At 38.5% G+C, this 72,089-nt stretch overlaps 2 protein-coding genes across 4 annotated transcripts in view; both read left to right on the top strand.

Moving 5' to 3' along the window:
- The first annotated feature begins 51,221 nt into the window (after positions 1-51,221).
- Positions 51,222-57,242, top strand: LOC127095591 (protein argonaute 10). Its single transcript, XM_051034262.1, has 21 exons — positions 51,222-51,434; positions 51,667-52,067; positions 52,306-52,514; positions 53,101-53,250; positions 53,356-53,489; positions 53,624-53,733; positions 53,826-53,932; positions 54,010-54,148; positions 54,226-54,450; positions 54,556-54,627; positions 54,843-54,965; positions 55,047-55,206; positions 55,316-55,437; positions 55,518-55,655; positions 55,750-55,892; positions 55,972-56,034; positions 56,124-56,187; positions 56,282-56,417; positions 56,535-56,608; positions 56,690-56,816; positions 56,906-57,242. The coding sequence occupies exons 2-21, from the start codon at positions 51,699-51,701 to the stop codon at positions 57,109-57,111; spliced, it is 2,871 nt and encodes a 956-aa protein (XP_050890219.1). The 5' UTR covers positions 51,222-51,434; positions 51,667-51,698; the 3' UTR covers positions 57,112-57,242.
- Positions 57,243-66,903: 9,661 nt separating this feature from the next.
- The window catches only part of LOC127092456 (transcription initiation factor TFIID subunit 8), a 5,616-nt gene continuing 430 nt past the window's right edge, over positions 66,904-72,089 (top strand). The window contains exons 1-2 of one of the 3 annotated variants that reach the window (XM_051031331.1): positions 66,904-68,134; positions 70,445-72,040. In XM_051031331.1, coding sequence (XP_050887288.1) covers positions 67,024-68,097 — 1,074 coding nt within the window. In that variant the 5' untranslated portion in view covers positions 66,904-67,023 and the 3' untranslated portion in view covers positions 68,098-68,134; positions 70,445-72,040. Of the gene's footprint in view, positions 68,135-70,396; positions 72,041-72,089 lie in introns of those variants that run through there. The other 2 variants (XM_051031329.1, XM_051031330.1) reach the window with 2 other exon arrangements.

Raw genomic sequence — 72,089 nt, 5'->3', positions numbered from 1 at the left:
ACAACAACGGAGAGGTGACCAGACATCAATAGATGAATAGGAAAGGGACACAACTATACGTCAACGGACGAATAGGAAAAACTCAACGTTTATCGACACCAACGGAGAGGTGACCAGACATCAACGAATGACTGGGAAAGACTCGACCCGACGTCAACGAACGCAAGGGAGGAACTCGACGTTTATCGACACCAACGGAGAGGTGACCAGACATCAACGGATGACCTGGGGAAAGAATAAATGTTGCGCACATCAAAAGATGATGTTTACCGACATCAATAAAGGGACGACCAGACACTTACCGATGACCGGAGTGGGACTCGATGTTTACCGACACCGAAACAATGGTGTTTACCGACACCAAAAAAGATGACCAGACATTTACCGATGACTGGGATGAGACTCGATGTTTACCGACATCGAAAGATGATGTTTACCGTCACCAACAAAAGACAACCAGACATTTACCGATGACTGGGATGAGACTCGATGTTTACCGACACCAAAATAATGGTGTTTACCAACACCAAAGAAAGAACGCACACGGGTGCAAACATGACACTTACCGGTATCACAGGAACGACATCTTCAATACGTCAAGGCAAGGCTAAAAACTTGTTGGGGATCTCACTGGGGAGAATCAAGCTTTCCTTTCACGGAAGAGTGAGGAAATAAACCTCTCTGGGGAGTTATCAATCCTGAATGCTGTCAGGAGCGACTGTAGCAAATGTGCTATACAGATGTTGAACAACGATCCACCTCTGCCGGGGATATTTTCTGATTAAGTTTCAACACATGAATGCATATGTTTGAATTTTTCTATGGCGTAATGCTCCATATTGAATAGAAATGCTACGCGATTTGAGGATGCAATGATCACTACATGCAAGATGCAGAAATGATGAAAACTCCTACCGGGGAGCAACCGGATTACTCTGCTGAGCACACAAACACGATGGATTCTCCAACCCTGTGGGGAGACTCTGTCTGAGGAATATGCTCTGCGGGGGGAAAAGCACCAACTTCTCACTCAGGCTGGGGAATAGCATTGCTGCTGGAGAAAGAATAGATCCCACCGGGGATAGCCTTCACCAAATCCAATCCACTCGGGGACTCCGCTAGGGAAACAACCAATGGCGACTTTACTGGGGAGAGCTGCCAATCCACAGGTAGGATAAACTCTGCTGGAGATAATTTTCGCCGAACCTGATCCACTCGGGGAACTTGCTGGGGAAAACCATCAACACAACCCTCTGCTAGGGAGATCCGCTAGGGGAAAACATCCACAACCCTAGTGGGACACACATCCACCACCCTGCTGGGGATAGGCATACACAACCCTGTTGGGGAGATAACCGACCAGACCATGCTGGGGATAGACATCCACGAACCTGCCGGGGAAAAGCGTTCACGACCACGCTGGGGATAACAGTACTTCAAGCCAGACTGTTGGGGAAATAAAACTCCTTACTGACACCTCCGCTAGGGATACAACATCCTTCCAACTCGGTGGGGATTAAAAAAAACTTCAGACTCAGTGGGGAACTTGGCAGCTTTCAGACTAACTGGGGATAAACCACTTCCAGGCCTCCTAGGGAGTTAACAATCCTTAGACCTGCTGGGGACAAAATAGCCTTTGGACCTGCTACTGAGGGACACCATTCACGGACGTCTCTGCAGGGGAGAATGGTTCTGATAACCTTCGGACTTGCTTGGGGAAACATCCTCAATCAAGCTTGCTGGGGAATCCCTAATCTTGAATATGCTGGGGAGACACGTCCTGAACTTGCTTCAACTGCTGGGGAAGGTCTCCATCCCACACTACCGGACAGTGCTGACAACAACTCTGAACAAAACCACGGCTTATCTGCTTCAGCCAGGAACCAAAGTAATAACCTGCAACCAACAAGGCACACATGCCCCCAGGGGATTGCATGGACAAGATACGCTCAAGTGTCCTCAACATTCAAAATGATTTTCAAATGTTTTATCTTTCTGCACGTTATTGTCTAGCCTTCACGTTTTTATATGCAATGCTTATCAAAAATTCGGACGTTTTTGCAAACAAAACAGTAAAAATAAAAACAAGAGAGCAATTTATCTGAATAACGACTTTCATTGATTGAAAATGGGCCTGAAAAGGCGAATACATCGGGAAGCAATTCCTAGAAAGAGGTAATTGCGCACAAAAGGAAAAATCTATCCTAATGGCAATGTGAACACGGCATCCACTGTTTCCCAATTCTGTTATGACTCACAGACCATCAATGTCTTCCCAAATTCCTTGCTTTCTGAGAAGAATGACTGGACCGCTCATACCCTTCGAGATGGTAGACACTGAAGCGCGATGAAGTACAGATAACTCAGACTGTAGCCTTCGCTTTAATCCCTCTTTTGCCTGGATCGCCCTTTCGGGTTTTCAATCCACCGGGATACCCATTTTTGCCTAAGCCGCCCTTGCGGGTTTTCGACTTACCGGGTGTACATATTCTTTTCATTCTTTATCCCTAACTTTTGCCCGAACCTTTTTTTTTTTTTTGGTTCACCGGGATGCCCTTTTTTGCCTGGACTCTTTTATTCTTTTTGTCCAGGGGGTCAATTTACGCGAAGTATTTTTTGACTACATCTGAGTTAACAGGGGACGGAAAATCTTCACCATCCATAGTTGTAAGCATCAAGGCTCCACCAGAAAAACCTTCTTAACAACATATGGACCTTCGTAATTAGGAGTCCACTTGCCCCTGTTATCTGTACCGGGAGGAAGAATCCTCTTCAAAACTAGATCACCAGTTTGATAGCTTCGAGGACGCACTTTCTGATCAAAGGTTCTCTTCATCCTTCTCTGATACAACTGCCCATGGCACACAGCTGCCAACCGTCTCTCTTCGATAAGGCTCAACTCATTAAACCTTGTTCGAATCCACTCGGCTTCGTCAAGCTTAACATCCAGCAAGACTCTCAGAGAAGGAATCTCCACTTCAACAGGTAGGACTGCTTCCATACCATACACAAGGGAGTAAGGGGTTGCCCCGGTCGACGTACGTACTGAGGTACGGTACCCATGCAAAGCAAAAGGCAGCATCTCATGCCAATCCTTATACGTTACAACCATCTTCTGCACAATCTTCTTAATATTCTTGTTTGCCGCCTCTACAGCACCATTCATCTTCGGTCTGTAAGGAGAAGAATTGTGATGTTCAATCTTGAAATCTCTGCAAAGCTCTTTCATCATCTTGTTATTGAGATTCGAACCATTATCAGTGATGATTCTCTCAGGAACTCCATAACGACAGATGATTTCCTTCTTAATGAACCGGGCAACCACTTGTTTGGTAACATTAGCATAGGAAGCTGCTTCCACCCATTTTGTGAAGTAATCAATCGCAACCAGGATGAAACGATGTCCATTAGAAGCAGTGGGCTCAATCTTCCCAATCATATCAATGCCCCACATGGCAAACGACCAAGGTGAATTCATGACATTCAAAGGGCTTGGTGGTACATGCACCTTATCAGCATAAATCTGACACTTATGGCACTTCCGAGCGTATTGGAAACAATCGGATTCCATAGTCATCCAGTAATAACCGGCTCTCAACAATTTCTTAGACATTGCATGACCACCAGCATGGGTACCAAAAGATCCTTCATGCATTTCTTGCATCAACATGTCTGCTTCGTGTCTATCCACGCATCTGAGCAGAACCATGTCAAAGTTCCTCTTGTACAACACATCATCTTGATTCAAATAAAAGCTTCCAACTAGCCTTCTTAGGGTTTTCTTATCATTCTTCGACGCGCCTTCGGGATACTCCTGGCTCTTGAGGAAATTCTTGATATCATAGTACCACGGCTTCTCATCCACAACAGACTCGGCTGCAAACACATATGCAGGCCTCTCGAGTCGATTCACCGCAACATGTGGCACATGATTCCACCAATGAACTTTGATCATAGAAGACAAAGTAGCCAAGGCATCAGCCATCTGATTCTCATCCCGGGGGACATGATACAACTTCACCTTCTTGAAGAACGTCAGGATTCTTCTGGTGTAATCTCTGTAAGGAATCAAATGCGGCTGATTGGTATTCCAATCTCCATTGACCTGGTTAATCACTAGAGCGTAATCTCCATAAATGTCGAGAGTCTTGATCCTCAAATCAATGGCTTCTTCTATCCCCATGATGCAAGCCTCATACTCAGCTTCGTTGTTGGTCACGTCAAAAGTCAGCCTGGCAGAAAAAGGTATATGAGCACCTTTTAGATTAATAAGCACTGCCCCAACACCGTTGCCATTTACATTCACAGCCCCATCAAACATCAATGTCCACTTGTCATCAGGATCCGGTCCTTCCTCGACAAGAGGCTCTTCACAATCTTTCATCTTCAGATACATGATGTCCTCATCAGGGAATTCAAACATCATCGACTGATAATCATCAATTGGTTGCTCGGCAAGGTAGTCTGACAGAATACTACCTTTGATGGCCTTCTGCGACGTGTGCTGGATATCATATTCTGTTAAAATCATCTGCCAACGGGCAACACGTCCGGTGAGAGCCGGCTTCTCAAAGATGTACTTCACTGGATCCATCTTAGAAATCAACAAAGTGGTATGGTTCAACATATACTGCCTCAGTCGGCGAGCAGCCCAGGCCAAAGCACAGCAAGTTTTCTCGAGCAGTGAATATCTTGTTTCACAGTCGGTAAACTTTTTGCTAAGGTAGTATATGGCATGCTCTTTTCGACCAAACTCGTCATGCTGTCCCAATACACACCCCATTGAGCTCTCAGTCACTGATAGGTACATTATCAGAGGCCTCCCAGGAACTGGAGGTATGAGGATTGGAGGTTTCTGTAAATATTCTTTTATCTTGTCAAAAGCTTTCTGACAGTCATCATTCCACCTGATTGCTTGATTCTTTCTTAGCAATTTGAATATCGGTTCACACGTGGCAGTTAGGTGAGATACAAACCTTGCAATGTAGTTCAATCTCCCTAAAAACCCACGAACCTGCTTTTCTGTTTTCGGTTCAGGAATCTCTTGTATAGCTTTCACTTTCGCTGGATCAACCTCAATCCCTTTCTCACTGACAATAAAGCCCAACAGCTTCCCGGATCTCACACCAAACGTACACTTGTTCGGATTCAGCCTCAGTTTGAACTTTCTCAGTCTGTCAAACAACTTCTGCAAGTTTACCAGGTGCTCCTCTTCTGTCTGCGACTTCGCAATCATATCATCCACGTACACTTCAATCTCTTTGTGCATCATGTCATGAAAGAGAGTCGTCATAGCCCTCTGATAGGTAGCACCGGCATTCTTCAGCCCAAATGGCATCACCTTATAGCAAAACGTGCCCCAAGGTGTAATGAATGTCGTCTTTTCCATGTCCTCTGGCGCCATCTTGATCTGATTGTAACCAGAAAATCCGTCCATGAAAGAGAAAACCGAGGATTGAGCCGTATTATCAACCAATACATCAATGTGAGGTAATGGGAAATCATCTTTCGGACTCGCTCTGTTCAAATCCCGGTAATCGACACACATCCTGACTTTGCCATCCTTCTTCGGCACGGGAACGATGTTGGCCACCCACGGGGGATAAGTCGTAACTGACAGAAAACCCGCATCCAACTGCTTCTGAACTTCTTCCTTGATCTTAACAGCCATGTCAGGACTAGTTCTCCGAAGCTTCTGCTTGACTGAAGGACAATCTTCTCTGAGAGGTAGCCTATGCACCACAATATCAGTATCCAACCCAGGCATATCTTGATACGACCAGGCGAATATCTCCACATATTCTCTCAGCATCTCAATCAACCTGCTCTTGACATCTTCTTTCAAAGCAGCCCCGATCTTGATCTCTTTTCTAGCGTCCTCAGTACCCAGATTAATAATCTCCAATTCCTCCTGATGAGGTTGGATGACCCTTTCCTCCTGCTTCAATAATCTGACCAGTTCTTTAGGGAGTTCACAGTCTTCCTCACTCTCCTCTTCAGCTTGGTAGATGGGATTATTGAAATCATACTGAGCCATAACAGAACTGTTCATAGTGGGATCCGTAAGATCGATTCTGCATGTTTAATGCTTTATTTTAGAAAAACGAGTTCAAGAAAGTCACAAAAACAAAAACATTGCCATTTTTATTGTTTTTGAAAATGAAAAAACAGAAACAGAAAGACAGGGATCACAAAATTGTTTGCAAAACGTCCTTTATTAATGATATCATTGAAAAACATGATGAGGCCCTACAATGAACCACTACGCCTTGGGCAGAACGTTGGATTTTGTGCAAAATGAAAAACAAAAGAAAATTACTCTGTTTGAAGAGTAACTTGGACCACTTCTTCAGCCGTCCAGTTGTTGATCGACTCCCCTGGTGCACACGGGCGAACCCAGTTGTCTAGATCACAATCACTGTCACAGTCTCCACCACCGGTTGCAAAGACGTCACCATGATTCATCAGCCCAGCGCTGGTGAAGGTACTTGGCCCTTTCTGCTCAATCTGCTCCGCCTGCAGAGGTTGATAACCAATACCGAACTTATCTTCTTTGACAGGCAAATCCACCATCTTGCCCCAGCCTTCTGACTTACCAGAGTTGACAACCTCCACTGCCTGCTTGTACGATGCAATTGAGGCACTTGGCTTCTTTTGCTCAGCAAAAGCCACCCTCTCAAGAGCAACAGTCTCGAATGCCTGGCATAAAGTTTCATGGATCTCGCCATCCACCTCTACATACTTGAAAGAGGATAGGTGACTCACCAGAATATCTTCTTCACCACACACAGTCACAATCTGACCGTTCCAGACGTACTTCAGCTTCTGATGGAGAGTTGACGAAACTGCCCCAGCTGCGTGAATCCAGGGACGCCCCAACAAGCAACTATATGCTGGCTGAATGTCCATCACATAGAAGACAATACTGAACACCTCCGGGCCAATCTTCACCGGCAACGTGACTTCACCAAAAACAGACCGTTTGGATCCATCAAAAGCACGAACAATCAGATTGCTCGGAGTAAGGACAACCCCTTCAACATCAATCTTGCTCAAGATCTTCTTAGGCAGCACATTCAAAGAGGGGCCAGTATCCACCAACACGTGTGACAATACTGCGCCTTTGCACTCCATGGTAATATGCAGGGCCTTGTTATGGTTGCGACCTTCAGGCGTTAGATCCAAATCTGTGAACCCCAAACCGTGCCTGGTGCTCACATTAGCAATCACGCCCTCCAACTGGTTGACAGAGATCTCTTAAGGCACGTAAGCCAGATTCAGCATTTTCAATAAGGCATTGCGATGTGCCTCAGAACATAGCAGAAATGAGAGTATAGAAATCTTGGACGGAGTTTGATTCAGCTGATCTACAATCTTGTAGTCACTCTTCTTTATGATCTTCATAAACTCCTCCACATCTTTCTCAAACGACCCCTCAGGCGCCTCCTTCTGAACAGGTTCTTCCTCAACCACAGCCTGCTTACCTTTCGCCTTGGCGAGAGCCTCGGCATTGTTATCTCTCAACGGTTTCGGTGCAAACAGACGATCGCTCCTTGTAAAACCTCCGGGTCCCCCAACATTATCCACAACTGGACCAACAACCACAGGAGTTCTACTAGGCAAACCAATAGTTACAGGAGCTTGATTAACTGGCCTGATCTGACTTTCAGCCCTTCTGTTGTTGCGGTAAGCATTGTCATACTTCCACGGTACTGCTTTACTGTTCTTAACAGGTCTTCTACCAGACACAACAACAGTAGTGGGAGCACTGACGGTTACTGGAGCGGAAATGGTAACAAGAGCACCAATAGTTGTAGGAGCACTGACAGTCCTTTGGCCACGTCCCTCGGACGGTTTGAAATAAATGGTGACAGTCGACACCATCTCACACTCTTTCACAGCCCGACTAAACTGTAAACAGCCCTCATCCATCAATCTCTGGATACCAGCCCTCAACTGTACACAACCGTTCTCTGAATCTTCACAATCTGCACAGTCTTGATCACAACCCGGGAATACTCCCCCATTCAACAAACGGTCCTTCACAACCAGCAATGAAGTCTGAACATCTTCAACATCCACTATCAAATCCTCAGCTTCTCCATCCTCCACATTGTTCACCCTATGTGCATCGTGCTGAGGCATAGGGTTATTCACAACATTCGGCACAGGAGCAAAATTGATAGTTTTGGGGTCAATCAAGTCCTGGACCTTATGATGAAAAGCCCTACAGCTCTCAATGTGGTGCCCCGGGGCACCAGAATGGAAATCACAACGCACGTTGGCATCATACCCAGGTGGTATTTTTGTCAACGGAGCCATAGTGCGCAACTCCACAAATCCCAATCTGAGCAGTTCAGGCAACAACTCAGCATAGGTCATCGGCAACGGGTCGAAACGTCGATCCGGCATCCTCTGTCTTGGTTGATAAGGACGTTGTTGTTGTTGTTATGGTGGTGGTGGTGGTTGTTGAACCCTCTGTTGTTGCTGTTGACGAGGTTGAGGTGCTGGAATGGTTACAGCGGCAACCTGGCGATATTTCCCTCTATTCACACTTCTTCTGTGTTGCACAGCATTGGTCTCACCTTCCCTCCTACGGGGTGCCCCAGCAAACAGTTTCTTTGAAGATGAGGAACCAGCATCCTGAATCTTCCCAGCTTTGATCAGACTCTCTGTCCTCTCTCCACAAATTACAACATCTGAAAAACTACCGAACGGGCAGCTTCCCATCCGGTCCATGAACACACCTTGTAACGTCCCAATAAACATATCGGTCAATTCCCTCTCCAGCATAGGGGGTTGTACTCTTGCGGCTAACTCGCGCCACCTCTGGGCGTACTCCTTGAAACTCTCGCCAGATTTCTGACATAGACTCTACAACTGAGTCCGGCTCGGCGCCATGTCCATATTATGTTTATATTGCCTCAGGAAGGCCTCACCCAGATCTCTCCAACTTCGAATGGATTCTCGTTTTAGCTCCATGTACCAATCCAAGGAAGCTCCAGACAAGCTGTCCTGGAAGAAGTACATCCACATCTTTTCGTCATCTGTATAGGCAGATATTTCCCTGTAGTAAGCCTGCACATGGGTGCGAGGACAAGAAGTACCGTTATATTTATCAAAAGAAGGCGCTTTGAACTTGTAAGGGATTCTCAATCCTTCTACCAGCCCCATATTCGTAACATCGAAACCCAAAGAGTTCTGACACTCCATGGCTCTAATCTTCTCAGCAAGGGCATCAACCTTTCGATCCCTCTCTTCAGTTCTTCCCACAACTTCATCATCCTCACTGAGGAGTGTAAACATGTCTTCCTGCCTGTCAACCAGCGGAGCAGGATGTCGCACGAGAGCCCGGGTAGCTCTGGCATTAACAGTCTCTGCAGCAAGAGGTTGTCCATTGATCTGAATACCCCTCAAATCATCTCCCACGGCATAGTCATTGACGGGAGCAACAACAGCATCATTATCGGTCACAGGTGCACCCACTGGCGAAGCGCGACTAGGAGGTGGGAGTACAGCTTCTTGTCTCTGGGCTAAGGCACGCAGCTCCTCTTGCCCTTGAACGACCCCTTGCATCATTGTCATGAATTGGGCCATGTTAGCCCTCATCTCAGCCAATTCTGCTTGCACTTGGTCCATGTTCCTCTGATGATTCAATCTGGTAGCGTAGCGGTGCGGACGTTGATCAGCTATCCTGCCTGACACAGGAACCAGAGTGAGAAGTCTCGATCAAGAACACCTGTAATGCAAGATGATATGTGTATGATGTTTATGATGCGTATGATGCACATGATATGCTCATTTCTCAGGCATTCAAGAGCCTAATTCATCTCTCAAGAAATGGCAACCTGCAACAATGAACAACACAGCAGCAACATACACAAGATAACTAAGCACAAGGTGAAACATCAACAGCCAACTCTATAGATATGAGCAACAAGGATCATACAACAAAGGTTCAAATGATCAGAGTATAACAATGAATCCCATCCAACAAGCCTGGAGGTGATTCTCAACACACAACAAAGCTACAAGCTAGGAAAGATGTCCCCCAGGAATGAGCGTCTTCAGATAATGGCACTGGTCTATCAACAGGTCACATTCTGAACATTCTGGCAGGGGAGTGATCTTCTCCTTCAATTGTCTTCTGAGCTCCACAACTTCTCCTCCAAGCTGACTCTCTGATGCATGTCTCAAGTCAACCTCTTTCTTCAATTGGATGTCTTTGTCTCTGAGTTGCTTCTCTAGGTCTCTGATCTTCTTCTGATAACTGGCTTCAACTCTCTGCAACCTCAAGCACTCACGATGTTCTGCATTCAGCAGTGCCTCCATCTCCTCATAGGATCTCTTCTTGCTCTTCAATCTAGCAACATCTTCACCCTGAATGCCTTTGAGTTGATGAGCCAAGTTCAACTTATCAGCTTTGGCTTTGTAAAGCTCCATCTGGGTATCTTGTTCCTTCTCCTTCAACCGACGATTCTCCATCAAGGCTTGCTTGTACTGCTCAGCAGGCACATTCTCAGCAAGGATCAGAGGTGGTTGCTCTTGCAAAGACTCTCTCCTATCGTAGGGCAACAACAAAGTCTCAACTCTACTCTTGACCCAATCAAGGTAATCAGGCATAGCAACTGCAAACTTCTTCCCCAGAACCGCTCCATCCTTGACACCAATGGACTTTCAAGCTCTTCCTACTTGCTCCAATCTAGCAGGGTCACTCCGCTTCTCAAAATACACACTCTCAGCCACCTCAGCATCAAGTGGTCTTCCATTCATCACAAACCCCAATTGGCGAAGAGAAAGAACCGGGTTGTAATTGATGCAACCCTTAGTCCCTATAAGTGGCACATTACGAAACTCTCCACAACTCATGATGACATTACGCACATCCATCCGGTAACATTTCCATCTGATATCATAAGAGGTAAGAGACATAATCATCTGAGTCCACTTATGAGTGCTCTGAGCATCCACAAAAGGTCCACTGGTTGGCAACAAGGACAAGAACCATCTGAGCAACAATGGGAGACAACATCTGATAGCTCCACCCTTACCATGCCTACTGTGAATAGCATAGTAAGTGTCAGCTAACAAAGTAGGAACTGGGTTTCCTCCAATGAAGATAGTGACTGCAGCAAAGTCCACAAAATTGGGCATACTCGGGAACAACACAATCCCATAGATCATGATAGCTAACTGAGCATGAAAAGCTTCCCAATTTCCCTTCTTAGCTTCTTCTCTAGCCATCCTCAACAGGTACTTCAAAGGTAAACCCACAACATCACCACTCGACTTCCAATTGTCACTCACTTCTCTGACACTCAGATGAAGAGCTCTGGCAACAACCCTGAAATCAACCTCCTTTGGAACATCCAAGAAAGGAACCTGGTATTTGATCGGGACATTCATCAGAATAGAATACTCTTCAAGAGTGGGCGCTAACTGATAATCCTGGAAAGTGAAGCAACGGAGCTCTGGGTCGTAAAACTGTAGAAGAGTCTGCAACGGCACTGGATCTACCACCATCTTCAACAGTGTCAACAAGTCCCCATACTGATCAGCAAACACCTTCTGATTACCTCCGGTCGCAAGGTTGCTCAACTCTATCAGAGATGTCAAAGGCTCACGGTGAAAACTGTAGGAACACGTCTTCCGCTTCAGGTTTCTTGGGACATACAGGTTTTTATCTCAGGTTTATAAGATATTTTTCAAAAATCACCAAGCCACTAACTAATTTGATGGTAAAATCCAAGCCTTTCACTTTGATAAAAAGTGTAAGGTGGCATTTGAAACTTTGAAGAGCAATTTGGTTTCTGCATCAATAGTAGTTGCCCCACATTGGTCTTTACCTTTTGAGATCATGTGTTATGCTAGTGACAATGCAGTGGGGGCTGTGTTGGGACAAAGAAGAGAAAAATTGTTACATGTGATATATTATGTTAGTCATGTTCTTAATATTGCACAAATGAATTATGCAACTATCAAAAAGGAGTTGTTATAAGTTGTTTATGCTTTTGACAAATTCAGGTCTTATTTATTAGGGTCCAAAGTCATTGTCTACACTAACCATGCTACTTTAGAATATTTGTTTGCTAAGAAGGAATCGAAGCCAAGACTCTTACGATGGATACTACTTCTTTAAGAGTTTGATCTTGAAATAAGGGATAAAAAGGAGTGTGAGAACACCATGGCGGATTACTTGTCCCGCATGTCCCCTGTTGAGGAAACAGAAGAGACACACCCTATTAAGGATGCATTTTCTAATGAGTGCATCTTGGTTTAAGACCCCAATTTTTACCCTAAGATCCCTCATGGCATCATAACATTGCTCATTGCATTTGCCTCAAGGATCATAGCATCTTGGCTCTTTAACCTTTGGGCTAGGACTTGTGAGTTGGTTTGAGACCACCAAGCATGCTTGAATTGTATATTATTGCTTTTCTTATTTTGTTTACTAACCAAAAGCACAAAAATATGTCACTAATATCTTTTGTTTTGTAGCTTTAGCAATCATGTGATCCAAGGCTCCTAGGAGGCCCCTATGCTCATTGATGTGGCCAGATGAAGATGAAAGCAAGCATGAAAATGGTTCACAAAGCTATAAATCATCATATATGACTCCCAAGTATCTCAATTTGTCAATTTGATCAAGATAAACCAAAGGGCTTGAGGATGGCTTCCCAAGGAAACCCTAATTCAACTGTGCATTGATTGTGCCTTGCTCATGAAGCAACCTCAACCCATGATCAAATACAATCAAGGGATGTTCTTTCATTCATCATTTCATGCAAATTTGAGCCTATTTGAGTGTCCTCAATCATCAATTCATCAAGATTTGAAGTTTGAACTTGAGAAGTTGATCAGTCAATTCATCTGACTATTTTGAAATCCACTAAGACCTAACTTTTGATGTGTTTGTCAAATGGTGATTACTCCAAGAGAAACAATGTTCTCAATAACCATATGAACAACTTTCATGTTCATCAAAAATTAATTTGAAGCTTGGAAGGTCACCATTCATTTCAAAACATTATAGGTCATTTTGACTAAAACCCTAATTTTTTGTCAACTTCCCAAGGACCTAACTCCTTCATTTTTCAAGATTTTGAGGTGGGATAAAATTCATTGAAAATTTTACGATGTCTACTTCATTTTTTATGTTGGACAAAATTTCATAATCGTAAAATAAACACATGTGATAATACAAAACATTATAGGTCACTTTGGACCAAAGGCATTGAAATGTGAAAAAGTCCAACTTTAAGTGCCCATATCTTTCTCATCAAAAATCCAAATGATGCAAAATTAAGGCCAAATTAATTATATTGAAAATATCTACAACTTTTATGTTGAAGGTTTTGTCATTTGAGGCTTGCATCATTGAAACAGAAGGGCTTGAAGTTGGTCCATTTTCGCAAAATTCACATACACGTGTTTTGCACCTTGAACTTCATGATCAGTTTTCAATAATTTCCCAACTTCAAATGGATTTTTGTTCGACATAACAATTGTTCCTCAAGTCAATACCTTTTCAACCATTACCCACATGGCCATGTTTCAATTTGGCAAAGTGCATTTTCGAAGAGGTGAAAGTTTGTGTGCATTTATGGAAACCATATCAAAACTTTGTGCATAGGCCAATTCCATCAAATTTGCACGTCCAATTCATCCTACTTGCATCTTAACACTCAATTTCCATTGCATTTGGGCCTCCCATGCGCCTGTACAGGCCCATGCATGGAGGCCCTCATTCCACATGCACACGAGTTTGGCAAGGCTTGCATCAACTTTCACTATAAATAGAGATGCTTGGCTTCATTCATTTCCAACCTTAAGGCGCCTAACACTCTGCAGAATTGAAATCCCACCCTTCACTTCAAAGGAATTTTACTTTTCACTCTCAATTTTTCAGTTCAATTTTCAACTTCCTTGGTTGATTATTGAGCTCCAATTCCTAAGCCTAGCTACCTTGCCATCTCAAGATCACACTGCAACAGAGAATTGGAAGAGATCGTGCCTTGTAGAGCTGCACTTCAAAGGCTGTTGTTCAAACTTTTTCCATTCGAATCTCTCCGGATCTTGCTCATTTCTTGTGTTTGTTGGTTCCTCTGAAGTCCTCTCATAAGAGGAAATTGATCTGTGCATTTAATTTCATGAATCCATCAAGTTCAGTTTGAACTCGATAATTTTCTATCTCTGATTTCTCCTTCTATGAGAGTCTAGAGTGGAAACCAATGGCACAGGGGTGATGTACATCACCCCAGCTTTCCAATGATATGAGGATCGTGTATTTTAGTGAACTTTTTAAGACCTGCAACTCTGGCCGGAGATGGCTTGCTCGCCGGAGAAGACGGTGGTGTACACCACCGTCCCCCACGCCAGATTGCATCTGGACCGTTGGTTGTTGTTTCCAGATTGAATCAGGGCCATGCAATGTTATGACTATTTTTAATGCTTTGTGTTTTTTGACTCTGGATCACCATGAGCGCGCGCCTGAGAGCCATCTGGTGTGCCACATCTTTTAATGAATGTGATCCAACGCGCTAGGATTTTTGCAAAATTCTGATTTTCTATTTTATTTTCTTTAATTTCATTTTATTTCAAAAATTCATATCTTCTTCATTTTAAATCCAAAAAATTTGGGACTAATTGCATTATTTCTCTTTTTAATTCTAGTTTTTGAAAATGATTTTTAATATTTTTTATTTTTCCATTTAATATTTTTTGTGAATTTTCTCTTTTCTGGTTATTTTTAATTCATTTTAAATAGTTTCCAATATTCAAAAAATGCAAGAATATTTTTTTAACATCTTTGAATAATGATGAATCTATGGAAAATATTCTGACCAATTTCTTAATTGATTTGAGATTTATTTGAGATTTTAGTTCAATTATGTTATTTTTTATTCATTTTTAATTGTTTAAAAATAGTTTCTGGTTTCCAAAAATGATGAATTTTTTTGTCAAACTTTGTTTGACCTTGTTGAATTTAGGATAATCCATTTGGACTTTTCAAAGTTGATTTGAAATGGATTTGAAGTTTGACCTTTATTTGTTTATTTTAATTCAAGTATTATTTTAATTCTCAAAAATACCAAAAATTTTTTATTGTTTCTTGACTTCTAAGCTTCATCTTGCTTCTGTTTACCATTGATTGACTTTGATTCTATTCATGTTTGATCAACGTGTGTTGGATATTTCATTTGAATCCCATTTATGTACACTTCCATTTCTTCTTCTTCTTCATCTTTTTCCTTTTGATCAATGAGTTAAAGATTGGTGTTTAGCCTTGACATATGAGAGGCTTAACCTTCCTTGGTTCAAATCAAATTCATCTTGATCAAAGATCAAGTGAATTGCTTTGCATTAAGGATAGGTTGCTTCTTGGTCAAGCAAAAAACCTAAATCAATACAAGATCATTCTTCTTTTCTTTTGGCATGGCAAGTTGTAGGAGCTTGGCTTACTAGTCATGGTCTCTAACTTGTGTTTGTTGCCTATAGTTTTATTGACCGGCCTCAGATAGGTGGGACTACTACATTAGTCCACTTACGATTGCTTAACATAGCGCTAAATTTCCTTATGGCATACTAACACTAACTAATAACCATTAACTTTTAATTCAAGCCTTTAATTCTTGCAATTTACTTTAATGCAATTTAATATCTTGTTCATTAATTCATTTGCTTTTGCCCTTTGCTCACTTGAGCTCATGTTTATGTTTATGCAATTTGCTTGTTGCTCACTTGAGCACATTATTGTGTATATACTATTGTGCTTGTTTTGAAGTTTGAAGTTTGAAGTTTGAAGAGAAACTAGGCATCATGCCTTTAGAGTGCTAAAAAAATGTCAAAGAGCAACTAGGTCTCATGCCTTTAGAATGCTTAGTGTTGAAGGTGAATTGAAAGGACCTAATTCTAAACTCACTCTTGTCCATTCTTTCTATTGCATTGTGGAACTTTTTGATTTGCGTGTTCTTGTGCTAGGGATTCCAAACTTGCCAAGTAGAAGAACCATTGTCATGAGCATCCAAAGTGAAAGATACAAAAGCCAATTGGAAGATTCCTAGGAGCTTGCTTGATTGTGTGATTAATTGCTTGAGTTATTTGCTTATTGCTTGCTAATTCCAAAGGAAAGGGAACAACTTGGATCATCACTATCATCTCAAGGAGGGAACTCCAATGTGGTTTTATTTCTCTTCCTTCATCTTTGCATGTTTAGGACCTAGCCATTCTCTTCTTCCCTCCACTCTAACCCAAGCCAAACTTTTGTGCAAACATTAACATTGTTTTCAAAATTAGAAACCTAAGCATTATGCTTGTGATTTTTCAAACTTCTTTTCATAACACTTATTTCGAATTGAATTCTAAGTCAACTTTGACCTTACTTTGTAAATACTTTTCATTGGTAAATATAACTCACTCAATTGTTTTTGTGGTTTCAGTGGCCACTTCTTGCCAAAGCTTTTCATAAACATTAGCTATTAGGTTTGAGTTATCTTAGTGGATGATATAATACTCACCTGTATCCTTAGTGATGGACTATAAGTCTTCGATGCTTTTTATAGGGTTAGCCCCTCACTAGCATGTTAAAGCTCTCCTCACGTGGTGGATTTGAGTTTTCTCCCTTTGATAACAAAAGACCTTAAGGCTTTTGACCAATTAATTCACCAACTTGTTTTTTTGAGATTTTTACCCCGAACTACGAGGTTTTGATCCTACCTTTTTTAAGATGGTACGTAGGCAATGGGTTCATCCATTCAAACACAAAATTGTAAATGAGTTGTATATTCTTCTCTCATCTCCCCAATCATGTTTGCACAAATAATTTTCACAAATACCAACCTACCTTACAACATTGGTGAAAAGGGCTCCCTTAGAGTACTAAGGATGTTTTGGGTGCTTAAAACCTTCCCATTGCATAACCAACCCCTTACCCAGATCTCTGACATTTTTATTAGTTTTTGATTTGATAAAACTTCTTGGTTTTTGTTCGCTTTCTAACCTTTCCTTTGGATAAATAGAAGTGCGGTGGCGACTCGAATTGTATGATTTACTTTTAATTTAATCAATAAATCTAAAGGTAACGAATACCCCGCCCCGCTACACTTGGCCATAACAGGTGTTCCATGGTTGGAAAACTTTGCGAATTATTTGGTAGGTGGAGTTATACCTGATGATTTTGAGTCTAAGAAAAGGAAAAAGTTTGTACATGATTGTAGGTTGTATTTGTGGGACGATCCATTCCTTTATAAAAAGGGGGTATACAAGTTGGTCTAAATATGTGTCCTCAAAGGAGATCAGAGGGAAATCTTCAAGGCTTGTCATAATTCAGAATATGGAGGACACTTTAGTGGAGATAGGACATCAGCAAAAGTCCTTTAATCAGGGTTATATTGGCCTAATTTGTTCAAACATGCTTAATTCATTGTACAAGAATGTGATAGATGCCAACAGACATGTAACACTTCAAAGAGGAATTAGATGCCCCTAAATGCTATGTTGGAGGTGGAACTGTTTAATATATGGGGAATAGATTTTATAGGACCGTTTCCACTCTATTTTGGAAAGAATTATATTCTGGTGGCGGTTGATTATATGTCTAAGTGGGTAGAAGTTGTGGCATTACCCACAAATGATGCTAAAGTTGTAGTGAAATTCCTGAAAACTAATATCTTCACAAGATTTGGGGTTCTAAGAGCTTTGATAAGTGATGAAGGTACATATTTTCTGAATCGCCTCATGGAAAACGTGCTAAAAAAATATAATGTGAAACACAAGATTTCCACCCCTACCATCCTCAAACAAGTGGGAAGGTGGAAGTTTTGAATAGAAAAATAAAGCAAATTCTAGAGAAGACAGTGAATTCTTCTAGAAAAGATTGGACAACAAAGTTGGATGATGCATTATGGGTGTACAAAACAACATTCAAAACCCCCATATGTATGTCCCCTTATCAACTAGTTTATAGAAAAGCTTGTCATTTACCTCTAGAGTTGGAACACAAGGTGTCGTAGGCCACCAAATTCCTCAATTATGATATATCCAAAGCGGGGGGATTCCCGAATTCTCCAGCTCCATGAGTTGGAAGAGTTTAGGAACCGCGCTTACGAGAATGCCAAAATGTATAAAGAACAAACAAAAAAAGGTATGATCGAAGGATTCAAAAGAGGGAATTTTGGGAAGGACGTTTGGTTATCTTGTTCAATTCTAGGTTGAAGTTGTTCTCTAGAAAGCTGAAGTCTAGATGGTCTGGTCCATTCACTATACACAAAGTACACTCGCATGGGGCAGTTGAGTTGAAAAGTAACACCAATAAGGACACATTCAAGGTCAATGGCCAAAGGGTGAAACCCTAATACCAAGGACAAGAAACTGGCCTGGTGGAAGGTGTTCATCTCAGAGAACCATAAATTGGTCTTTCGTTGAGCTATGGACGTAAGCAAGTGCTTCTATGGAGGCAACCCAAAAGAGGTATCAGTAGATAAATTTCATTAGTGTGCTTTTCATTCTAGTGTATTTGGTTAATAGTTTTGAGTTATATGTTGCGGATAGGAGAAAAATTGCATAGCCAGGGTGTCGCATTACGCGAAAAACCGCCGGGAAAACGTAACAACAGAGCCGCCACCGTGCGTTATTTATCCCAAAAGAGGGAAAGGAAACGCTCGAAGTAAACCTGGAAAGAACATGGTCTCACGACCAGAGAAAGATGGGATCGGGAGTCGGTTATGCGAAGGGAAGGTATTAGCATCCCTACGCATCCGTCGTACTCGACGGGATCCACGCACAAAAGAATAGAAGAAAGGTTGCTAAAACTGCTCACAAACTGCACACAAGGCTGGAAGGAAACACAGAAAGACAAGAGAAACTGACTCGGCAGGATATCGCATCCTGGGCCTACGTAGTCTGTCAGGCACAGACATCAGAGTCGACGTAGTTCGGGACAGGGGGAAACGTGCTCGCTAGGATGTCGCATCCTATGCATACGTATCTTCTCTGACCGGAGAAGAATCAGAGCACTCGTAGCTCGGCTAACGCACGCCAAACAAAACCACACAGGAAACCGACTGCCAATCGATGGACTTACGTCAGACTCCACCCAAACAGGTAAACATGGAAACCGAACGCCAATCGCTGGACTTACATCAGACTCCGAACCAACAAACACACACAGGAAACCAACTGCCAATCGCTGGACTTACGTCAGACTCCAACAAGCAAACAAGACACAGGAAACCAACTGCCAATCGCTGGACTTACGTCAGACTCCAAACACACACACAGGGGTTGAAAAAGAAAAAGGGCGCCCGGAGAGATCAACTCATCTCCTGCCTACGTACCTCATCTGGTATGAGGATCAGGGCGACGTAGTTCCCCTAAACAGGGAAAGAATTTCTAACCTAACCAGATACAAAGGGAGACACAAACTACTAGGGAGACTACGACTCGAGCCTAGAAGTTATCATGCATACGATCCCTAAGTTAAGGTTTCTATCTAACTTGCACAGGGAGCAAGCTATCCTAAACAGCACATGCAAACACATACTAGCACAAAGAACAAGCACACACACTATATGCAAACAATTGGGCTCATACAAGGTTAGGCTGTAAAACAAGCCAACTGGGATCGGGTGTAGTTAGCTCTTAACCCTAACATTGAGAGTTAGGGTGAAGCAGATGAAATGGGAAGTGAGGGTAAGACCTCACAGCTCTTATCCCTGGCCTGGGAGAGCTTGACTCAAATAGAAAGTGTGGGAGTTCAGAATGTAGGAACTCTTCTCCACAGATGACTGACTCAACAGGATCTTGGGTTAATATTCAAAGTGCATCAACACAATGGTGTGAGTAGGGTGAATGACACAACTGAATAGCAGGGGATGGATTGCACATCCCTTTTATCTGCCAATTGCCTCTTAAGAGGTCTTTACCTGCTTGGCACAAAGATTAAACAAACACAAGCATTGCCTCTTAAGGAGGGTTTCAAACAGGTGCCTGCCCACATAACAGGACAGGTCTTCCAGACTACATAAAGTCAGAGAAAATATACCTCAGTGGTTAAGCAACCAAGCAAAGCAAAAGCAAGTTCAAAAGAACTCAAAGCAACTTAGGTACCTGTGAAAAATCTAAACTAATCAGTTCAACTGTACAGACAAACAGACAACAAGCAATAACAAACAGACAGACAATGTTCACAATGTGCAAGCCACAAGGCAAACTCAAATGAGTTAACATCAACCTACAAAACACACAAGTGTTAGTAATCAAGAGCAAACATCAATGCTCAAATGAGGAAGCATCACCAATTATGGACTTGGATATTTAAACCTGAAATCAAAGCCCACATGTAAGCCACAAACCACTAGGTCAAAGCCTAGGGTCAAAGATGAATCAAAAATCCAAAACAGAACATGAAATTTAACATGAATTATCTTCATTCAATCAAGAACAAACCTCAAAAGGTCCCATATCAAAATCATTAATCATATTCATTTCATGACCAAAACATGGCAAGGTATGCAAATGGTGATCACATTGAGACATCAGAAAGACAAATGCACATCAAATCAAAAATGACTTAAATAATCTTGTCAAAATTCATGAGTAAACAGGACATACAACATGATCATCACACAAAAAATTAGAGGCATTGGACATCATTAGGCATGGCAATCACTTTGATCAATCAAGATAAGCACATGTGTGACACAAATTGTCACACCAACTTAGCATAATCATAAAACAGAGATGGATCATGGTAAAAATCTCAAATCAAAGCCAAAATGTCACTCAACATGTCTAGAAATAGCATGCAAAATTTCAGAAGCATTGGATAAGAAACAAGCATTTTATGATGCATGGAACAAGGCAAGGTCAAACATGTATACATGTGCAATCTCCCTAGGGAAAATCATTTTTCCAGCCAAGCACAATTTTCCAATTAATGATAAAAAAAAAATAGACAACATGAGGATCATAATGCAAAAAATTGGAGATCATTTGGATTATTTTTCAATTTATGGTGATTTTTTGAAGTTGATAGAAATTTGAAAGTGAAGCATGAAGCATGTCATGAAAATGTGAAGGAATGAAATAATTAGCAAGGCAATTGGAAAGATGTCTCTCGCCCGGACTCGAACCAGGCGCCTTTTTGAATCACAAACGCGCGCCAACATCAAAACGGCAGCGTTTGGACATTCAAACCCTAACACGCGCGCATTCCAGAATTCGTAGCAAACCACATGCGTTTCCTAGCTAAATCCGTAGCAAAAATCCTAGGTAATCTGGAAACGAAGAACATCATGCATGCATGATGAAGATCATGAAGATCTTCATCTGGAAATTTCCAAATTTCACCAACATGTCCAGAATTCAGTAAAACTCACACCATTCAACTCGCCATGCCACATACATTATGGATCAAACAACAATTCATGCAAAAACACCATAACATGCTTGGATCGAAGGAATCAAAGATTAACATCAAAACTTCAATTGAACATAACTTTGTGTATATAGCACCAAATCACTCCAAATTTGTACTAGAATTACCACCATTCAATGATCTATACAACTAGCATAATGATTTGCAAAAATAAGGAACTCGAATTCTGACCTCTTGAAGAACAGAGGTTGGATTCAGCTTGCTTCAAGGCTTGTAAAGCTCCAGAATCCTTCTATAATGCTTGTGGATGCGATTGGTGATGAATTAGAAACTCAAACGCACATGAATTCAGCTGAATCTCCAACTGCCATGGATGTTCCAAGCTATGAACATGAACAAGAATGCCACGATTTTCTCTGCTTCCACGTCCAAATGTGCTCAATTATGCTTCATGATGATGAATTGAGCAAGGAAAAGTGTTCATGTATGAAGAAATTTGGAAAAAGTTTGAGAGAAAAATTTTGGAGAATTTTGATTCTAGATCTGAAATTGATGATTCTGATCAAAACAGTTAGGATTAAGTACTTATACCCCATGCTAATCATGTTTAACAACAACTTAAGCCAAATGCAAGTGTGATTAGTGAGTTGGAAGGTGTTTGTGCAAAAATGAAATTCTCCCTTCATGCACCCCCATGCACGTGAACAGTACATGTTCTTGGCTCAAAATGCCTTAAAAACATCCCTTGCAAGCTTTTGAATTGATTTGATATGCATATGTTCCACAAAAATGATTTTATGCAATTTCCTCCCAAAATCTTCATGAATGAACCAAAGGCCATGCAATGAGATTTTATGCCATGTGATGATATTCTTGGAAAATACATATTATAAGGATCAAAGTGCAAAAAGAACCACTCAATTTGGAGTTTTTGTTTGAAAGTTATGCTCATTTGAAGTTTAAACCACACTTTGCCATGATTGGACCATAACTCCTTAACCACACATGAGAAATCCATGATCTTGGACTTTTTGGAAATGGGAGAGAAAGATCTTCAACTTTCATGTTGGACAAAATTTTCATTTGAAGCTTTGTTGATGATGTAATCTTGAGTTGAAGTTGGTCCAAAATCTTTCCATTTTTGGAAAGTTCAAATTACAGGTCACCTGCTATTTTTGGAAAGTCTTGATCTGACTTCAAATTCTTCAATGTTGATGTTTGAAATGTCAAATGAGACTTGTTTGAACATGAATGAACCATCTCTAACCACTTCCCACCTCCAAATCCATAGTTGACTGTGCAGTTGACTTTTGTTGACTTTTCAGAGCCTCAGATGATTTGTACATAGACTGATGAGTTTTGAGCCTTCAACACTTAGCCAAACCACTTCAAAATGATCCTTGGGTCATGTGAACTCATGGGAATCACCCTAGGGCTTTGATCTCATGGGAAATGCTTTTGTTGCCTTGCACAGTTGAATCTCCTGGCCAGTCTTGCCTGATGAGATGTGATGGCCTATGCAATATGAATGCAATGTTAATGACCTAATCAATGAAATGTATATACAAATGGGAGGTGCAAATTTGAGGTGCTACACAGGGCTGGAAAAAAATGAGATTTTTTTTTGAAAAATATTCAGCCTTTTACTCATACGCGTATGGCCTAGTCCATAGGCGTATGAGTCTGCCATGTTTTCCCCAAAATCTACAGACCCTTTGTCCATACGCGTATGTTCTTGTCCATACGCATATGAGATTGCACATTTTCACAAAAAATTAAGGGCCTATGCCCATACACGTATGAAAGACCATATATGTGTATGGGGAATGGCAATAATCTGGCCAAATTTTCAAAAACTGGGTCATACGTGTATGGCCAGGTGATACGTGTATCCAACGGTCACCTGGAAGCATACGCGTATGATACGTGATCTAAAACTCTGAAATGCTTCTTCTCTTTGCCAATACGCGTATGAGACATCTCATACGTGTATGGTCCTGACAGTGTGCGTATGATACGTGCCATACACGTACAGAGCACTATATATACTTTTTCTGACATTTTGCTGTCATTTCCCACATTGTGCAATACACGTTCCTATTTGCTCTGACATAGTTTCTCTGGGTTTTCTGTTTTTTTTAGATTTCATTTGTAACAGGTCAGATCTGCAACAAATTGTTACTTCTTCTTCTCCAGCTCATGATTCGAATAGGTTCTTCTCGGCTGAACATGAAGAACGATAGTATTCCTTGCAGGACAGAAAAATCATTGAAGAAAGAGCATTTAACCTTCACCATGACCAACACCCGAACATTCATGTTGTACTAAAGCGCCATAAACTGACTTATCTGAACAGTCAGATCCAGTCAGTGGCTAAGGAGCTGGTATTGGAGTTATATGCAAATGCCTATCGACCCCCTTTATGAAGACGTTGTTGCAGAACCTGCATTGATCTATTGGGTCAGAGGGAAGCAAATCCAGTATGATTGGAAAATGGTGAACATGTTACTGAAAATGAAGTTTCGAGAGCTGAACTATGAGTATTAGATGATGAAGATGTCATCTAGGACTAGATGGTCTTACCGAGCGATGCTGGATCGCTTGGCACTTAAGGATAGAGATTAGCAGCCTTCTTCTACCCTGATTCCTAGGAAACTGGTTGTAGTGGATCTTGATGCTCTTCCTAAGGCATTGACCTACTTCTTGTACCACACTCTGTACATTAATCGGAATGGGTCAGGGCTCATCATTATGCAAGCTCTAGATTTATATTATCTATTGAACCGACGTGTTGTGAACATCGGTCGTATTATTGTTGCTGATATGGATGAGATGGACCAGAGTCAGACTAAGAAGTCTCTAGGATATGCCATTATCATCCTTATTTTATGCAGGAAAGCAGGGGTACCAGAGTTCACTGATGGCCGCATGGTAAACCCGACACGACCATTGGATGTTAGGTTGATAGTGGAGCACCCTAGGAGGAAGTCACATGCTAAGTAACATCCACCAAAGCCTAATGGATCCAGCAGACACAAGCCATAGCCCTAGCATGTACCTGAGGGATTGGCTCTTGCTGATGAGGACTTTCAGGAACATAGAGATCGGATGTCCATGTTTTGTTTTATGCATGATTTCTGTGCACATACTGGCTTTCCTGGTCGATACCTCGCCCATCAGGTGGACACGTGGGGAGTTTCCCAATGCTTCAGAGATCGGTTTTCAGGCGACCCTCTAACACCTTTCTACGATCTCTACCAGTACCCTGGGATGGATACTCCGATATTGCTTGGAGGGCCAGTCCAACACCACCAATAGTCCCGCTTCTCTCATACTACCCCACAATAGCAGCAAAGTCAATTTAGGAGTCTAGAGCAGAGAGGTCAGACAGGACAAATGTCTCCGATTTCAGCCTTTGTGCATCACGGCGACCTGAATGCCATGATCAACTATGACACTCTAATGATGGACAGAAACTAGGACGCAAATGAGGATTAGTTTTATTTTGCTTTATTTTTATCTTTCTTTTTAGTTTTCTTTTATTTTTATTTCTCATGAGTTGATGTACTTTCGTTTTTAGTTTTTATGTATTTTCCAAAACTCTAAATTTATTATATTACTGGTATTTTCAGACAATTCATTTTTATGTTAATGTTATTTAGGTGATGATGACTCGCCTGAGTGGCTGACTATGAACACCCAGACAAAGTTTGTATGCCCAAATCATGCCAATACCCAACAGTCACAATATTTCTAAAATGATTTGATGTGGTTTTCTAAGGGTTTTATCGAAAAGGGTGCCAATTCATGTTGGAAAGTGTGTAAAGTTGCATCACATGCGAGCCACTATAGACATTATTGACCCTTACCGACATGGTGAGAACAGAAAAAGCCAAACACAAATTTCATCCTATGAGAGCATTCAGGTATGTTGTTATCATCTAGAACTTGTGTCTACTATTTTCTGATTGCCTGTGCATATTACACACACTAAGGCACATTGTTTTTTTACACCCCTGAGCCTTTCTAGCCATCTTGTCTAATAATATATCCTTTGCTAACCCATGTTGAGCTTATATCCCCTTTGTTTGTTACTATTTTACCACATCATGAACCAATGACCTAAAACACTTCCCTACCCTGTTTGGAGTATTATTTGTTGTTTTTTAATCTATGTTTCATTCTAACTTTGGGATTATTGTTGGAATAGCAACTTTTAAGTTTGGGGTAGTTGTGGAGCAGTACAAAAAGGCGAGTGCACCTGGAAAAAAACAGTGAAAAGAAGCTGAAAAAGAGCTTAATGAAAAAGAGAAAAAAAAGAAAAAAAATATACGCAGGAGTACTCACCAGAAATAGAACTTAGTTGAAAATTGAGAAGTCTAGCCAGCTGACCAAAGAAAGCAATATGTAAGGAATTCATTAGTGATGCTTTGGAGTGATCATAGTGAAAAGAATGATGGAGATACTTTGAACCATTAGCCCATTTATCCATATATCATCCCACCTCAGTCCTAGATCTATTATAACCTAGAAAGACCTCAAAAGTGTGTGTAATGTGTATCTGGTAATTGAAAAAGAGCTTATGCAAGCATATGGTATGGTAATGCATATTGTGAATTTTGAGTGTATATGCATTAACACCAAAGAGAAATGGTGAGAGTGTGAATAGGGCGGACAGGAGAAACAATGTTCTTAAGTGTTGGTGTGACAGACCATTCAATCTTGATGATTAGGCCGAACAAAAGGCAGGAAAGAAAGAGAACGATGGAATATCTCAGAGATATGTGCTGGCAGCCTTATTTTGCTGATGATTGGTGACATGATGTTTTGATGCTGAAAGTTGCTTGAGGGCAAGCAACAAGTTAAGTTTATGGTTGTGATCAGTCACCATTTATGTTAGTTTTGATATCATTTGAATGCCAAAAGTAGGTGAGTTACTAGGAGTTTGGGCAGTAGTTTAAGAGATTTCCGTAGATTCTTACAAAAGTTTGATTTGCTAGTTGTAAGACCCCAATTTTGTCCCTAAGATCCCTCATGGCATCATAACATTGCATTGCATAGCCTCAAGGATCATTGAGCATCTTGGCTCCCTTTCCCTTTGGGTAGGGATCTCTTGTGAGTGGTTCGAGATCACCAAGCATGCTTGAATTGTATATCATTGCTTTTCTTGTTTTGTTTACTAACCAAAAGCACAAAAATATGTCATTAACATTTTTGTTTGTAGCTTAAGCAATCACCAGGTCAAGAGCTTCAAGAAGATCCTTTGTGCAATAGATGAGGTATTTTTCTTGGGATGAGGACCACATGATCATTATAAAGAGCTTACATGAGCTAGGGTTTCATTTTGAGCAACTTCCCCAAGTGGTAAAAGCTCAAGTTCAACAAGACATTTCAAGGTCATCTAAGGACCAAAAAGCCAACTGTGCACTCAACTGAGGGCTATTGAGGTGGGGGAAATGAGTTGAGACACCTCAATCATGTCAAAAAGAGGTATATTCTTCATTCTAAACATCCATCTTGAAGATTCAAAGGTCATGGCAAAAGTTACTAAAAATGGAAAATGACCTGTAATTCAAAGTTTCCAAATTTGGTAAGTTTTTGGTCCATATTCAACTTGACTTGTCAATGTCAAAGAAGTTTCAAATGGATTTTTGGTGAACATGAAAGTTTTAGACCTTTGTCTCCCCTTTCCAAAAAGTCCTAATTTATGTCCATATAATGAATGGTTGAGAAGTTGTGGTCATTTGATCACAAGGTGTGCATGGAAATTCAAAATGGCCTAACTTTTGATACAAAGCTCCAATTTGGTCCATTCTTTTTGCAAAATGCTTCTTATGTACAAGACATCTCAAATTGACCTCATTTGGCTCAATTATGCAAAGGAATCATGCCTTGTGTTCTCACTATCTCATACATGTGCATTTTGAAGAAAATATTCATTATTCATTTTTGGCTTAAGGTGCAAGCAAAATAACGCTTCCATCATGACCATTGGATAATTTTGAGTGGATTAAAAGCCTTGCATGAGAAAGAGCACATGGATTATGGCCATGCTAGCCAATTTTTCATTTTTGCATTTTGCCTTACATCTCACTAATCATGATTAATGAATGGCTTAAGTGATTAGCATGGTCATTAACAGGGGATATATAAGTTGAAACCCTAATCATAACTGCATAACAGAACCAATTCAGATCTGAAAATTCAAAACTCCCTCCATTTTCTCTCACTTCGAATTTCATTTTTCTCCACACAAACACCAAAAATTCTTGCATATTCTTGATCATCATGATTCATTGAGCAAGAATCAACCATTGTTTTGAGCAATTCGGCTAGGTTTTGAGCAGTTCATGTGTAATCTCATGGCAATGGAATCTGAAAATTGAAGTAGATCCAGGTGGTTTCAACTGATTCTTTTTGCTTAAAGCTTCATAGGAAGATCACAGAAGAAGATCTGGAGCATTGGAGCTCTTGAGAACACGATTTCAGCAGCCTTCAATTCTAGGTGATGCAAATTCGATCCTCTCCTTTTGTTGTTTTCTTGATATAGATGTGTAGATCCTATTGTGTAGAGCTTGGACATGTGATTAGAATTGAGAATGGTTGAGTATTGAAGCTGTTATGTTGAATATAAGTTTGGATCTCAGAATTTCTTTGCCTCGATCTGAAAAACCTAGAGAGAATTAGGATGAGATGATATGATATTTGGAATCCTTGTTGAAGGACGGTTCGATTGGCATAGGATTTGTGGATTTCTGGAATTTTTTTGGGCGGCGCCGCCGCATGAGTGACCGGAGAAGACGACCGGAGTTATAGCTCCGGCGTCTGAGTGTGTTAGGGTTAGCTGACTGTGCTGCCATGTGTTTGCCTTGCGTGTCTGTTTGATTGGTGAGGATTCGTTTGACCAAGCCGCATGTGCTTTGAATGCTGACCGTGCATGCCAACGCGTTTAATGAAACGATGCGTTTCATTCTTTTAAACCTGGACCGTTGATCCAATGTGCGCGCCTTATCCAATGGTCATGGTTTTTTCTGATTTGATTTGAACATTTTCTTTTCCCTCCAATTTTCATGTGTTATTCCATTTATTTTGCTCATTTAGAAAATTCATAAAAAATTCAAAAATAATCCAAATGAACTCCAATTTTTTTTCATAGTTTTGTTTTGATGTCTAGTTTGTTATGGTATTAATTTCATGAATTGTTGATGTCTGGTTTGTGATGTGTGAATTTTTGAATCCATGTGGTGTTAACTTGATATGTTGCATTCAATGCCTTGTGAAATCTTCATCTTTGAGCCATTTGATCCAATTTTTTGTGTGCATGATATTCGTATATGATGTGAATTTTTGGTCACTGGTTTGGATTTTTTCTCACATGTTATCATCACTTTTGACACATAGAGAATAATGTGACAATTTGTGTCACATTTTTGACATTGAATTGTTGCATTTTTGTTCATCTATCATTTGAACCTTTATGGATTTGATCTTTTGCATATTGATTGTTCATGAAATAAGGAGCTTGCATAAAAAATCTCAAAGTCATTGCATGCATTTCTGTTTTGATTTGAATTTTCTAAATTGGAAGTTCACTTTGTGCACATTTTTTTATCATTGCATAGCATAGGCCATTTGAGATACTTGCTTTTTGATTTGATGCTGGTCCTTTTGAGGACATTTTGTGAAATGTTTGAATGTGCATTATGTGGAAGATTGAGTTCTGTTTTGATCATTTGGTTTGGTTTTGAACTTAGTCTTTGTACTAGTGTTTTGTGCATAAACTAAATGTGCTTTGTGTTTCAGGTTTGGACATTTAGCATTGATGGTTGATTTGTTCTCACTTTGTGAGATGCAAATGATTTGAGTTCTAACTTGTGTTTGTTTTGTAGGATTTTAAGTGATGTGCTTGAGCTCATGAGTTCATTTGAATGCTTGGGCATTGTTCATTGGATTGTGTAATTGTTGGAAGGATTCACTGTTTGTCTGTTGGTTTTATAACTGAAATATTAACTGTTTAGTCTTTGTACAGGTACCTTAGTTGCTTGCTTTTTGCTCTTTCTTGAGCTTTGGGTTGTGGTTGATACACCACTTAGGTAGTTATCTTCTTACTTCATGTAGTCTGGAAGTCCTGTCACCTTTTTGGCAGGCATTTTGCTGGCAAGTCCTCCTTCAGAGGCTCTGTTTGTGTTTGTTTACAATTGTGCCAAAGACCTCCAAGATGAGGCATGTGATACTTGATAAGACCTCCAAGAGTAGAGGAAATTGACGGATAGAAGGGATTAGTAGCCAATCCCCCATCATTCAGTGTGTCGTTCTTTATGCTCGCACTACGTGCTGATGCTTCTGAACATGTACCCAAGATTTGTATCCAGTGTCTGTCAAGTGGAATAGGATCTCACTTTCTGGATCCCCACGCTTTCTTTGTCATGAGCTCACCCTGGCCAGGGTTAAGAGTATGATGTCTCATCCTCATTTCCATTTTGATCAGCTTCACCCTAACGTTCAATGTTAGTGGTTAAGAGCTACAGATTACCCTTGTACAGTTTGGCTTATTTGTCGACGTTGATATGGCCCCTCTTGACTAAAGCCCACCCCTTGTTTTGAGCCTCTTGTATGTATATAGTGTGTGATGTTTGTTTACTTGTGAACTTTTGATGTGTGTGCTCTTGAACTAGGAGTTTCCATTTGAGCTTAATTGAGGATCATTACCATGTTCATCTATGTGGAAGATACAAGATACATTGAGGATCTCTTATGAGACTTGTTTGATTGCTTATGCTTTGTGCTTGCTTATTCCAAAGGATGGGATCCACTTGGATCATCTATATGATCTCAAGAGAGGAACTCCTAGTGTGGTTTCATTTCTTATCCATCACCTTTTTGTTTTCCTTAGGACTTACCCCTTTTTCTTCATCTCTCCATTCTAACCCAAGCCAAAACCTTTTGTGCAAACATTTGACTTTGTTTTCAACATTAGAAACCTAAGCCTTATGCTTTTGATTTTCAAATTTTCTTTTCATAACACTCATTTTGAATTGAATCTTTAAGTCAACTTTGACCATTTTTTGTATATACTTCTAATTGGTAAATATAACCCATTCAAATGTGCTTTTTGTGGTTTCAATGATCACTTCTTAATCAAAAAAAATGCATAACCTTTAGCTGTTAGGTTTGAGTTATCTTTGTGGTAGATGTAATACTCACCTTTATCCTTAGTGATGGACAATGAGTCTTCCATGCTTATTATAGGGTTAACCCCTCACTAGCATGTTGAAGCTATCCTCACATGGTGGATTTGTGGTTTTAGGTTGAGTTTTCTCCCTTTGATAACAAAAGACCTTAAGGCTTTTGGACCAATCAATCCACTCATTTGTTTTGAGATTTTTTACCCGAACTACGAGGTTTTGATCCTAATCTTTTTATAAGAGGGTACGTAGGCAATGGGTTTATCTATCCAAACACAAAATATAAATAAACATGTATATTCTTTTCTCATCTCTTCAATCATGTTTGCACAAATAAAATTTTCACAAAACAATAACCTTCACAAGTGTGAAAAGGGCTCCCTAGGAGTACCTAGGATGTTTTGGGTGCCAAACACCTTCCCATTGCATAACCAACCCCCTTACCCAGATCTCTGTTTCTTTTACTAGTTTTGTTTGTAAAACTTTTAGGTTTTTGTTCGCTTTCTAACCATTCCTTTGGATAAATAGAAGTGCGGTGGCGACTCGACTTTGTATGATTTACCTTGGATTTAGTCAATATCTCCAATGGTAACGAATACACCGCTACACTAGTGTTTCGATAATTATGAACTATTTTCTACACTTGAGGTGGTGTTTGATATGTTTACAGCGCCAAAAGATCAAGAGAAGTTGGACCAGAGAAGAAATTGGATGACAAATGCATGAGCAGGAGAAAAAGCATGTTTCCTGCCCATATGCGTATGAGGCCTCTCATACACGTATGGACACTCAACTCCACCCCCTAGTATACGTGTACCAGCAGGAGGGGGTGAAAAACAAGTCTCTTCTCATACGCGTATGAGACCAGCCAAGTCAAGTCATCTTACGCATCAAAAGCCTTACACATATGGCTCTAGTTGTGCCATACACCATACCCTGGGCCATACGCGTATGAGTAAGCGTGAAAAGAAGCCATACGTGTATGGGAGGAGGCCATATGCGTATGAGCAACCCAAATCTGAAAAAATCCCAAATTTGTCTATTTTAGCCGAAAATGGGAATTTCCAAGGGTTGACGATTTTAAAGTACAAAGAACGCGTTTTGAAGACTGAAGCACTGGAGAATTCGTGGTGGATTAATATTTTCATAAACTTTTATGATCGAATACCTCTTTTCTCCTATTAATTTGTAATATCTACACTCTTTTTATGTTTTTCTTTTTTACTATGAGTAGCTAAACCCCCTAATTCTATGGGGTGTCCCTGATTCGGATTTATGATACAATTTTATATTTTTACCTTGTAAGAACTTTGATTTTATGATATATGACGTATTTACAATTTGTGCTTAATGCTTTCTATTTCGGAAAAAAATTGAGTCTCATCTGTGACTAATATTTAGGTTTGACTACCATTGTTAATGTTTAATTGTGAATAATTCATAGTAGATATCATTTAGGCCTAGGGATACCCTGTGGAAACCGGAATATTCTTGATAAAAATAATGCTTAACTTCATATGTAATTCACTATGGACATAAGGATTAATTTGAATGATTAAAGTTTTTCTCACAAAGGATTTGGGAGTTAACACCCTTAAGAACCGATAGTCAATGTTATTAAATTAAGTTGTTGCAAGGTTAATTTACCGTTGTTGATGAATCCAATCATACACCTTTCCTAGCATGTTTATGCACAACATCTTTTAATATGTTCAACTACAGTCTTTACTTTCTTTTGCACTTTATTTTCTACTGTTAAAACCAACAACCCAAAACCCCCAAAGTCTTTTGTTTGACTAAATTGAAACACGAACTCTGTATCGTCAAGCAGTCCTTGAGATTGATACTTGTAAAAATTTCCCTTATTACTACATTGGAAGATTAGTATACTTACTAATTTACCGATCAACTTCCTTCTTACTGCTCACATGAGTTTTGAAGGAATTATTGTAGACAATGTCCTCAAATATATCTCTATGTATCTCCAAGTTATGTTTATTATCCTTGTCATAAATAAATTCCCCTTCTAGGATCACCTAAAGTATCTCGTGCACAATATGGTTAAGGGGTACAATAAAGGAGAATTTATCTTTGAAATTCATAAATTAATCAATGTATACTTCAAATAATTCATGAACCCTCTTCAATGAGACCCACCCTTGAGGTTGGTCGAGGTGAGGTTACTTCCTTAGAACATGGAACAAGTGGAAAAAATAGGGTCAACCTAGGTGAGTTGTTCTTGTACTCACACCAATACTAGAAAGCTTCTACATAGGTCCAGTTAATCAGATACAATTGAGAGGGGAAATCTTAAGTGATTAAATACCTCAACATAGAAATCATTAAAAGGAAGTGTTAATTTCACCCAAGAAAACATGCATTCTTACATAGGGAAGCCACATACCTTAAACTGGATAGAGAATTGTATGCCACTTTTAGGAATAGTCACCTATCAATCTTAGGATGACCACATGTCCCGACACACAAGGTTTAACCTTTCCTCAAAGGCGTAAAAGAATCGAGTTCCTAGAATCTCATCGTGTACCTATTAATAATCTTCAGTATCAGTGAGGAGTTCTAAATTTGGTGATGACAACTTCTTCATCATTTCTTTGTTGTTGTTCAAAGAGAAAAATTGACAACCATGATTCATACATCTGATCCATTCCTATATCCACCATTTCACTTCATCAACACTAAACTTACAATTGAATTAGAACTCTAAGCCCCTAACAAACCTTTTCACTCATTAAGGGTCATCCATGATACTCTTAACATTAAAGAAAGTGGGGTTGGTTGACTTAACTTCCCCAAAATTAAATCCTAACCGACCTATTTCATATCAATATGGATAGGATGAGGTTTCATATCATCAAGATTAACCATTATTGATTTAATGGTAGAAACAATGTTGTTAAGTTCTACAAAAGGGATTTTTACATTTAGGTTTCTTGGGTTCTCCATGTGAAATCACAAATGAAAACTCAAAAAATGCAAAAGAAAAAAAAAGAAATACATTAGGTTAATCCAAGTATCTTTGAGAAAGTGAATGAAGAAGCAAATAGGTTGAACAAACCAACATGAATTAGAGAACTTCCAACAACAAAGAAGAAGCAAATGAAGCTCTCTCCCATAAAGAAAAACCTAAAGCAAATATGATATGAAAAGTGTTAATGAAATGAAGATTCCTATTTTATATGGAAATTGGATGCCAAGTTAAAAGACCCTTGTCTATTCGAAGCTCAAATGTCCCATTCAATGCCTCAAATGACATCCTAGTTAAGTAACTGCACTTGAGTGCACTCGAGTAGGCTGAGGCACACCATCATCTTCCCCTACGTGCGTGAGACACACAAAGCCATCGCCAAAGAAAAGTTTTGTTTGCACTTAGTGCATTTAATAAATAGGTTCTTCATGCCAACTACTCCCATTAAGTAGGGCCATCATAAAGTGTCTTTTCTATAGAATAATATCTTTTAACGAACAAGGTTACCACAACATAGGTTTATGGGCCGAACTCACTTTTTCCGACATCAATATTCAGGTGGTAGCAAGAACTTGATGACCACTATTTTGGGTGTGCCAATGGACTATAAATACATGTTCATTCCATATAGGCCAAATCCTCTTCAAAAATATAGCATAATACCATAAATGAGCATGTCTCTCCTTCCATCAGAGTCATTAGTATTCATCTAATAAACACTTGTGTTGCAGCCAAACAACTCGAAGACGGTTATAATTGCATCTTCTATATAAGTGTGTCCTAGTCACACTCATGTACGATTCAACTCATACTTGTAAAGTTCTATATCAATTTCACATTGAGTTGAGCATTAAAGTGTCAATCTTTTTTGCAGATACCATCTCCAGTCACAAAAAAACACTTGTACCACTACATCGATAACACATTTACGGTAGTCTTCATCAAGATATCAACAATTCTCTATTTTGCCTATACCTATCTCGTCTAAATATTATAAGTAAAAAAGTATTTGTTTAATTCTCTCAAACATAATAAATTCAAGGCATAATTAGTCACCAAGTCCCTTAACTTAATTTAATATTTCGCTTTAGTCCTTTAACTTAAATATGTTACACTTTTGTCCCTTAAAAGTTGTTCTGTTAACATTATTGGTCCATTTCGTTAATTTTTCTGAAAAAATGTTAACTTTTGCTAACGTGGCATGACAACTAGAAAAATGGCATAATGAGTCAGCATATTTATTTTTAAAAATTGATATTTTGTTCTTAACTCAATTCTTAAAGATTAAACTTTATTCATCAATTGAGTCTTCAAAACCTCTTCACTTCCGTTGCCATTGACTAAAGAGACAACTTTGTCCATTAACATTATGTTATAAACCTCTCCAGTTCGATTGTTCTTAAGAAATCCTTACTTACACTACATATATAAAAATTACAGTCATAATAAAACTTCATCAAAATTCATAGAAGAGAATAATCAGTTATCCTTTGATCTATTTAGGGATGATTGCATTGTAATTATACAGCAGGAGATCGTCCACGTAACCACACTGTTTGAACACATACAATAAAATTCTACAAAAAACTTATGTATTTAATAATGAGAAGTGAATATGCTACTAAACTTTAACTAGATTCAGACTCAACCAAACTTTAAGAAGATTCCATAATCACTTGAGCAAAATAACTACATGAGCCACAAAATCCAACACAATCCTTACAGTCAAAACTCCTTCAATAACACACGACCTTCAAATGGCATATGATATATAAACACGAGTTCTAAACAAATCATAAACTAAAATTATAATCTAAGTTCTTACCTGGCAAATGATTTTTCATTAAAAAAAAATAGGTTACATTTTAAAGGAAACTCTCCAAAAACTGTTCAAATATAGGCATCAAATGAACCAAGGAAGTCTAATATTCATTTTCATTGTCTTTTTCAATATGGGAATGCATCGTCATTGATATCAAGGCTGCCTCCAATAGGATCCAATTCATCAAAATTATCTGGGTCGAAATCATCTGGACCAAAATCATCAGGGCCAAAATCATCCATGTGTATGAGTCAAGCTTTACTGTATGTTAAAAGTAACAAATATGAAAACCATTAAAACATTATAGGATAGCTAATCCTACCTAGCTACTGAACAATGAATGGGAACCAAATACTTATATTCTCAGATCTATTTTAAGGCCCCAAAACACGGTTTGCCTGCATTTTGAATACAGGCACAAGCCATAGCTCTATCTAGCATCATTTCCAGTTAACCAACAACTCATACATCACAAAACATCTCGATTGATATTGATTTCCCCTCTATGGTATTTGTTTTGTTCATGTCATGAAGTAATGACAACAGGAAGTACAAAAAGAAAGTACCTTTGATAAATGAAAGAGTGATGAGTGAAGTAAGATACTAAAACCATATCTAAAAACAAACACATAGTAAATCAGATCTGAAACCATATCTAAAATCAAATACACAACAAACTTCTCATTCTGCTGCTTCTGTAAAAAATAAAGTAAGATGAAGGAAGATGTTAAGAAGGAAACTGAGGAAGATGGGGGAGGGGAAGAAGGTGAAGAGTTTATGGATGAGGAGAAAGAGAAATAAGGTGGTGGCTGCTAGGATTTTGGGAAGGGAGGAGAAGCATGTTTTCATTTTTGGAATTGTAGGGATTGGTATTAAAAAAAGGAAAAATAAAAAAAATGTCAAAAAAACCACGTCAGATATTAAAAATCCATTAGAACTGCCACATAATCTTTTTTTCTAAAAATTTAACGGAAGGAACTAAATAGACTAACGAGACAGTTCAAAGGACTACAATGTAACAATTTTTAATTAAAAAAATAAAATAAAATATTAAATTAAGTTAAGAGACCAAATGATACATTAAGCCTAAATTCAACCATTTTTATTCCATTTAATATTATCTTTTGTTTGGGGCATAATATCTATTTAATAGTATCGTTATTATAATACTTTTCAATTAAATCATATTTTATTTTAAAATTATTCTTTCATTTTCAAAATAAATTTTCATAAAAGTCAATTCAAGAAATAGAATAATATTTTATTAGACAAAATATCAATTATTGTTAACAAAAATTATTCATAAAAGTGAAGTTATGTATTTTGGTAAATATGTACACTTCTATTTTGTAAAAATACGATTAATTTAGTTGAGTTGATAGTTATTTTATTTCTTAATTAAATTTGTGGTTAATCCAACTAAATAAATTAACCATATTTTTTATGTGAATTGAAATATTTATATTTTTGCATGTGATTAACCACAAGGCAACAATCATGCATTTATATTGACTATGGAGTTCACTATAATTCAAAACAAGAAATTAGCAATGACTTGTTGTAGCTTTCACGTGATGGGGAAAATGTTTAAAGGTTCATTGTTTATATATGAATGTTTAAAGTTTGACATAGTCATCTACAACAAGTACTAAAAGACATGATTCTAAAAGAACCCAACATCATCGAAGTGGGTGGCATAGGTTGCAATGTAGCAGCAGTAGTACAAAATGTTGTTCGATATTTTGGGATGTGTTTGTTTTCTTGTGAGGGTCCCACCACACGCACTTTGTTCTTACCCCACCCACCACTACCAAGCAAGCATCATGAATCTCAAACATGCCCTTTCTTTGTCCACAACCACGACCAACAAAACAAAGTAACAAACCCACGTTATTTAATTGATTTATAGTACTATGTCGCAACGACAAAAACAAATCCCAAAGCCCAAAAAAGGAACCAGTTTTGTTTGACCATTATCCAACGCTTTTTATGCGATTAATCAAAAATATATATAAATTGCATAACCATATGTCTCCCATGCCTTGTATGAATAACAAATCTCAGTGACTCTAAGTGCATTAAATGTGCTATGAATAACCAAAGCCATATAAAAAATACACTGGTCACATTGGATTATTATATGTATGTATGAAAATGGTCCTCACCTCACAAACTTTAGTTTTTTGATGAAAAAATTGCTCTAGTTGGTTTCTGTTCGCTTTGATTTCTCAAAGTTCAGAAAGAGTGTATGGAGTTGTGTAGTGTGTGGTCCTGGCGTCAAGCAGTGTTAGTGCTGGGTTCAATGGCTACGGATTATACCACAATGTAGTGGTAGTACTATGCTTGGATCATATATATTTCACATGCTTCATAGTTTAGAGAGAGATGTGGACCGGCATAAAAGAAAATTTACCCCCATACTCCAACAATTATCACCTCACCTCTACAATTTACATAACATGTAGAAATAGTTTCTTTGAAATTTTTCATCTTTTTTCTCATTCTATTTTGATGTATTTCGATCGGAATTGAAAGTCAAAAGAATTCGAGAAAATTTTGTGTATCGAAAGTCTTACCGTCAACTTTTTTGATACACTAAAATTTTCGAAGTCTTTCTACCTAATTCTTTGGTAAATCAAAATTCTCAAAAGTCTTTCTACTACTAAGTTTTCTGATCCATATTATATCTAGAAAAAAAATATAAAAGAAAAATTTATAGGTAAGTTATCCGATGACACTACAACAAAAAGTTTAGGCAACAATGAAAAATTATGGTCTAAAGTAAAAAAAATGTTGCTTAAAGTCTTAGACGACGGTTTTTTAGGCGTTGAATATATAGTTTTTCATATGTTGTAAACTCGTATCTTATTAGAATAAGCAACGATTTCTTTTACTTTACACTATCATTTTTTATTATTGGCTAAACTCTTTTTTTTGTAGTCATCAAATAATTTACCTATAAATTATTCGAAATGCAAATTTTTTAATTTTTATAAAAAAAAATCAGGCATAATATGAACCATAGAACTTAGTAGAAAGACTTATGAGAGTTTTGGTGTATCGGGGAATTTAATGAAAAGACTTCTGAGTTTTCGTGTATCATTGAATTTGTTGGTAAGATTTTCGATTCATTAAATTTTCTCAAGTTCTCTCAACTTTTAATACTGAATTGGAGAACTTCAAAATTGAATGAGAAAAATATATAAACTTTCAAATATAAAAAACTATTTATATAAAGGTATTTTGGTCAAATTAAACGAATTGTATGAATGGAAGGATAATTGTTGGATATAGGGTAAAATTTCCCAAATTCAAACCTAATATTTTGTAAATCTATAAATTGATTTTAAATTTTATAGTTTATGATCTGAGCTCAATCTTGTTGGTACCTACAAGCATGCATGGTCTTTTTAGTCGATCAACACCTCAACACATACGTCTATCATGAAAAGAGATGTCACCAACTGATATTCGAGTAAGACAACTACCTTATAGGCCTCGATCAAAATGAAAATTAGTATTACACCTCTATATATACGGAATTCAACATAAATTTTCATCACCCCTTAATTAACTTGAGTTTTGCCTCTTCGGTGACAAGACTTCTTATACTGAATCCTATTAAGAATATGTGGTGTCTGTTGTGAGTTTCCAAAAAAGACAATTCTTTAGTCACATAAAAAGATGGTGTAAATTCAACATTCACCTTATGAGAATAGGGCCTTAACCGTAACTCGGGTCATTGATTGGATTGCAGCGTTAAAATGAAGCCTTATAAACTCAAATTCAGGAAATTCAACATGAGATACTCATCGAGAAGGGCCTTGATGAAAAGTTGGATGACCTATAACTTCTATGCAAGAAATTAGGGAGACTCATGTTCAACAGAATTTTAAACCTCTCCACTTGGAGATATTTGATGAAAAGGGAACTCTTAAAAACACTTACTCATTATTAACATACAAATGATCCTCACTAAGGCCGCAAAACCAATGAATTGTGAGCTCTTATCGGGCACTTTGAAGGATGTTGTATTATGGTAGTACATAAGTTTACCCCATCTTTCCACTACGGGATATATTGATCTTTTTCGAAAATTGATTCAATAGTTTTCATGAACCAGGCACCAAAAGATGACAACAACGAGTATGTTCAATGCTCATCAAGATCACTATGAAACCCTTAAAAACTATCTCACCTCTTTCAACAAAGCCATCATACAAATATTCAACCTAAACTATAAAGTGTTTGCATGGAGTTCCATAACAAGCTAAAGGTCGGATATTTCAACGAATAACACAAAAAACCAGCTACCAACATGCAAAAAATTATGAAGTGGGTTAATTGCTATATCAAGAGAGAATAGAAAAACACAAAAAAAAAGTAAAGATATTAATGAAAGGACACTTAATATGAAATAAAAATTATTCACCAAGGAATCGAGATAATTAACCACGAAATAGGCCAAATTTCGTACCATATGATGAAAGGTAGTATGACTTCCTAACATCTCAGTTGAATGTTAAAATGAGTTAATTGTTGAAAGAGATCATGCACACCAAATTAGTGGGTGACCCACCTAAACCAAAAGCCTAGATAGGCCCTAACCAAAGTTAGTGGTTTTCCTACCATCGCACAAAGGGGGCATGATATCTATCATTTCTTTCAACTAAAAAGGAAAATTAAAAGGTTGATACAAAGAGGACATTTACATAATTGGATACAAGATTCTCGATCAAAAACAAGCATGGCAAGAGGCTAACTTTCCAGGAAGAGATCTCATTGTTCTCCTCGAACATAAGATAGAGAGCAACATAAGAAGAAAGAAGATTCCACCAATTAGGCATACTCTTAATGTAACACCCCGAATAAAATAAGAAAATTATTTAAATTAAGTTAATAATATATTTATTAATTTAATTAAATAAATTGAATTATTGGATTATTATTATTATTATTATTTGGAATAATAATTATTGGAAAATATATAAGTTGGAATAAGGAAAAAGGGTTTCAGATTGGTAAAGAGTTTTCACGTGAAACAGAGAAGCGGCTGAAAGGTGAAAAGTGGAGAAAGGGCAAAGAGGAAGAGCTAGAGAGCAAAGGTTGAAGAACGGAAAAGCTCGAAGCTTAGAGATTGCCGGATTATCTCAGGTAAGGGGGGTTTATCGTCGTTTAATGGGTATTATAGATTAACATGTCATGGGTAGTGATAGCCGTTGAATTGACCCTAATTGGGATTTAGAATGCTGAGAAAATTGTGATGATTAAGTTGTATGAAAACTGAAATTGAATCGATAATTGTATGTGTCTTGATTTTCCGATAATGTAGCTTTTTACGGAAGTTGAATCGGAGGTCCGGAAGTCCTCCAACGGCGGAAAATGCGGAAAACTCTGCATTCTGCCTTGTGTTAGCGCAGGAACTGCTGTTTTGCCTGCGTTAACCGGTTAACCCAGGGTGTTAACCGGTTAACACTGTTATAAATTGTGAAAATGTGCTGTTTTGCCTGCGTTAACCGGTTAACCCAGGGCGTTAACCGGTTAACACTGTTGCGTGTTGCCAGAAAATGTATTTTTGTCCTGCGTTAACCGGTTAACCTAGGGCGTTAACCGGTTAACACTGTTGCAGTGTGGAAAAAAATTGTTAATTTTATGTTGTGAACACAATTGGTATTGGCCTATTGTAGGAAATTGTGATGAGTAAATTTGTTGGGTTTATGTTGTGAAATGTTGATACAAATATGTTGAAAAGTTGATTATAAGTTGTTTTTGTTGAAAATACTGAGTTGTAGGCTGATGAGCCAAAGTTGATTATAAGTTGTTTTGTTGAAAATAATGAGTTGTAGGCTGATGAGCCAAAGTTGATTATAAGTTGATTTTTGTTGAAAACGTTGTTGTGTTGCTGTTATTATTATGTTGTTAAAAATTCAAGTCGTACATGCCATATACATTCATATGCATTAAGTCGGAGCTTTGCTCACACCACGTTGGCCTGGATTGGTAAAAATATGGAGCTTTGCTCACACCACGTTGGCCTGGATTGGCAAAAATATGGAGCTTTGCTCACACCACGTTGGCCTGGATTGGCAAAATTTTAAGTTGAAAGTTGAAGGCTTATGCCTTGATGCCCACTAAACTGGCAATGATTTTAAGTTGGGAGTTTTACTCCGAATGGTACCACATGCATGACGAGTCGAGTCTCATTTGAGTTGCATTTTATGTTGTTGCTGAGTTGCATTTTATGTCGTTATTGAGTTGCATTTTACGTTGTTATTGAGTATGATATTTGAGTTGATGTGCCGTTACTGAATGCATGATATGATTAGGGTGATTAACGTGTAAATTTACTTAACATAACATGATAATTCATAATGTTTGTTATATCAATTGAGGAACTCACCCTTACAACTATTTTTCAGGTAACGAGCAGTGAGTGAGTAGAAGCTAGTGCTTGGAGTCTAGTGTGGTCTTCTTAGTGGGTCATGCTCTGATAGATGTAACATCGGGACGGGATGTTTTAATTGTTTTTTTTGTTGGTTGTTGAACCTTTTTACATGTAATATGTTATACGTTTTAATTGGTTGACATGATTTCTATCCGCTGCGTATTTTTGAAATGTTTCATGGATGATATAATAAAAGAGCATGACAGTTGTTATGATGAATGATGTGATTCGAAGATGTGACACCCTTGTTTGTGTATTTACTCTGATAAATATTTGTTGTTGTTATTAAATATTTGGGGTATTTTAGAAGGGTGTTACATTAGTGGTATCAGAGCAGGTCGGTCTGTCCGGCCAGTTGTCGTGTCGTTACTGTCTAACAATTGTGTAATTGTTACTAGTCTAACTTTTAAGTTGTGTTGTAGTGATAAGTTGAGATGGCTGGAAGGAATGACGCTGCAATGGCTGCCGCAATGCAAGCAATGGCACAAGCTGTGCAGAATTTGCCAAATGCTGGTGGTGATGCTGGATCACGTAGCTTGGCGACTTTTCAGAGAGAGAATCCGCTGGTGTTTAAAGGGAAGCATGATCCAGATGCAGCCTTGGGATGGTTGAAAGAGATTGAGAGAATCTTCCGTGTTATGGATTGCACTCCAGCTCAGAAGGTTCGGTATGGTACTCACATGCTAGCAGTCGAAGCTGATGACTGGTGGCTAGAGACTCACGAGAGGTTGACCGTGGCAGGTGAAGCCATTACTTGGGATGTATTCCGTAGGGAATTCATGAGAAAGTATTATCCGGAAGATGTCTGTGGTAAGAAGGAAATTGAGTTCCTTGAGCTGAAGCAAGGAAGCATGTCTGTCACTGATTATGCTGCGAAATTTGTGGAGCTGTCCAAATTTTATCCTCATTACACTGGTGCTGGTGCTGAATTTTCAAAGTGCATCAAGTTTGAAAACGGACTGCGCTCTGAAATTAAGAAGGCTGTTGGGTATCAGAAGATACGCATTTTTACTGAATTGGTTGATAGCTGCAGGATATTTGAAGAAGACAATAATGCTCATTACAAGATTGTCAGTGACCGCAAGGGCAAGCAACATCAAAACCGTGGCAAGCCGTATGATGCTCCAGCTGGAAAAGGGAAGCAAAGAGCTGCTCCGGCTCAGAGAGCTAGTGGGGGAGGTGCTCCTGCTGGTATAGATTGCTTCAAATGTGGTCAGGCTGGTCATAAGAGTAATGTATGCACTGCTGAAGTAAAGAGGTGTTTTCGCTGTGGTAAGATTGGTCATGCAATAGCTGATTGCAAGCACAAGGAAGTGATTTGTTTTAATTGTGGCGAAGAAGGGCATATTGGAAGTCAGTGTCAGAAGCCAAAGAAATCTCAGACGGGGAGGGTGTTCGCATTGACCGGAACTCAAACCTCCAGTGAGGACAGACTTATCCGAGGTACGTGTTATATTAATGGCTTTCCTCTTGTAGCTATTATTGACACAGGTGCGACTCATTCCTTTATATCTTTGGATTGTGCTGTGAAACTTAAGTTAGAGATATCTGAGATGTTTGGTAGTATGGTGATTGATACTCCTGCGAAGGGTTCAGTGACTACTACTTCGGTTTGTTTAAATTGTCCTTTGAGTATTTTTGGTAGAGACTTTGGGATGGACCTAGTGTGTCTTCCACTAGTGCAGATTGATGTTATTCTGGGTATGAACTGGTTGGTGTTTAACCGAGTTTCTATCAACTGTTTTGATAAGACGGTGGTCTTTCCTGAGATTGAGGAGGGAAAGAGTTTGTTTCTATCAGCAAGGCAAGTGAATGGAGAAGTAGCTGATGGGGCAGAGTTGTTTATGCTGTTAGCGACTTTGGAGGCTAAAGATAAGCTGGTGATTGGCGATCTAGCCGTGGTGTGTGATTTTCCTGATGTGTTTCCGGAAGAGGTGAATGAATTACCGCCAGAACGCGAAGTGGAGTTCTCGATTGATTTGGTACCTGGTACTAGGCCGATATCGATGGCTCCGTACCGTATGTCTGCTGTTGAGTTAACTGAATTGAAGAGTCAGTTGGAAGACCTGTTGGATAAGAGATTTATTCGTCCGAGTGTGTCACCGTGGGGTGCACCAGTGTTGTTGGTTAAGAAGAAAGAAGGTACTATGAGGTTGTGTGTGGACTACAGGCAACTGAATAAAGTGACGATCAAGAATCGGTATCCTTTGCCGAGGATTGATGATTTGATGGATCAGTTGGTTGGTGCAAGTGTGTTCAGCAAAATAGATTTGAGATCTGGGTATCATCAAATACGTGTGAAAACTGAGGATATTCAGAAGACTGCTTTTAGAACAAGGTATGGACATTATGAGTATTCTGTAATGCCTTTTGGTGTGACTAATGCGCCTGGAGTATTTATGGAGTACATGAATAGGATTTTCCATCCGTACCTAGACAAGTTTGTTGTGGTGTTTATTGATGATATTTTGGTGTATTCGAAATCTGAAGAAGAGCATGCTGAGCAATTGAGAGTGGTTTTAGAAATTCTACGAGAAAAGAAGTTATTTGCTAAACTATTCAAGTGTGAATTTTGGTTAGAAGAGGTGAGTTTTCTTGGTCATGTGATTTCAAGAGGTGGTGTTGCTGTTGATCCTTCTAAGATAGAAGCGGTGTCTAAGTGGGAAGCTCCGAAGTCTGTTGCTGAGATTCGAAGTTTCCTTGGTTTGGCTGGTTATTATAGAAAGTTCATTGAGGGATTTTCTAAGTTGGCGTTACCATTGACGATGTTGACTAGAAAGGGGCAAGCGTTTGTTTGGGACTCAAAATGTGAAAGAGGTTTCCAAGAGTTAAAGAGAAGGTTAACTACTGCTCCTATTCTGATATTACCGAGTTCGTCGGAATCATTTGAAGTTTACTGTGATGCTTCATTGTTGGGTTTGGGTGGCGTGTTGATGCAGAATAAGCAGGTTATAGCTTATGCTTCAAGACAGCTGAGGGTTCATGAGAGGAACTATCCGACGCACGATTTAGAGTTGGCAGCTGTGGTATTTGTTCTGAAATTATGGAGGCATTACTTGTACGGGTCAAGATTTGAGGTTTTCAGTGACCATAAAAGTTTAAAGTATTTGTTTGATCAAAAAGAGCTGAATATGAGACAGAGAAGATGGTTAGAATTTCTGAAGGATTGTGATTTTGGTTTGAATTACCATCCGGGTAAAGCAAACGTAGTGGCTGATGCATTGAGTCGGAAATCATTACATATGTCTATGTTAATGGTTAAGGAATTGGATTTAATTGAGCAGTTTAGAGACTTGAGTTTGGTGTGTGAGAGTACTCACAATAGTGTTAAATTGGGAATGTTGAAGTTAACAAGTGGTATTCTGGATGAGATCAGAGAGGGTCAGAAATCCGATGTGCTTTTGGTTGATAAGTTGACTCTGGTGAATCAGGGTCGAAGTGGTGAGTTCAGAGTTGATGAAAATGGTATTTTGAAATTTGGTAGTCGAGTGTGTATTCCGGATGTTGCCGAACTTAAGAAGAGTATTCTTGAAGAAGGACATCGTAGTGGGTTGAGTATTCATCCTGGAGCTACGAAGATGTATCATGATTTGAAAAAGTTATTTTGGTGGTCGGGAATGAAGAGAGAAATTGCGAGTTTTGTTTATTCTTGTTTGACTTGCCAGAAGTCAAAGATTGAGCATCAGAAGCCGTCTGGGCTAATGCAACCGTTGGCTATTCCAGAGTGGAAGTGGGATAGTATCAGTATGGATTTTGTTTCTGGTTTACCGAGGACAATTAAGAATTTTGAAGCTATTTGGGTGATTGTTGACAGATTGACAAAGTCGGCTCATTTCATTCCGATCAGAATGGATTATCCGTTAGAAAGATTAGCTGAGCTGTATATTGAGAAGATTGTAAGTTTGCATGGTATTCCGTCGAGTATTGTTTCGGACAGAGATCCTAGATTTACATCGAAATTCTGGGAAGGTTTGCAGAAGGCTTTGGGAACTAAACTGAGATTGAGTTCTGCATATCATCCGCAGACTGATGGTCAGACTGAGAGGACGATTCAGTCACTAGAGGATCTTTTGAGAGCTTGTGTTTTGGAAAAGGGAGGTGCTTGGGATTGTTATTTACCTTTGATTGAGTTTACCTACAACAATAGTTTTCATTCGAGTATTGGTATGGCACCGTTTGAAGCTTTGTATGGTAGGAGATGTCGGACACCGTTATGTTGGTATGAGTCCGGTGAGAGTGCTGTGGTTGGACCGGAGATTGTTCAACAGACTACAGAAAAGATTAAGATGATTCAGGAGAAGATGAGAATTGCTCAGAGTCGTCAGAAGAGTTATCACGACAAGAGGAGGAAGTCACTTGAGTTTCAAGAGGGGGATCATGTGTTTCTTCGTGTTACTCCGATAACTGGGGTTGGTCGAGCTTTGAAGTCAAAGAAGTTGACACCTCGATTTATTGGTCCTTATCAGATTTTGGAGAGGATAGGAGAGGTAGCCTATCGTATCGCTTTACCGCCGTCACTTGCGAATTTGCATGAAGTTTTTCATGTGTCTCAGTTGAGGAGGTACATTCATGATCCGTCGCATGTGATCCAAGTAGATGATGTACAGGTGAGAGATAACCTGACTGTTGAAATATCGCCTATGAGGATTGAGGATCGAGAGTTGAAGCAGTTGCGGGGTAAAGAGATTGCCTTAGTGAAAGTAGCTTGGGGAGGACCAGCAGGTGGCAATGTGACTTGGGAACTGGAGAGTCAGATGAAAGAGTCTTATCCAGAGTTATTTGCTTGAGGTATATTTTCGAGGACGAAAACTCTTTTAGTGGGGGAGAGTTGTAACACCCCGAATAAAATAAGAAAATTATTTAAATTAAGTTAATAATATATTTATTAATTTAATTAAATAAATTGAATTATTGGATTATTATTATTATTATTATTTGGAATAATAATTATTGGAAAATATATAAGTTGGAATAAGGAAAAAGGGTTTCAGATTGGTAAAGAGTTTTCACGTGAAACAGAGAAGCGGCTGAAAGGTGAAAAGTGGAGAAAGGGCAAAGAGGAAGAGCTAGAGAGCAAAGGTTGAAGAACGGAAAAGCTCGAAGCTTAGAGATTGCCGGATTATCTCAGGTAAGGGGGGTTTATCGTCGTTTAATGGGTATTATAGATTAACATGTCATGGGTAGTGATAGCCGTTGAATTGACCCTAATTGGGATTTAGAATGCTGAGAAAATTGTGATGATTAAGTTGTATGAAAACTGAAATTGAATCGATAATTGTATGTGTCTTGATTTTCCGATAATGTAGCTTTTTACGGAAGTTGAATCGGAGGTCCGGAAGTCCTCCAACGGCGGAAAATGCGGAAAACTCTGCATTCTGCATGGTGTTAGCGCAGGAACTGCTGTTTTGCCTGCGTTAACCGGTTAACCCAGGGTGTTAACCGGTTAACACTGTTATAAATTGTGAAAATGTGCTGTTTTGCCTGCGTTAACCGGTTAACCCAGGGCGTTAACCGGTTAACACTGTTGCGTGTTGCCAGAAAATGTATTTTTGTCCTGCGTTAACCGGTTAACCTAGGGCGTTAACCGGTTAACACTGTTGCAGTGTGGAAAAAAATTGTTAATTTTATGTTGTGAACACAATTGGTATTGGCCTATTGTAGGAAATTGTGATGAGTAAATTTGTTGGGTTTATGTTGTGAAATGTTGATACAAATATGTTGAAAAGTTGATTATAAGTTGTTTTTGTTGAAAATACTGAGTTGTAGGCTGATGAGCCAAAGTTGATTATAAGTTGTTTTGTTGAAAATAATGAGTTGTAGGCTGATGAGCCAAAGTTGATTATAAGTTGATTTTTGTTGAAAACGTTGTTGTGTTGCTGTTATTATTATGTTGTTAAAAATTCAAGTCGTACATGCCATATACATTCATATGCATTAAGTCGGAGCTTTGCTCACACCACGTTGGCCTGGATTGGCAAAAATATGGAGCTTTGCTCACACCACGTTGGCCTGGATTGGCAAAAATATGGAGCTTTGCTCACACCACGTTGGCCTGGATTGGCAAAATTTTAAGTTGAAAGTTGAAGGCTTATGCCTTGATGCCCACTAAACTGGCAATGATTTTAAGTTGGGAGTTTTACTCCGAATGGTACCACATGCATGACGAGTCGAGTCTCATTTGAGTTGCATTTTATGTTGTTGCTGAGTTGCATTTTATGTCGTTATTGAGTTGCATTTTACGTTGTTATTGAGTATGATATTTGAGTTGATGTGCCGTTACTGAATGCATGATATGATTAGGGTGATTAACGTGTAAATTTACTTAACATAACATGATAATTCATAATGTTTGTTATATCGATTGAGGAACTCACCCTTACAACTATTTTTCAGGTAACGAGCAGTGAGTGAGTAGAAGCTAGTGCTTGGAGTCTAGTGTGGTCTTCTTAGTGGGTCATGCTCTGATAGATGTAACATCGGGACGGGATGTTTTAATTGTTTTTTTTGTTGGTTGTTGAACCTTTTTACATGTAATATGTTATACGTTTTAATTGGTTGACATGATTTCTATCCGCTGCGTATTTTTGAAATGTTTCATGGATGATATAATAAAAGAGCATGACAGTTGTTATGATGAATGATGTGATTCGAAGATGTGACACCCTTGTTTGTGTATTTACTCTGATAAATATTTGTTGTTGTTATTAAATATTTGGGGTATTTTAGAAGGGTGTTACACTTAACACCACAACTCAAGGATTTTACAGAGGTGTCAAATAAAGTTAAATCATAGGGGATATATGAGACATGTAAGTAATGTGAACAAAATTATTTCAAAGGTCCTGCAATACCATGACTCCCAAACATTAAGTTCTCAATAAAAGACCTATATGGGGTTATCTGTTGGTGTAAGCCCTAGGGGCCAATACTTTTGGTACTTGTATCGAATTATTTAAAGGCATTTTCTTTATTATGGTTGATTAATAAAGTCCCTAGAATAGATAGTCCGTTTAATGTATTAAGTGTGACTTAATCATGAGAACACATTAAACATAAGGGCACTATTCTTAAAGTATCCGTAGTCGAGCTTTAATGTGAAGTGGGATAACATTAAAGCATTAAGACTATTATGTTTGTAGACTGATGATCACATCTCATGGATCATGGATAAAGAGTTATCAAGTCTTAAACATATGTATGAATATTAGGAGTAATATTTATACCGGATTGACCCGCTATGAGAATACTATATAGAAAGTTATGCAAAGTGTCATAAGTTATTCTCATGGTGATAATAGTGTATACCACTCTTCGACCTGAAACCACTATAGATCCTAGATGTAGAGTCGAGTGCTTTATTGTTGATCCAACGTTGTCCGTAACTGGATAACCATAAAGACAGTTGATGGGTACTCCACGAAGCATGCTGAGGGACATGAGTGTCCTAGATGGAATTTGCCAATCCTGCGTAACAGGATAAATGTCTATGGGCCCAATATTGAACTGGACAAGGGTGACACGGTCTATACCTTGTGTTCAATATAGACATAAGGGCAAAGGGGTAATTATACACATAATTATTATCACAGGAGGTTTTGTCAGATCACATGACATTTTCATGACTTGGGTAGCAGTGATGTGTTGCTAGATACCGCTCACTGTTTATTATGTTAAATACGTGATTTAATATAATTGCCAACGCCGCGAAAACCTATAGGGTCACACACAAAAGACGGATTGATGAGAGATAGAATAATTAAGGAACATCGTAAGGTATGGTGTACTTAAGTAGAATACGAAATATGGTAAGGTACCAAGTACTTAAGTGATTTTGGCATATTATGAGATATGGGCCAAAATGCACTTAAGTGGGCTTTTTGGGTTGAAGCATTGTAACTCACTGAGACAGAAAACACAACTGAAGAGTTGGAATTTCGTATCTCTCTCTCTCACTCAAAGCCTTCATTCATAACAGCTAGCACTGCGATTGAAAGAATCCGTTCGTGTGGACTGAGTAGAGACGTTGTCATCGTTCAACGTTCGTGATCGCCCCGTGGATCTGTATCAAAGATTTTGATCATTATCAGAGATCTGCACCAAAGGTTTGAATCGCCACAAGAGGTAACGATTCTATCACTGATCATGCCCATTCGTAAGGATCACCAAATGGAGAAATTTTTAAATTCCACTGCGCCTTGGATGGCAATTCTCCTACATTATCCCCATAAAGATGATCCAAAGATGATTGAGGTGCATATTTTCAAACGGGACGTGAAGAGAGTCACAGTTGACCCTGAAATATTAGCTGACAATTTATACTAGAAAATTGTTAAAGAGATGTAACTCATTAGAGTAGCTACAACCTTAGCATGGAAGCCTAGTAGTATTATTGTACAAATAGGAAAACATGAATAGCCATATAACTTGCAACACCATTTTTTGTCACAAAAGAAATACCAAGACAATGAAAGTATGTTATCTAGTAATAAGTTTCCCCATTTCATCATATAATATAATCATCAATCGCCCAACTCTGGATGTATTTGTAATTTACTTGACGTTTAAGTAGCCTCTCGATAATAGGGAAATCAATGTGGTGAAAGGCGATTAGGAGGTTGTTAGACGATGTTATAAAGATAGCTTAAAACTGAAATCAACAAGAGGGTGAGAGAGCATTCCATATACCTCATACAAACTCTCAGGATGTGAACCCTTCCCAAAGTTTGACCGATTTGAATCTTAGAGAATACTTCAATGAAAAAAGCGTGGCCCCTATAACGTGGCCCTTATATCAGACGTAAAAGAAGTGTAAATGGTAAAATATCCTAACTATGTCACCAACCTCATGACTTTGTTGGAGGTAGCACATGAGAAACTCACCATGACAATGTTAAAAAAGAACAATAGTCTTTTTGTTTGATAGTCGTCAAACATATTAAAACTTGATGAAAGCGTTATAAACCATAAGTTAGCCCTCATACCAATTGACAATAATATTTTTTCTCAATCATTGGTTTGAACGCGCATCAGATTTTACGTGTGACCCAACAAAATTACTATTTATAACTTCTTACAAACATTGTGGAGCGAGATAGGAATGAAAAACATGAGTCCAAACACTTCTATTTTTCATATTTTATTTATAACTAAATTAGATTTCGTTTTCCCTAAAATTTTGAGGAGGGTAAAGCTAGTAAGACTTAGAAGTAGGAAGCACAATCGAGCAAGTGAAGAAATAAATGTGTGGAATTCAAATTATTGTTTGTTTCCTTTGGAGTGATTGGTATCTCCATGCGCATAAACCAACCAAATACCTTTCATTTTTAGTTTTGCGTATATCATAAATAGGCATGTTAACATCCCCGAGGAGGCTGCGCAAGCAAGAGATAGAAAGAGAAAGAGATAGAGAGAGAAAGACAAGTTTAAAAGCAAAAGTAAAAAACACAGAAAAAAGCTATTACACGTGATAAAGAAACTACCAAAAGTGCTTTGCATGCGTCTATAACTTCATCATATCACCCATCATCTTCTCACTCACCCTCTCTTTCCCTTCCATTTTCTCTATATACATACACCCTTCTACTATTACACATACTAGTACTTTACAACAAAACAACTAGGTAAGTTTCTTCTTCTCAGTCTTTGTTTTTTTTGTCCTTGATTTATTAATTCTTCTCTTCTTTGTTCATAGTCATTGGCTTCTTCACTGAACAATCAAAATGTTCTTTTTTTTTGTTGTTTTTTTTATTTTTCTTTATTTTTTGTCTTTTTTCTGTTTGTGATGTTTCGTTTTCCCCAGCTTAATGTTCTGTGTTTTATTTTATAGCTGAAACAATTGTTACTATTTGGCAGATATAATAATAATCAAAAGTTTTGAAGTCAAGATGCCTGTGAGGCAGATGAAAGAAAGCTCAGAGCAACACATTGTGATCAAAACCAATTTACACAATTCTAAGAATGCTTCAGCACCATCTTCAGAACAAAACCATACACACACTTCACTTCAACCAAGGAACAAAGGAAGAAGAAGAGGAAGAGGTGGTAGAAAATCTGATCAAGAAGAAATTTTGATGAGATCATGTACTGTAACAACAACAAGTAGTTCTTCCAATGGAAATGTTGGTTTTCCTAGTTCAAGCAGGTCTTTGAACTTTGCTACCAGACCTGGATTTGGAACAGTTGGGACAAAATGCATTGTGAAGGCTAATCACTTCTTTGCACAGTTACCAGACAAGGACTTAAACCAATATGATGTAAGAAGATCTTTTCCTTTGTATTTATTTATCACAAAACTGAAAGAAAAATCAATTAAATAGTATTTAAGTTCTTCCAGTGATTTTCTACTTATAGGGGAGAGGTTCTGATTTTTGCAGTCCTCTTTTTGGTTGTGCTATTTATGAAACTTAAATTTGGTCTGAGGCTTTTGTTCCTATTGTTGCTTTTGCTTTTAATGTAGTGTCATCATTATTATGTGTTGGTTTTGTATTGAAGGTTACTATTACTCCTGAGGTGTCATCAAGAACAGTAAACAGATCCATTATAGCTGAGCTTGTGAGATTGTATAAAGACTCTGACTTAGGGATGAGGCTTCCTGCTTATGATGGCAGAAAAAGTCTGTACACTGCAGGCCAACTTCCCTTTTCATCGAAAGATTTTATGATTAAGCTTATAGATCAAGAGGATGGACTTAATTGCCCCAAGTAAGCATTTATTGCCTTTTGTCTAGTAACCTAATTGCCGGAATTTCAACCCTTAAAGATGAATAAGTGGAATATTAGATCTCTCTGCACAACTATCAACTAATTTGGCTTAACATGATGTTGCCTATTAACACTTTAATAATTTCTGCACACATTGAGAGATTGAGGATTTGGATTTGGATTTGCCACGGTCACAAATCTCATACATTCACGCAGTCAACTCATCGTTGACCGTTGGATCAAGATCGGATGGTGCAGAAAGCAAACATATTTTGATTTTTCTTAACTCTAACACGCCAACTTTGAAATCTGAATTGTCTGATTCGGATTCAACGACAACCCATAAATTGACTGCGTGAATGCGTGAGATTTGTGATTGACTACATGCACTCCGAATCTAAGAGAATACCCTTTTTGATGCATTGAATGATAACCTAAAAAGTGAACCTTTTAATAAATGTTTTCTCTTTTTTGATTTCTTTTGATCAGTGGCACACATCATAGCATTTGCCAAAACAAAATAGTGTTTTGATATGTTTAAACATAAGTGCAATTTCGGCTGACACATTTTGGTAAATATTTTTAGAAGGGTAAAAGAGTACAGGGTGGTCATTAAGTTTGTTGCTAAAGCAAATTTGCATCATTTGGGGAAGTTTCTAGCCGGTAAGCGTGCCGATGCGCCACAGGAGGCACTTCAAATTCTTGATATTGTACTAAGGGAGCTATCAACTAAGAGGTAGTACTAGTCATTCATGTGACTTAAATTTTGAACTTCAACAGATGAGAGTGTAATATGAAGCTTAAGTTCTTGTTTATCTTACAATGACTGCATTTTTTAAAGGTATTGTCCCATTGGAAGGTCATTCTTTTCGCCCGATATAAGAAAACCACAACGGCTCGGAGAGGGGTTGGAGTCATGGTGTGGATTTTACCAGAGTATAAGGCCTACTCAGATGGGCCTTTCCCTCAATATAGGTATATTACTAACATTGATTATATAAGTACTCTCTGGATTTAAATATAAGCAAAAAAGTAGATATATTTCGTCCACGAGGAGTATAATTTAACTCTTCATTTCTCTTCGTTTTGTTTGTTAATGCGTTTCACAGATATGGCGTCTGCTGCATTCATCGAGCCTCTTCCAGTTGTAGAATTTGTTGGGCAGCTATTAGGGAAGGATGTGCTGTCAAGGCCATTGTCGGATGCCGATCGCATCAAGGTATGTTGTGATATGGAGAGAGCTAGTGTAGTTCATCTATTATGTTATCAATATTGTGTTTTTACATAACTATTCCTCTTTATGTCTAACAGGTTAAGAAAGGTCTTAGAGGAGTTAAAGTTGAAGTAACACATAGAGGAAGTGTAAGAAGAAAATACCGTGTTTCGGGGTTAACTTCTCAACCAACAAGAGAACTTGTGTAAGTGGTTTTTCTCAATAATCAAATATATAATGATTTTATTCTAGATCAGTTTTTAATGATGATTTTTTCTTTAGGTTTCCTGTTGATGAGAATTCAACTATGAAGTCGGTAGTTGAATACTTTCAAGAGATGTATGGTTTTACTATTCAATATACTCATCTTCCTTGCCTTCAAGTAGGCAACCAAAAGAAGGCTAACTACTTACCTATGGAGGTTTGAAAAGTGCCTTGCAATTCAAGTAACTATTACATAGTATTTTTGCTTATTCTTGTGTGTATCTGGTTCTCCAGGCATGCAAAATTGTCGAAGGTCAACGTTATACAAAAAGATTAAACGAGAAACAAATTACTTCTCTTTTGAAAGTTACTTGCCAGAGACCTCGCGATCGGGAAAACGACATTTTACAGACCGTTCAACATAATGCTTATGACCAAGATCCTTATGCAAAGGAATTTGGAATTAACATCAGTGAGAAACCAGCGTCTGTTGAAGCACGAATTCTTCCTGCCCCTTGGGTAATGTACTCCTCCTTCTATTTATCTTGCTTGTCATAAACCGAAGACATGTCATTTATATATAGTTTCTTACTATTCATTGATGTAAATCATTTTCGACCGCAGCTTAAATATCACGAAAGTGGGAAAGAAAAGAACTGTTTACCCCATGTTGGCCAGTGGAATATGATGAATAAGGTATTTTGTTGCATTGCTATACATCACACATATTTGATCTATTCCGCATTTAGGAAATGGTATTATTATTATTTAATAGTTCATAATCATAAAATAGTCCAATTTGATTGAACTAATGAAACATTGCGATATCTTCTATTCTTGGTTGGCCTAGTGATTTTCTGTAATAACTTGCATTACTGATATCTTTGTCTCCTAATTCTTGAGTGCCACAGAAAATGATTAACGGAATGACTGTTAACCGGTGGGCTTGCATAAATTTCTCAAGGGGCTTGCAAGATAGTGTTGCTCGCACTTTTTGTAATGATCTCGCTCATATGTGTCAAATATCTGGCATGGTAGTTTTCTATCTTTTTGTATGCGTTGTAAGTGCAGAAAGAAAATTTTCGATATCTAATGCTATGTTTTTTTTTTTGCAGGAATTTAATCTAGAGCCTGTTATCCCCATCTACAATGCCAAGCCTGAGCAAGTGGAGAAAGCTTTGAAGCATGTTTACCAAGTGTCGACAAACAAAACTAAAGGAAAAGAATTGGAGCTTTTGTTAGCAATATTGCCAGACAATAATGGTTCTCTTTATGGTAAGCCAAATGGATTGATATTTGATAATAATAACTACAAGATTGCCATATAGTATTAATCATTGATTTAAAAAAATCAGTTTTTAATATAATCATCTTTTGTTTTCAGGTGATCTCAAACGTATTTGCGAAACAGACCTTGGTATAATTTCACAGTGCTGTCTAACAAAGCATGTCTTCAAAATCAGCAAACAGTATCTGGCTAACGTGTCTCTTAAGATAAATGTGAAGGTTTGTTAGCTCTCTCGATCACATCAAAATGAATAATTTCGTTCATTAAATAGAAGTCATTTATTTACTTCTCGATGCAGATGGGAGGTAGAAACACTGTTCTTCTAGATGCTGTTAGCTACAGAATACCATTAGTTAGCGACATACCGACCATAATTTTTGGAGCAGATGTTACGCATCCTGAAAACGGAGAAGACACTAGCCCCTCAATAGCAGCTGTATTTATCTAATCTTTTTATCTTGTTTTTAATACCATTGCAATGGTTATTAGGACTTTTTTTGCAACTGATACATGCTTCCAAATATATGCAGGTTGTAGCATCCCAAGATTGGCCTGAAGTAACAAAATATGCTGGCTTAGTGTGTGCTCAAGCTCACAGACAGGAACTTATACAAGATTTATACAAAACATGGCATGACCCTGTTCGTGGCACTGTTAGTGGCGGCATGATAAGGTAATAAGAATATGAAAATTTCACTTTGTTAGTTTTGAATATTGTTATAGCTGGGTTGGTTAACCTTTTTCTCGTGCAGAGATTTACTGATTTCCTACAGAAAAGCAACGGGACAAAAGCCTCTACGAATCATATTTTACAGGTCCTTACGATTAATATATGTTGCAATATCATTATGCATGTTGATGCAAGTTTTAGTTAATCGGCGTGCTAACAATGAAATTTAAACAGGGATGGTGTAAGTGAAGGACAGTTTTACCAAGTTTTACTCTATGAGTTGGATGCAATCCGGAAGGTTAATGTCCTCAACTGCTTTCTTTTATCATTCATACATTTATATGTTCTTTTCATAACAAAAACATGTTCTGATATAAGCAATATATGTGCAGGCATGTGCTTCCTTAGAACCAAACTATCAGCCTCCAGTAACTTTCATCATTGTACAAAAACGACACCATACTCGGTTATTTCCAAACAACCATAGGGACAGGAGTAGCACAGATAAGAGTGGAAATATATTGCCCGGTAAGCTCAACATTCCTAAAATGCATTTGTGCATAAGTTAAATCCTCGTTCATTTTAAAAAAATATTGTCAAATAAATAAAATGGAATTTTTTTCTTAATATAAAATTGTCTTTCAGGGACTGTTGTCGACACCAAAATTTGTCATCCGACAGAGTTTGATTTTTATCTCTGCAGTCACGCCGGCATCCAGGTAGATACTATTCCTATTTGATGTTTAACACAAATATAAACTTGTTATTTTCCTTAACTATGGATTCTGTTTCTATCATAGGGTACAAGTCGGCCAGCTCATTACCATGTCCTATGGGACGAAAACAATTTCACAGCAGATGGAATTCAATCTTTGACAAACAATCTTTGTTATACGTATGCTAGGTGCACACGATCCGTATCCATTGGTAAACTTATTTTCCATTAAAGTGATGTTTTTCAACATGTTTTGGACAATCGAAAACTTGAACTGTCTGCAAAATTCATTTTGATGCAGTTCCTCCAGCATATTATGCTCATTTAGCAGCTTTTCGAGCAAGATTCTATATGGAACCAGAGATGCAAGAGAATGGCTCTACAGCGGATGGTGGCAATTCTAGCCATAGTTCCAAAGGAACAACAACAAGAGCAGCTGGAGAATGTGGTGTGAAGCCATTACCAGCTTTGAAAGATAATGTTAAGAGAGTGATGTTTTACTGTTAGACTCCTTTAGTTTACATTGTACAAAAAAGTATTCTATGTTAATCTTCATTGTAGAAATTTCTTCTGAAAAGCCTTTACAACCATGATTAATCTGCAGCATAGCTGAAAGAAAATGAATCAAGTAATTGTAACATTTCTTTGCCATTTCTCTATGTAAATAAACAACCAAAAATGATTATATGTGCTAGTGTACAATGGTGGATTCATGCACAAGTTTATCCATCACTATTATTTGATTCATTTCTGTAATGTTTAACAAACTCATAGCATTGTGTCCCACATTGACTAGAAAACAAAAGAATTAACTCCAGCTTGTAACCCAAGTGGGGGCATTAGGGTGGTGGCACATGGTTCAGACATCACTGGGTTAGTTGGGTGGTTACTGCAAATACTTGTGATATGGAAGTGTGGAAGTTCTTCGCCAATTTACCTTTTAAGCCTTCTATGACTAGAGATGAATAAGTCCTAGATTAATTGACGAGGTATCTATCAAGTTGCAAATTATTTGACGAATTGCTGTCCGGAAAAAATAAGGAGGATAATGCAATCTCAAGAGGTGTATCCATCATACTGACTCAATAGAGGCTACACATAGAAATATGGTATGTGTCATGTTTACGATGATGAAGAAATATACCCTTGAAAGTAGAATGAACCTGACAATCAAGAGAATAATGCAAGTTACCAAGGTTTTTCATATGAAATAAGGTTTTTAGTTTCTATTTAATTTCCTTGATGGATGCCTAACCAGATCTAGTACTAAACATATTATTGACATAAAGGACAAGAAAAATTAATACTTGTAGAAAAAGAGCGATGAAAAAAAGTGAGGAGTCGTGAATCTAAGTAAAGGAGAATCCAAATAGAATGGAATAAAATTCATGTTCTTCACGCTTGTTTCAAATCATATAAGAAACATTTGAATTTTTACATACCATTAGACTAGGAGAACATACATTAAGAATGAGTCATATAAATATATTTAGTTATTACATGTCATGGGAATTTTTTTTTTGTAAATAACATATTAGGTAAGATGTTCTGACAAGATGCGATACATTCTGTTTCAAACTGCTTTATGGTGAAATTGTGGAAAGTAACATGTTAAATAAGATGTTCTAACATTATACTAGATATCATGTCTCGAGTTGTTTACTTAGTGCCCTAGTTTTAATGGAGTGTATCTCGCGCTTTCAAAATTTGTTTCCTTTTCTTTTCAATTGAGGATCTAATCTTAAAGTGCATACTCATTTGAAAAACTTTAACTAAAAAATGGTAAAATCCATCCTAAGGTGCATGTTACTAAAACATTCATTCTAAAAAATAAGTGGATGTAAGTCAAAATCTCGTATAGGTATTTTTTAAAATACATCTATTTATTTTTTAGAAGGGGTGTGTTAGTAATTAATAACTACAAACTCCTTAAATACACCTTAAGATGCATCTGGCTAAAACACAACTTCATAGAAGCAAGTGGGTGTATCCTAGTAAAATTCACTTGCTTTTATGAATGAGTGTTTTAGTAACATGCACCTTAGGGTGCGTTTAACCATTTTTTAGTTAAAGTTTTTAGTGTTATATTCACAAATAACCTACCCAGTGCGACAATTTTGGATTGCCCTAGAAAAAGGGGCGACGAAACAGGGTCGCCCGAAGGGAGGTACAACCCCACCCTTACATTTTTCTCGCCCCTAGGAAGAAGAAACGTTAGATAAGGCGTGTATTGGATAATGGGAAAGTCAAGATAGCTACTGACCCATGTATCCCTTGGAAATAGGAATTCAACGGTCCCCCTTTTAACTGAGTGGGCGACGACCTTTTCCAAGAAAATCCTAGGAACCAGGAATTCCATAAATATCTTATCCCTCAAAGGGATATGGGACAAATTCATATTCAATCAATACCACCAATACTGCTCGGATAACACTTCACTCATAGCAGTCCTAACATTAACCATCCACTTGCAATCTAGCAGCGCTGGCCACCAGCAGGACCCCTAACCTCACATGAGTCAGTCCCCAAAATAGCCTAAAAAAACACTGTACATGGCTACTCACAATTGTGAGTTAGCCTCACCTTATCCGTGTAATATACCTACTAGGGCCTCTGAGTTTCCATACCCTTGTAGAGGGAACACTGACACACCCTGTACTTTTTTGGACAATATAGTCTCGCCCATCGTGGGGCCCGGTAAAACTGACTTGGGTCATGCCTCCTTTTAAAAACAACATCTTCCACTCCGACTCAATAATCCATTTTCCCCTTCCTTACAGGAAATGACTAGCAGGGTCATACACCACGCACCAAACACCACCGTCTGAGGTATCTCTAAGAGGGGCTTCTCCAAGATCGCTCGATAGAGATACGCGAAGCAGGTGCTTGCTGCAAATATCATATCCTCCGGTTTTTCCACGGCAGGAACAACCAAGGCCAACATCATTTTCTCTGAAGAAGATGCCCTAGGCATCAATCCTTATGATGATGATCCCTTGGTCATCACTGTCTAGCATGGCAAGTGGGATATCAGAAATGTCCTGATAGACCCGGGTATCTCAGTCAATGTCCTATTATAGAACATCTTCTAGAAGTTACAACTATATATGGACGACATACACGGGTTCACATGCTCCCTAATAGGATTATCGGGGGAGCAGATACAAATAGTGGGTTATGTGACTTTAAAAACCACCTACGGGGAGAGAACTGACGCCAAAGCCATCAACTACCTCATTGTAGACCCTACGTCACCCTACACATCAACCTAGGGCACCTAATCATTAACGCCATAGGAGCAGTCATATCCACCCATCATTTGACCTTGAAATATCCGTTCTTAGATGGCAACTTGCGAATGTTATCTGAGCATCCTAGAGACAACCGAAGAAACACTCACATTGGTTGATGTTTATCCTTCAGTAGTTCCAATTATGAACCTCGAGGGTTGGGACCCCATATTGGGTGCAGAGGAGGAATGTCTCACACCTATAGAAGACTTGAAGGAAGTCATAATAGTACCTCATATCCATCAAGTCACAAAGATATGAACCTCCTTGTCTGCAAGGAATGAGCGGGACCTAGTTGATTAACTTAGAAGAAACGTCGACCTATTCTCCTGGTCCCCCTCAGACATGTCGGGTAAAAACATCAAAGTCGCGAGCCATCACCTTGCCACTCACTCGTCATCCAGACCAGTGGCGCAACAAAAATGGAAGGTGGGCGGAGAAAAGAGGGTTGCCATTAATGAAGAGGTGGAAAAACTATACAAGGGTGGGTTCATCACGGAAATAAAGTACCCCACTTGGATGGCCAACGGGGTCCTGGTGAGAAAGGCTAACCACATGTGGCGCATGCGCGTAGACTTCATGGATCTGAATGGTTCCTGTCTCGAGGACTCATACTCGTGCCATATATCAACCACCTGATTGACGGGTCTTCAGGATACCAGGTGCTTAGTTTCATGGATTCCTACTCGGGATACAACCAAATCAAGATGGATCCATTAAATTCCCCCCAAAGTCGCCTTCATGTCAAACTAGGGAAACTACTACTACAATGCCATGCTTTTCGGTCTCAAAAATGCTGGAGCCACCTACCAACGACTCGTGGACGCTGTGTTCGCCCATTAGATCAGACGTAACCTCGAAGTATATGTCGATGACATGATTGTCAAGACGGTAGATAGCCAAAACCACGCAAACAACCTTGAGGATATCCTATAATCGGTGAGAAAATATGACATGCGCCTAAACCCTGCCAAATGCTCCTTTGGAGTACATAAGGGGGAATTTATGGGATTCATGCTGAGGAGGATGGGGATTGAAGCCAATCCTGACAAGTTCCAAATGGTAATCGATATGAGAAGCTCCGTTAATGTGAAGGAACTGCAATAACTCACTAGACGTCTACCAGCCCTTTCCCAGAATCTTCCTGTGCAAGCGAGAAAGCTTTCCTTTTCTTCGTTGCCCTGAAGAAAAAGGAGAAGTTTGAATGGACAACCGAGTGTGATGAAGCTTTCGCCAAGATCAATGAGTTTCTCACATCGCCCCCAATCCTCACTCGCCCAAGGAAGGAGGAGGATGTTGTGTTAGAACCATGTGTAATTGGTGAAAGAGTTTGTATTACTCAGCCAAAGGGAGTGCCAAATGAGTATTTTTATTTTTACTCAAGGGTATCAAGGACTTTAAGATTTTTATCCCTTTTACTGATTTTGAATTTGAACTCCTTAAAACCCTAAAATGTTGCCCTTTCTCAGTTACACCCAAATGGTTGAGGCCTTATTAAAGCTTTTGAACTCGTCTATGAGACGATGGATATAAATCCCACTTTAGGTTTGTTCTTCTCATTCTTTGAGCTGAAGGGAGCGGAAAAATGAGGTTGGGTCTCTCTTAGCGGGTTTCCGGGGAAGAGTTTCCTTTAAGACTATACTACCAACTATAATGGTTTCAAGGATAAATTCCTTTGAGTGAAGAGTGGAGAAAGGTGCCCTCAAGTTATGCATGCTTTGGACTGGAATTATCATTTTCTGATTTATTGGTCATATAACCCATTGTCAGTTTTAGGTTTTGATTATGACAAATTGAACGCTTTGGAAATCTGAGCTTTAGCCGTTCTGGATGCCTTTCGAGTAGTAAAAGCTAAGGACTTGCTACATATGGCCGACGATCTGGAACAAATTTCTAAATTCTTGGGTAATGCTTATATGTGCCCTTTATTACTCTTCGACGATCTTATTATTTTATTTTTCTGAACTTTACTTTGTTTTTTTCTTTCCAGCTGATATGACAAATCTCAAACTATCCGAACAAAAGAAGTTGATGGCTGAAGCGAGAGCGAGGTGTGGGGAACAATCTGCCTCTAAGAGTGACATGTCGGGTATTCAGACTCTGACTCTTAAAAGGAAGGAAAAGGACGTTGTCAAAGCATCCACTGTTGTATCAGAGCCTCAGACTGCCTTTGTTCCTCCCTCTGGACGATCAAAATTGGGTTCTCCAAAAAGGATGAAGACCATGATGAGTGATCATGCTAGTCATGTCGACTTGTAAATTACTATCGTAATGCAGGGTTTAGGAAGTAATCATCAATCTAATCCATCAACCGAATTTAAATTCTGGTCAAACAATTTTGACAACTTAAAATATCTTTATGATCATCTCAACGCGACATAGGATGTCGAGAAGTTAAAGACTATAGGAGCTCAACAACTGGCCCAAAACATCGGGGCCTATTTGATGAGATGCGCAATTATGACCCGAGTTTGTTTGAAGGCGGCGATGCTTGTGAACAGAATGAGATTCGTCTTATTAAGGATGTGACCCAGTTTAAGGATAACTTTAAAGTTCAAACCGACAAGGCGAAAGAGCTAAACAAACAGCTGTTAGAGATGAAGAAACAGAAGGAGACCGTAGAGTCCCAATTGTTGGAAATGAAGAAGTAAAAAAAGACCGTGGAGTCCAAGTGCTTGGAGCTTGAAAAGACCACTTTCAGAGCATTGAACATCGTCCTTTCGATGATGATGTTTCAGGGTGATGATGCGTTCACTATCAAGTATCTCACCCTGATACCTTTTGTGTTGCTTCCACTTTCAAAGATGGTCATGATAGGTAGGTGTCTCAATACTTGGACTTATTCCCTGAAAGAAGCCGACTATGGTACCCTTGAAGGGTAATAATTCGGACGTATCCATGTCCATGCCTTTGAAAGCATCCCAGTATAGTATGTCGATTGAGTTGCCCGGATCGATCAACACTCTCTTGACACTCCAATCATGAGTTTGTAATTTTATGACCACCAAGTCATTCTCATGCGACAGTACTCCTTCTGAGTCTTGTCTTGAAAAACCAATGATGCGTTCACTATCAAGTATCTCACCCTGATACCTTTTGTGTTGCTTCCACTTTCAAAGATGGTCATGATAGGTAGGTGTCTCAATACTTGGACTTATTCCCTGAAAGAAGCCGACTATGGTACCCTTGAAGGGTAATAATTCGGACGTATCCATGTCCATGCCTTTGAAAGCATCCCAGTACAGTATGTCGATTGAGTTGCCCGGATCGATCAACACTCTCTTGACACTTCAATCATGAGTTAATAATTTTATGACCACCAAGTCATTCTCATGCGACAGTACTCCTTCTGAGTCTTGTCTTGAAAAACCAATGACAACAAGTCTTCCTTCCTTTTCTGATAACAAATTCGGTGACACGTACATTACTGACTAGGCGTATCTTTTTCTGGAAGAGCATGTTTCTCCTTCACCGACGAAACCCCCCGAGATGGTATTGAGTGTGTGTTGAGCCATCCGGGTCTCACACACTTCCTTAGTGTTCTTTCCCTTCTTAGTAGAGAGATTCTCTTAGTTTGGCTCACTCTTGGAAGAATTCTCTTTCCTATTGATCATTCTGCCTCCTTTACATATGACAGTAACCAGCCTCTTTGGATCAGGATCTCATATTTTCTTTTTAATTGGTGATAGGGTTGGAAATGAGTCGAGTCGAGTCGAACCCGTCGTCAGCTCGACTCGACTCGATAAGAATTGGTTTAGCTCGAAACTCGACTCGAGTTTGACACGAACTTTTTTTTAAGCTCGAACTCGACTCGTTTTAAGTTCTTGAACAACTCGGTTCAACTCGTTAGGTTCAGTTCGTTAGGTTCAGTTTGTTTACTTCACAGACTAAAAAGTCATTTTTTAAAGTTTAAATTTTTTTATTATATTTGACATTTTAAATTATTCTTTTTAAAGGGAAAATATTAAAACAAAATAAAGCTTTCAAGAGATAAATTCAAAAGTCTAATTCAAAAACTATTCTTTTTGAGTTTAAGTTTGTCTAAAAAACTATTACAAATATAATAAAATAGTACAACAAAAACTATTATAAATTGATACATTCCCATCACAAAATGATTATTCAACTTCAATCTTCATTACACAAACTGTCAACTGATTTACTGTCATAACTAGTAAGGAAATGATAACCTACAAGATGGAAGAGGATAATTTTTAAGCCAATTAAATTCATATATCAGAATACCAACACAACATGATCATGGTATGCTATGCTAAATCAATTACTTCTATAAATAAATTCATTTTAAATATATCACAAATAGAAGTACCTTTAAAATATATCACAAATATCAGTACTTCATATATCACAAATAACAGTACCTTAAATCAATTCTTTTTAAATTCATGAAATTTCTAGATTTATGTTACAACATTGGTATGATTTGAACACCATATTAAAGCTCACAAATTAATATACATTGCATCTACCTTTTAATATACATTAATATACATTGTAGTTTAAAAAACAAATTTAGAAGTAGTTTAAAATGACACTTTAAAATTAAAAGTTATGGTGCATTATGTTTTTTTTTGAGTTAGAAGTATTTTACTTTGTATAAAAAAATATCACAAGTATTTTTTAAAATATTTAATTTGATAAGTTAAAAGGTTAAAATCTATACATTATTTTTTTAAATGATACTATTGATATATATATATATATATATATATATATATATATATATATATATATATATATATATATATATATATATATATATATATATATATATATATATATATATATATATATATATATATATATATAACCGAGTCGACTCATGAACCTAAAGAGTCGAACTATACATAGCTCAAGTTCAACTCATTTATTTTACGAACTTAGTTTTGAGCTCAAGTTCGACTCATTTGGTTCATGAACCAAGTCCAACGAATTAATTATCGAGTCGAGTCTCGAACTATTTTCGAGTTGCTTTGGTTCATTTCCAGCCCTAATTGGTGACAATATTCAGTATGGTGGCCTCTCAAACTACGATAGGTGCACCATACTTCTTCATCCCTTCCTAGCACCTTATTGACCCTCTTGGGATGAGTAGGTTCTGATATTAGCTTGAGATGATACACTTCTCGTAAAATGTCAGCACACTTTGTATTGAGAGGTGTAAAGTTCTCGGTGAAGTTATCATATGGCCTCTGGGAAGGTTTTATTTTCGACATTTTCCTCGACCCGTGCTTGTGGTGTTCCTTTATGGGCCAAAATCCTTCATGCCTATATTGTGTTTTTTCTTTAGCATCCAAGGACCTTTTCTCCATATTGCTTTCCTCCCCCTTTATATAACATTCAACTCTGTTGATGGCCTCCTCCATGCTAGTGGCCTACTTCTGCACTAATTATTCATTGAAATGGCTGACCTTTAGGCCATTTTGGAAAGCCCATACGAACATCTCTTGATTTGAGTGAGAGACTTTTATGGTCTCTTCATTGAACCATGTCATATATTCTCTGAGGCTATGTTTGGATTGATGAAATATGATGGAGTGGAGCAGAATGGAACGGTATAAACTCATATTCCATTGTTTGGTTTAATTAAAAATGGATGGAATGGAGCGGAACATGATGAAATGTATTCCATCCCATTCTATCACTTTCCATCACTTTTTATACCTTCCGATTTGGGCGGAATGAGAAAATTGCTCTATTCTGTTATGAAATACCCAAACCATAAAATGACATATTTATTCCATTATGTTCCGCTCCGCTCCATTCTGTTTCGTTCGTTTTAGCGTATCCAAACATAGCCCGAGGGATTAGGAGGGTCCTTGACATACGTTGAACAAGCTGCTGGTAGTCACCTTTCTATGTTTGTTGGCGGACAAATGTTGCACCGTCTTCATAGTCAGGTCTTGATAGTCGATAACTAATAGTCTAGGAAGACTCATATATCAGCGCAATGCCACATCTTTGAACGCTTCCGCCATAAGTTTGCACTTCATGGAGTCGAAAGACCCTACTATTGTTATTTGAGTGTTAATTGATATTATGTGCTATTGAGGATCACTTTTGCCATCGAAGAACGACAAAGATAGTGGTTTAAAGTTTTCTGGGACTTGATCGCCTCAAATCATCTCTGACATAGGTTGAGGATCAAAGAGTTTTTCGTCCTCTTCCTCCTTCTTAGTATTTTGCGACTACTGCAATATGTGGACATTTTTCTGTAGATATTCATTCTACTGGCGTAGGCTCTCTACAATTGATAGGGGTTGTGTCATGTCAAATGGGTGCGAGATTCGCTTCTGCTAGGTGATAACCCAAACATTCTATAGCTATGGTGAAAATGTATTATTTTTTTAGGAATGAGAAAGTTTTACCGAGGTCCCACAGTGGGCGTCAAATGTTCCTGATAAATACTATTTGGATAAATCTCCATGTGGTAAGTTAGGAGAGATCACAATCATCTTGTACGTATGAGGTATCGGTTGTCTCTCTTCCTCATTGGGAAGTCTCTTTTTATACTTGTCTACTCATCAAGGGTCATTTTAGGGACGCCCCTTAATATCTAATGTTAAAGTGATCTCTGATAACGTCTGTCGCCTTTCCTAACTCTCAAACAACGCCTCTTCCATCAATTTTTATAACTCCGATGCAATCATGGAGATGTTTCGTAACCGTCGTATGCGACTGTTCATGTTGCCTTCTAATACCTTCAAGAGACCGGATCCGACTTGCTCATCTACCGATTTAACTTCCTTATGTCTTATAATAATATTCTTCTTGATTGGGATCCGACTTATTTAAGTTTATACAATCCGACTTATTTGCTCCTTCGTACTCGGCCTCAAAATTTCGGTTTTGGAAATTCCGATATATATATATATATATATATATATATATATATATATATATATAATATATATATATATATATATATATATATATATATATATATATATATATATATATATATGATTTTTTGAAAAATAGTTTGGGACATGGTTATGGCTTGAGCCTAGTATTTGGTTTGTCTGTCCACCCTGTCTTGCCTTGCCACAAGCTCTCAAATACTCTCTCTCTCTCTCACCCTTTATCCGATTTATTCTTTCTCTCTTCAATGGCAGCAAGCCAAGAATCTGAAATCAATGCGAAAACCCTAATCGCGGCTCCAAAGAACCCAATCACCACAGTAAGAGCTGCCCCCGACGACTTCGGGCGAGCCACGGCCAAGGTCGCGGTGGCTCAGCTATGTGAAGCCGCAGGGTTTCACGCCGTCAAAGACTCAGCTCTTGAATCTTTCTCCGACATCGTAATCCGTTACCTCATCGAATTCAGCAAAACGGCAAAATTCTACGCCAACCTCGCCGGTAGATCACAGTGCAGCGTATTCGATTTGATTCGGGCATGGGAAGATTTAGAAGCGCCACGAGGGTTTTCAAATGGTATGAAGGAAATTATGAGTTACGCTGAATCTATGCCTGAAACTTCCTTTGCTCAACCGATTCCTCATTTTCCGGTGACCCGTGAACGGAGAAACATTCCGAGTTTTATACAAATGGGTGAGACTCCGCCGTCGAAGCATATACCGCCATGGTTACCAGCATTACCTGATCCTCATACTTACATTCATACACCTGTTTGGGATGAAAGAGTCTCCGACCCCCGTGAGGATAAGGTTGAACAGGCTAGACAGCGTAGAAAGGCTGAGAGGTCATTGTTGAATTTGCAGAAGCGCTTGTTGCTCTGTAACACTAACCGTAACCGTAATGGATCCACAGAAACAGCATCAGCACCAACAACAAGTGTTCCTGATGAAGATGTAGATGTTGCTCCGGTTCCGGTTGTTTTGCCATCGAAGTTACCACTTGTTGATGGAGACCGTGTTTCAGTGTTGGATGCTTTTGCTCCTGCAATTGAGATGCTAGGTGGTGGTGGTGTTTTGTGTGATGATGGGATTGAAGGAGATAAGACCGTTATTCCTGCTGCTACTGCAAGGCCTACGGTGCATTTCAAGTTCAAAACTGGGAAGAAGTTCATTGGGGAGTCTTTTGATGATAGAAATAAGAAGAAGGATGCCTTGCACGCAATATCTTTGGTTGGGAGGGAAGATGAAAGAGATGATAAGAAAAGGAGGGCTGAGTATATTCTCAGACAATCTATGGAAAACCCACAAGAGCTGACTCTCTTATAGATTCAGAGTCTGAAGTTAAGGGCTTGCCGATTTTCTGGTGAGGATTTTGTGACTTACATGTAGAATTTATCCTTACCATATTTTAGGTTTGTTTCATTTAGTCTGTGTGAATATTTTTAAGCATGGAGTTCGTTGGTTATTTTGTAATATTCGAGAACTAACAGTTTGATAGAAACCGCTAAATAACCTAGTGATTGACCTAGTGAATATACAACCGAGATTATGGAAATGTAACCGGGTGATTTCTGTGAGATTTTATAACTGATACAAGCTGCTCTTGCCAATTATTTTGTAATATTCGAGAACTAACAACTTGATAGAAACCGGTAAATAACCTAGTGATTTGACCTTGTTAAAGTGGATATACAACCGTGATTATGGAAATGTAACTGAGTGATTTCTGTGAGATTTTATTACTGATACAAGCTGCTCTTGCCATTTATATTTATTGCCCTTTCAAGCAAGGTTTTAGATTTTGGTCTACAAGTGTTGTCAAATTGCTGTCGTGGCAGTCAGTCGCAGGCCTCATCGCCTATTATATCCACCATGTTTCTGTTATAAGCCTCAACGCCTCGTCACCAATTATATCTGCCATGTTTCTGACGTAAGCCTCAACGCCATATTTATATGGTGATAACCGTAATTGTGGCTACGACACCAAGGTTTTTGGAATCTCTGCAGCTGCAATTGCGGCTGCATCAACTATTTTTTCTGCAATTCCAAATATCATGACGCAATTGCATATGCGACTTCGACAACAGTTTAAAACTGGTTTTATGATACCATAGTCAATTTATGCTGCTTAAAATGATTCTCAAATCGCTTATAGTTTACCATGTTGCTATGCTACACGTTGAGTTTCTTTTTTCTTATATACTTGATACTGTTCACAAACTAGGTGTGTTTTGTTTGAATGTTGGGTGAAGGATCATTTTGAGGAAAACTAGTTTTGGAAAATTATTTGCTAAAATATGGCTTTATGTTTGAGGTGTAAATTTATTATTTGGAACGGGTGTGAAGCAAGTTGGCTTAGAGTGCAAAATTGATTGTGGGGTCCATCAGAATTACCAGGTCAAAGTACCTATCCCACTGATTTTTATCTCCTCAGTGAATTTACTCTAATCCACCCATTTTTAGGTTGAAATCACCGATCCCGCTAATTTTATGACTTTCCTCAGGGATTCTAATCGGATCCACCAGATTGCAATCCTAAGTAGACATGGGACTAGAAATTTGTGTGAAATTTGCTGGATTGCGCATAGGTAAACTTGCAATTGTGATAACACTATTGTAACAATCTACCTGTGTGACAGAAATTAGATTTAGGGAGTGAGAATGGGATTAAAGGAGAGGAGGGGAGATGGCCAGAGAGAAAGATAGGTGAATTGCAAGGTTTGGGAAGGAGAAAGTAAACCCTTCAAAGTGTTTTCAATGTCTGTACATTTTCCTTTCTATTTTATCATAGATTTCTTATCTGTTCTTGCATAGTCTCTTACCCGAGAACAATATCTTCATATAAGCACACAGTGGAAAAGGGATCATAGCTGTTTTTCTTAAACAAAGGTGTACTTTTTTTGGGTTTATTTCCTTGCTTACCCTCCTCCTTCCCCGTCTTCTTAAAGTTAATTATCTGTAGTGTAGAGACCTCTATTTCTACAAACTTGGGTCAATGATTCTTTCTCGATAAGGAGTAATCATGAAACCAACACTGTTAGTTGGCATGGATTGGAGCTCAAATTTGAAAGCAATAGCCAATCATGAAACCAACACTGTTAGTTGGCATGGATTGGAGCTCAAATTTGAACGCAATAGCCAATCATGAAACCAACACTGTTTGTTGGCATGGATTGGAACTCAAACTTGAACACAATAGCCAAGCATGAAACCAACACTGTTAGTTGGCATGGATGGGAGCTCAAAATTGAACGCAATAGCCAATCATGAAACCAACACTTTAGTTGGCATGGATTGGAGCTCAAAATTGAACGCAATAGCCAATGATCAACAAATCCCCATTCTCTGAACATATTTCTAACTATGTTCTTACCTATTTTCTATTTCTCTCAGAGGACAACGACACTGAGTTCCATAAGTTTTGTATATGTTTTTAACTATACTTTTGGGATGCCATTAACTGACCTACAATATATAAAATTGTATCCTGCTAATTATTTATGATGACACTCAAAATTAAGAGAATTATGTGTTCACGGAAGAGTTTATATATGTCAAAGTTTGTTCTTGTTCAAGTAACTATTTGAAGATATTGCATGTGATTTATATTTATGACATGATATAGGTCCTGCCAGCACCCAATTGACCAGCTCAGTTCTATGGTGAGCTATAGGTTTGGATCAGAAAGAAAGAAGGGAAGTTTGACTTAGCTGAAAGTGTTTCACAAATGGAGCTTCCCCGGATAAGCACCTTTCAAAAAGTGTTCAACAAAGATTGAAAAAGCCTAACAATAGTCAGCACATATACAAGTACTAGAAAGAAATCTATTTGTCTAGCTATGCATTGAAGCACCTCGCTGGGTTTGAGTATGATCCAATCTTATAGGTTAAAACAAGCAATTGACCTTGTCTGCGTTACTGTTTATCAATCAGGTAAGGGAGAAGTGATCACAATTAAGGAAGAACGTCTTTACTGCTGCCTATAATGGTGGAGCTGAACAGTTTAATGTAGTTCAACATCGGTCACAAACTACTAAAGAGCAAATACTTAAGTGCCCCAAACACAGCGAATTCACCTTAGTGAAGTCAGAATGAATACTCTTATGGGAAATTGTTTAGTCTGCAAATGATTCCCAAGAAGACTGTATAGAAGCATGGTATTGACAATGATCAGGAATGCTTTTCCTCTTGTCTATGTAGAACCTAGCTACTGTTAAAGAACATATGGACAAATTGACGGAGAGTTTGATTATTCATTTGAGTTGACTTTCCTCTTGGATAATTACCAACAGATCCGTGTATAGAATACAAACTCTCGCTGGAGTAAGTTAAGCCTATAGAAACTTTCAAACTGCTTCTGAGATTGAGAATATTAAGCATTCTGAATTTTTGGCTGCTGCTGAAGAGCCAAACCAAACAACCAAGCGTTATCCCACTTAGTGGGGTGGGCTGCTGCTGCTGAAGAGCGTCATAAGAAAATCAAAGTGCAGAGTACAGGTGACGAGCAAGAAGAGTGCAATGTGTTTTCACCTGAAGAAGACTTTATCATTCAGAATGTGCTGCCGCTGTTGCTGAAAGCTGTGATACTGACAAGGCAAATGAAAATTCAGGTCCTTCTGAAATACTATTCGATATTTCTTAGATGGATCCATGTATAGATTTTGCAATAAAAACTCTCTCTGACAGGTGTGCCATCCCATTAGACACTGATCCAGATTCTGATAAATTTCTTTAGTAAAATCGGCTCATTGAATACCCAAAGGACTTTGTGAGATGGCATTGCAATTGCCAGTTTAGATAACTGCAAGTTTTACTACAATTGCAGCCAATACTTTGTGAGTCCAGCATTACCACACCAAAAGTTTTGGCATAGGTTATTACCAAAAAAAAACATGTTTGCACAGGCGGTTCGTCTTGGCCAGACTTCTGCCATTTGTTGAAGATAATTTGAAGGACTGTTTTCCAGAGATTATTTGACCACTTACCAAACTATTATTATTTATTAGTACTGTGATACTGTACAATAGAAAAGAGCTTCCTCAAAACTAAAACCTTCTTCCTTCTATTGGAGATGGAGTTGGAGTTGTTGAAATGAGGAAGAACAATTGAATTGGTTATGAGATACAGTTGATTAAGTAATGTACTTAAGTATTCACAAATGTCATGGATCATGATCTCTGTAACATTTCTCAGATTCTCCAGATTAACTCTTGATATTTTGAATCTAACCTAGTTTTCTGATCAGAAGATTGTATTTATTTGGTGTTTTATGTTTACTGTTTAGAGTTTCAAAAATTGAATTTTTGTCAAACTCTTTGG

The sequence above is a fragment of the Lathyrus oleraceus genome, chromosome 6 (genome assembly GCF_024323335.1).
Source record: "Lathyrus oleraceus cultivar Zhongwan6 chromosome 6, CAAS_Psat_ZW6_1.0, whole genome shotgun sequence".
Lineage (NCBI taxonomy): Eukaryota > Viridiplantae > Streptophyta > Magnoliopsida > Fabales > Fabaceae > Lathyrus > Lathyrus oleraceus.
Note: the sequence above shows the minus strand (reverse complement) of the source record. Positions and strands in the feature narration are given on the sequence as shown.

Excerpts from the sequence above, each read along its gene's own strand:
- LOC127095591 (XM_051034262.1), top strand. The coding sequence starts at position 51,699 with ATGCCTGTGAGGCAGATGAAAGAAAGCTCAGAGCAACACATTGTGATC. Across the intron at positions 53,734-53,825 it reads CGGATGCCGATCGCATCAAG|GTTAAGAAAGGTCTTAGAGG; the intron begins GTATGTTGTGAT and ends TATGTCTAACAG. Across the intron at positions 56,188-56,281 it reads AGTTGGATGCAATCCGGAAG|GCATGTGCTTCCTTAGAACC; the intron begins GTTAATGTCCTC and ends ATATATGTGCAG.